This window comes from Apus apus, chromosome 3 (genome assembly GCF_020740795.1).
Source record: "Apus apus isolate bApuApu2 chromosome 3, bApuApu2.pri.cur, whole genome shotgun sequence".
Taxonomy (NCBI): Eukaryota; Metazoa; Chordata; class Aves; order Apodiformes; family Apodidae; genus Apus; species Apus apus.
The window spans coordinates 49507323-49579411 of NC_067284.1; the positions used below are offsets into that span (position 1 = coordinate 49507323).

At 41.6% G+C, this 72089-nt stretch overlaps 1 protein-coding gene across 2 annotated transcripts; it reads right to left on the bottom strand.

Moving 5' to 3' along the window:
- Nucleotides 1-2829: 2829 nt before the first annotated feature.
- JAG1 (jagged canonical Notch ligand 1) lies at nt 2830-39343 on the bottom strand. Of its 2 annotated transcripts, none has more exons than XM_051614841.1 (26): nt 39310-39343; nt 37437-37742; nt 26456-26507; nt 20810-21064; nt 19769-19829; nt 15879-16009; nt 15451-15570; nt 14900-15013; nt 14241-14354; nt 13341-13454; nt 12902-12948; nt 12179-12352; nt 11518-11668; nt 10786-10950; nt 10150-10263; nt 9446-9559; nt 9222-9335; nt 8981-9097; nt 8447-8474; nt 8234-8319; nt 7297-7410; nt 6974-7083; nt 6658-6894; nt 6202-6333; nt 5569-5719; nt 2830-4783 (listed from the first exon to the last, which is right to left on the bottom strand). In XM_051614841.1, exons 2-26 carry the CDS (start codon nt 37698-37700, stop codon nt 4326-4328), a joined length of 3537 nt encoding a protein of 1178 aa, XP_051470801.1. In that variant the 5' UTR covers nt 37701-37742; nt 39310-39343; the 3' UTR covers nt 2830-4325. The 2 variants fall into 2 exon arrangements, with proteins under 2 accessions (XP_051470801.1, XP_051470800.1); XM_051614840.1 differs by lacking the exon at nt 39310-39343 and adding an exon at nt 38732-39245.
- Nucleotides 39344-72089: the final 32746 nt, after the last annotated feature.

Consider the following 72089-nt stretch of genomic DNA (forward strand, 5'->3'; position numbering starts at 1 on the left):
TCAGAACTTCTCATCTTTGTGTACACTAATAAAAAACATTAAGCCCTCTGCCTTGTGACTTGTTGCAGAGGGACTCTGCAAAGGGCTGGGGTGTTGACCTGGGCCCCTGGGTGGCTGAAGAGGCCAGGCCAGCTTCAGCCCCATGGCTGGAGCAGCTAAATCCAGTGGTCTGCAAGAAGCAATGTAGAGCATAGCCTTGTAAATTTTCTAGCTTGGCAGAGAGCTAATAGATACTATTAACTCCTGCTGTGTGTCAGCTGGTGTAAGAACAAGCCTTGTGTCGGTGGGAAGGAAAATTGCTTCATCAGCAGAATTGCTTGAGGATGCTCACGTTTAGGCCCTGAGCTGTTTCATGTTACTCGCTTGGGAGGCTGCAGATGCACAGGCACTACCTGGCTGTTTCTTGCTCCTATTAGCAATGCAGAAGGAGCAGTTCCCAAGGCTCTTTCCCCCAGTGACATGAATATATTGGCATTGGGGCTGATGTAACATGCACCATCAGCACCTTGTTGCAACTTCCCTCTATGTAAGATGGGCCCTTTCTAGGCGGAGGTGCAGAGGCTTTGATGTGGCTGTGTTCAGTTTGAGCTGGACCAAAGCCAGATTTGACAGGTTCAATCAGCTGTGGGTACTGCAAAGCAGAGGGTGGTGAGTGGGCTCATTTTGCTCTGTTTGTTTTCAAGCTCCTGTGATTAAATGGCAGCTCAGGAAGCACACAATTTTCAGTTCTTAGATGAACAAGGATCCAAAGAACAAACACACACCAGCAGCCCGAAACTTCTCCTCACTAAACAGAACATATCTTCCTAGAATAGTAACCTGTGAAGGGGCAAAGTATAATTTCCACAAAAATAAATGTTCCTTGCTATTTTAATAGGAAAGCCTTAAACTTCGTGTTTCTGTTTATTTTCATGACAGTGGAAGACACCCGATATAGGAACCCCAGCTTGGTAGTAGTTCTGGCCTTTGGAAGGCTGGTTTTGTTTTTAATTCACTCATGTAAATTCTGAAGCTACAACTGAGATACGAGGATACAATTTAAAAATATCATTATAGCAATTTCACAGAATCCTCTTCCCTCCCCCTGTACAACTCGAGTGGCTCTAATTTGATAACACTATGAGACAGTGATGAAATGAGTTCTATGGGAAAACAGGTTGTGTATGGACAAATTCTGCAGTGACAAAACCTCTGCGTGGTCAGTATGGTAGCATGTAGTACAGGAAAGGCTGGAAAGACAGACACAAGTATTGTGCTCAGAGCTTTGGCAAGTTTTGAAGCTTGAGGAACCCAAGTTTTTCTTTACAATGAGTCTTCAGAGATCTCAACAGCTTTGTCACTCTCTTGCTGTCTGTAATTAGTTTGCCTCAGTAGGTTTCAAAGTAGCCTGTCAAATAGTTGCTCCCAGGACTAGCAAAGCTTATTTTTTTAGATTATTTTTGTTTTCCTTAAAAGAAGGTAGATTTGTCTTTCTTTTGACAAATTTGAATGTAACTGTTTCAGGCATTTAGAAGGGGTGGTTCATTTCTGCATTGCTGAATTTGAGCCCTGTGTGAACAGTATCCCTCCTGAAAAGGGTTATTTCAGTATTAGAAGTACAGAAAAGCATTCGCTTAATAGCCTTACTTTGTGCTTCTGAGGCAGGTGGAAAAATTGTATTATCTCTAAGCAGTGTTTTCTGATATGACATTTGTTTTATTATAGATTGTAGAAGTCAGGGAGCAAAGGGAAAGAAATAGTTATGGGATTTGTTTGATGGGGAATTATTGAAATGGTCAGATGAAGCTGATCATGTTGACCTCCCAGGCAGCAAACTGATGATTCTCTGGTACTTAAGTTATGTGGCATGTGAGTGTGAAGAGTGAGAGCAGTCCCCCGTCAAGGTAGTGCAGAGACAAGTTACAAATCTCCTTTTAAAGGGTGTTTGAAATAAAAAGTAACACTAAATAGATTTTATAGACTTTTTTTTTAGATCACTGTAAAGCAGGTACAGAATGGAGCATGTCTCACTATCAGATGAAGTGTTCATAGTATTCGTATCACAACAATCTTTATATAAAGTATCTGTATTTACAACAACCAAAACACAGATGGAAAGGCCTAACCTTGCAGTGGGCTGGTTTCAGCAGAAATACTAGCAGCAGCCTGACCCTATTTTATATTATTTTTCAATCGAGATGGTTACACAGTTAATTGTCCCTTCAGATTTCTCCTAACCCCTTACCAGAACAAAGTTGCAGCTTCATCAGGAAAGCAGGTGAAAGAGAAACACACAGTAAGACAGCCAACCCATACCACCACACACAGCTCCTCCTAGCTGGGGAGGGCTGCATTGGTTAAGCATTAAAATCTGTTGATGAATATTTTAAGCTTTTATTTTCTGCTTTACAAAGCAGTTTTTGCCCATTAGGAATCAGTAAAATCTATGGATCCTTTCCCATACAGCTCAGCAGTTTGTATCTTGCCTAGCTACTTAGATTTGGTTACTATCTGGTGGTAGGTATATAGCTCATTGGCCCATGCAAAGGAGACATGTTGCACAATTCCAGTCATACTGTCATCCTCTTAGAAGTACTCAGAGGGACATAAGCCAAAAGACACCCAGAAGAAGGGACATGCTGCTTTCAAAGCTCTTCGATCTGATTGGGAGCCAGAGAGGAACGTGTAATAATAATTTGACAAGAACTGACTCCACCAAAATCAACAGCAGGTCTGGAAACGTCAGCCGACACCTGGCCCTGTTTCTCCACTACTGCCTAGTCAGGAGTGGCTCCAAGCTCAATAATCTCCACGCTCTTTTATGTTTTCATACAAAAAATTTAATAAATATTACTTTTCAAGATTTATTGCCAGGAACAACACATCAAAGATGCATTTTCATATAACACTAATATCACAATACAAGGTATCTTCAGGATCTCAATGGTTAACCACCGAGATTACTATGTTTATAAGCCTTTTGATCTTAAACGTCGTAATAGCACTTTGATTTCCTCACTTGTTAAGGCGGGCAGTGTAATCTATGGCAAACCTACACAGTGATCTTACTGGACATTCTACTGTTCAAGTATTCAACAACTAGCTTATTAGAATACTCCCTAAATGCAGTAGATTACAAAAAAAGTCAAATCTACAAGTGGTTCAGTATTACATATTCATGGTGAGAAAAAAAAAATAATCAGAATTTACAAAATAAGATTTCTGTGTTTCCAACTTCACACGCTAATTTGATATTTTAATTACATGCAACCACTCACATTTCATCTACAAAAAGTAATAGCTCAATTTTGTTCCCTTAAACTGCTTCTTAGCAGATTATCTGCCTGTCACTCTTTTTTCAAGTCTAAAGCAGCAAAAAAATTCTTCTAGTCTAATTATCTAAACTGCCTCAGTCAGTACTTACAAATAGTCTTTAAGTGATACTATGGAAGGTGTTTCAAACTTTTGACATTGTACAAAAACCAGCATCAAGGCATGAAAGCCCATCCTATTAAAAATAAACTATTTTAGAACACCTTAGTTTTGGCATATAGGCAACATGTAACAAGAAAATAAATTCAAAATAGAGAAGCCACAAGCTTATGATGCTATCAAAAACCTTCAACTCTAAACACATACATATAAATAAAAAGGAATGATATTTTAAGGCTCTTGATTATTAAGTTAATAAATCAAATATACACAGTGATTAATAAAAAAGAATTATTTACATATCTATACAAACTTCTATTTTTGACACATTTTCCTCTTTAAATTCTTCATTTACCAGCAACTGCTGACAAGTTCCCCCCACCCGCCCCCAACAAAAATACAATAAAAAAATAAATAATAAACTTATTTGTGATAGTTGCTGTGGTTCCGAGCTGCAAAGGCACTTTCAAATACAGAACTAGTTGTACGTCACCATAAAACCAATATACAAAAAACTCAAATTCAATAAATATAAATAAAATGTATTATTCTAAAGAAACTGTATAAATCGGGACATCTGGCAGAAAAAAAAAAATTAACACTAAGGAAGAGTAATAAGGCTATGTGATACCTTATGAAACATTTCCATGATGTATCAGCTACAGCTGAATTTACACGAGGGCACTTTTGACTAGTTTTGCATAGATGTGAAATGCAGCACTTGGTATTCCAGCCAACCACAGCAACTATCATTGCCAGTGTAAGCCAGCTTGTCAAAACTTAAATTAACACAGGGATTCTAAGTAAATAATAGCCTTAGACTCAAATATTACACAACAGTTTAAGAACTACAAGCTCTTGAGTGCCTTTATAATGGTATTTAAAGGCCCTGCATGGCAGCACCCCACTGTCTGCTATACAATGTACTCCATTCGATTTAGGCTTTGTGCACTTTCCAAGTCTCTGTTGTCCTGTTTATTTGTCCAGTTTGGGTGTTTTGTAGGTGTGCTGTTGGGGGGCTTTTCATCTCTGTCTACCAACGTGTACACTGGCTGCTTGGCAAATCGGGCCTTCTGCTGGTGTTTGTCCATGTCGTCTTCCTCCACCTCTGAATTGTGTGTCCTTATTTTGGCGATTTTGGAGTTCTTGTTTTCATAGTCTTTGATCGGGACAGTATTTGCTCCATGTTTCTCAATGGGGTTTTTGATCTGATTCAGCTGCTCCCTCACATTGTTGGTAGTGTTGTCATCAGACGCTGTGTGAGTGTGGCTGCTCTGCTTTCTGCGCTTTTGGATGCACCAATAAAACACAGTTACCAGACAACAGATCCAGGCTACTGTTAGGACTGAGCTCAGTAACGGCACCAAGAAATCTGGAAGAGAGATGAGACCAGTTAACCCTGCTGCAAACCAAGTGTTCCACTCCAGCCTTTCTATAAGGAAAACAAGTCTCAGTTCTTATTTTTGCACTGGGGTCCAGATGGTAACGTTAAGGACAATGCAGGCTCTTTTAGAATAAGGGGTGTCTAAATTGACTTTAGGACTCTATAGTACTGCCTGGTGGCCCTGGTGGAAAATTTCTTCCTTCTACACACAGAGCCAGTCACTGTTGGCTTCATTACCCTGCCCCAGTCTCCAGCTTGGAAGGAACATCTCCTGGCCCAAGGGCAACTGCCTCCATACCCACCACGATCCTTTCCCTCTCCTGACCTGGTGGCTGCCAGCGAGCTGCCAGTGCGTGCCAGCGCTGTGAGGACAGCTGCTATGGGACACGTCTAACCTCAACACTGGATTCTTCTCATCTGGCCTGTGGCCTCACCAGGGAAATACACGTAGCTTTATGAGCCAGGCAGCGTGGCATCATGAGCTTCCTTCTTCCTTTTTTCTCTCCATCAAGAGGGCTGAAGAGTAGCAGCCCTTTTAATAAGTTAGGCCACTGTTTTAGAACACCTTTAGAACTTTGGGGGTTCTTTTTCAGTAGTTAGAATGTGATCAAAGCCTCCTTACTGTTCCCAGTTGACAGGGCCAAGAAGCAAAGATTCTCACACTTGCTACAAGCCTTACAAAGCAGGAAAAGCTCCCCCTGCTTTGAAAGTCATGTTCCTGCTGTTCTGGTCATGGCAAGCGTATGAATTTTTGGAGCCAAGGAAAAACTTACCCGTTTTGTTTTTCACAGGTCGCCGCTGCACTCTGACTTCTGCCACCGCAGCAATTAGCGTGTTGTTACCATCGCGCTTACTGACAAGGTCAATAATCTTATCTGTGATGTCTTTGATTGGGTTTTCATCTTCCCCTATATCTTCTGCAGACTACAGAAGAAGTCATACGATTAATGCCAAATCAGATGCACGGGTAATGCGCTATTTATAAACTTCCGCAATCAGTTAAGGCTCTCAATACTTTTAATACTTAAAAAAACCGACCAGAAACAAGCAACAAGCTCAGCTATGGGCAGAAACTAATAATGCAGAATTTTTGTCCTCATCCTTACAAAAAAAACAAAACAAAAACAAAACCACAACAAAAAAACCCCACCCTAAAAACAGTGCTCAGGAGGGTGTAACAGAAAAACTTTTTACTACCCGATTATAGTTGCCACCAGATGGTAGTTTTCAGGTACACACATGTGACCAGGATTTCTTCCTTAGTCTTAAAGGGAATTGGGATGGAAACTAAACCATGAGAAATGCTGACAAAACCAGGAATTAAATTTTTTATGGAATCCACATGTTGCACACATCTCCAAGCATTTAAATACTACAACATTTAAAAATATTCCAGGAATACTTACAATAGCAACATGTATTTCATTATTTGCCAAGTGTGAAGGCTCACAGGTAATATAGATAGAATACTCAACAGAAACATTCTTTAGAATATTCAGATTCCTCAATTCACTGCAAATGTGCTCTGTGGTAAGCCCCTGGAGGAGACAGAAAAGGTGTTTGCTTTTTAAATATACATGCACAGAAACACAGAGATACAAGACATTATATTTTTGCCCTGAAGTAAGAGTTCTCAAGGAAAGAGGAGGTGGAATTCCCTCCAATCTAGCTTTTGTTCTTCTCTGGACTCAACAGCATTTACAGCAGGAGCCAGTATTAGTCTTCCTATACCTTCCATTTTCTTTGGTAATAAGGGAGCATCAGCTTTTACTGCACTTTGACTCGTCAAAAAAGTGGTTTAGTGCTGCGGGAAGCAAACATACACGTGGCCACAGCATGGTGAGCTGTGTTCTGCTACTTACTGGTGCCATCATTTCTTTGTTAAAGGTAAAGGTGATGTTGGCACAGTTGTCTTGGTAGTAAGAATCAGAATTGCATTTGGTCTTCACAGGCTGTTGGTTGGAAGGCCAACATTCACCCGCTGCAGCACAAGGACGAGTGAAACAGTGGTCTTCTTTAACAGGAACACAAGCGTGTCCAGCCGGGCATTCGTTATGGCCTTTGGCGTGTATGACACAAGGTCGAGGACCACACCATACCTAGAAGAGATTAACACCACTAAGCCACTGCTGGTTAAGGACAGAAGACTGTATAACCCAAACCACAGCACAGCTGTACCTTAGAACAGGTGACTTTTCCATTCAAACACTGGCAGGTATTACAGTCATCATCCCACTTAGCCCCATCTGGCATCACTCGCACACTGGTAATGCAAGGCCTTCCTGTAACTGAATTGAACACAATGATAAACTTAAACCAGGAAAAAAGTGAAAAACCCTCCTTTCCTCAACTTATCTAAACTTAGTGACAAGTTTGCTTCTTCACTAAAGATGGATACTTATTTAAAACTACAACAAATACCCTCCCCCAAAGCCCCCATACAACCACAAAGCTATTAACATGCAATTACACATTATGCCCAGCTATGGCATCTGGAATACCTTCTTGGCATCCTGGGCCACTACGACCTGGTGGGCAAATGCAACGGTACCCGTTAATTTCATCTACACATGTAGCTCCAAAGGCACAGGGTGAAGACTGGCATTCATTGATATCTGTAATGGGAAGGAGGGGAAGTTAAAAACAAAAAGTTACCCTCTGGTATCCTTTTATTTTGTCAGAAAAAATCCAACAAAACACATGAAATTTGCCTATTGGGGCCTTATTTTCATTCTCTAGTGTCTACCTGAAGATAGGTTCTTATTAGCACCACCACTATCATCTCAGGGTAAGTTCTTTGAAGCTTCTGCTGTCTGGAATTAAAAGATCAAAACCTGACCTCTATGGCTACTGAAGCTTTTCAAGGACAAGGACACATTCTTCACACAAACATCTCTCTCCTTTGCCACACTCCAGTTTTGTCCCTATACTATGATCCTTCAACTGATGACAATGTTAAACCCCTTTCCAGTACTGCTACTAAGAAGCTTCTATTAAAAAAAAAAAAAAAAAAAAAGAGGGTTAGTGTCCTCCTACCTGTAATTATTATTAAATTACAGGGAAGTGCATACATCACCTCAGGGCTTGTAGGTGGATTATTAATTGACAAGGATTTTGGCTGGCACACTTTCATCTCAGGCAGAAACCTATGCCAGACAAACACACATTCTAACTGGGAAGACTATCCTGAAGGGCATTCTGCCCACTGGGCTGAACCAAGAGCTTTCAGCTCTAGAACAGACTTTTAAGTTAAGTTTTCTTTCATTTTCAGTGCAATTCCTGCCCTGTTCACATCTGCCACAGATCTAAGTACAGACAGGGAAAACATAGGACATCTATCATTAATCTGATCTACCACTTAACTCAATTAAGATGATTGTCTGGCAACAAGGTTCAAGTGAGACAAAAATGAAGGCAGAGTGCCATGGACACACTTACTGATCCTGCAGTCAGGACCTGCAAAGCCTGGAGCACATTCACAGCGGTACCAGTTGTCTCCATCCACACAAGTGCCACTGTTGTAACTATAAAGAAAAGTCATTATACACGTTAAAAAAAAACAACAACAAACCCTGCTACAGATAAAAAGAATCTAGAGTTCTAAAGCAACCAAAAAAAGCAAAGGATGAAAGAGAAACGTATTAAACTTACCAAGGATGAGGACTGCAGTCGTTTGTGTCTGCAAAGCAAAGACAGACAACGTTAATTATGTGGACTTTGGCTAATACAGCTCTACTGTCGGTAAAGAATGGTCAGACTTCCCCTAATGCCCAAGTTACACTTAGCTCAACTTTAACAAAAATATGCTGAAACTCTCTACTAAATTGATTCCAGGCTTCTACCACAAAATTTAACTACATTCTGGAACACATGTACACAGGAAGAGATCCTTGTAAAGAATCTAACAAGAAGAAAAATATGGAAGCAGACAGAGCTGCTGGTAGAAAAAGAACGCGGGAGGAAACAAGACAACATCTGTCTTCACTTAGCTCATTTGCAACTTTCTCATGCCCAGGTCAAGGCTCTATCACATAAAGTCATTAAAAACAAAGATTCAGGTGATGCTAAAGCCTACATCAAACAAGCTTTCCCTTCTGGTTTCAATCTTGACTCCAAGGGTGACAGGATGAGCTCATGTTCTCATCATGCAACACTCTGGAAAAAGTTCAAGCAGAGATGACTTACTCTGAGTACATGTGGGTCCTTCCCAGCCCTCCTTGCAGACACAAGTAAAAGAATCCCCGCTGACTACACAGGTACCACCGTTGTGACAGGGGCTTGGCAGGCAGCTGCTGTTCCTAGCTGCAACAGAAACAAGATTTGCCACTATGTTGTTAGAAAGCCATCAAAACTGAGCCAAGAGGAAAAGCTGAGGTCACACGTTCAGTGCTGCATCTGCTTCCTGGTGATTATCCAGGGTATTTACCTATGTTACAAGTGGCTCCTTCCCATCCTGCAGGACACATGCACTTGAAAGTGTCCCCCTCGTCATAACATGTTCCTCCGTTGTTGCATGTAGCCCCATCGCACTGGCTTTCACCTGTGAAGAACCCAAACTATCCTTAACACCAGGGCGTTCTTAATGCAATGCAAGAAGTTTAAGCAGCCTAACAGAGCAGGCCTGTGATGTTTTGGAAATGCTGAACTTACGGGAGTGGCAGGTTTTTCCTTTCCACCCATTTTTACATTCACAGAAGAAGTCATTGACCAAGTCTCGGCAAGTTCCTCCATTGTGGCAAGGGTTTTTACTGCAGTCATTAATATCTAAATATGTTAAGGAGAGAAAAAACACTAAGCAATGTTTACAGAATTGACACTTACTGCATGACAGGTGCTTGTCCCATCCCTAATTCTGCCCTGCGTTTCAATCATGGATTAAACACTTAAGTCAGTATTTTGAAGCTTTAAGTGCTGTCACAAAGACGACAACTATTCCACCACATTCCTCCAGTTTTTAATTTTGTTTGTCATCTTGTTTCAATAAATAAGAAGTGAAAAGACCTGCTACATAAACTATCTTGTCAGTCAGAGGTTAGGAGCCAAGTTCCTCACTTGTTTTCCTGAGACAGACAAAACGCAAGCATGCTATGCAGACACGCCACTCCTAGAACTGGATGTACTAATGCTAAGGGTTTCTTACAGAAAGGTACCCAAAAGGGTAGAGCTGAAAACTTGAACCGTAGGAGACCCAGATTCTACTCCCAGACCAACTTTGTAACTTGGGTTTCGTTCTCATTAGCCCAGTTTATGCTGAATTGGCATTGGTCACTGTTGTCTTGAAAGACAGTACCAGCCATTCCTTCCTGATGTTTTTGCAAGAAATGCTTCTGCTTGCTGAGGAATGGTTAACTTACTTGTTTCACAATATGTTCCTTCCCATCCATCACTGCAAATACATTTGTAGGAGTTGATGCCATCAATACAAGTGCCGCCATTTTTACAGGGGTTGCTCTCGCAGTCATTAATATCTGCAACAGTTTAGAGGAGAGGAGGGTGGAAGGGAAGAAAAAAAAAAACCACAACAAGGAATCAAACTAGAAGTACAGCTACTAGAAGGCATCATCTCATTGCAGACTACTTGATGCTACTTCAATTTCTAAGCCCCTTTTGAGAGGAAAGGATATAAGCAAGAGGAGAAATAACCAATGAACACTGCACTAAGTGATGAGCTTGTCACTCAACAGCCTGTATTAAAACCAAAAGTAACAGGAGACCTTAAGATCCATGTTAAACCCCACTATTAACTACCACAGACCTTGTATACATAAGGTTTTTAAAAACATACAATTCAAGGCCAGAAGGTTCATTACTGTGAACTTTCCCCAAGGCCTAGCAAATTCCAATCTGCCTCGCCCCAAACGGGATATGAAAACTTAAAGCAGTTCCAAGGTTCACTGTGTTACAAGAAAGAAACCTTAAAGTGGTCTGGGAGGAAATGATGGAAAGAAAGAGTAGGTGACAGTAAAACTTTTCATCTTTCCAGCTCTTACTCTCATGGCAGTAGGTGCCAGTGAATCCTTTGTTGCATTCACAGGTGAATTTTCCACCTGCTTGGCTCTTGCATTTTCCATGAGGACCACAGACATTTGAAGAAATGTAACGAACCCCTTCTGGTGTGCTGTTAGAAGCTACTGCCACAGTACAGCTGTCAATTACTGCAAAAAAAGGAGAGACCTGCATGAGAATTGCCAATTTTATTGATTTCTTAAACTAAGAGCAACATTTTCATTTGGAGTGATGGACATTTAAAAGACATACATATCACAGAATCATTTGGAAATTATTCCAAACCTATGATTTCCAACCATAGGTTGGAAAAAGACCTTTAAAGTCACTGAGTCCAACCGTAAACCTAACGGAGCCAAATATGCTTGTTGCTATAAAAGGACTATACCATCTCTTGGTGCACAAAACAATCACAGCATCTTATCTGAGGATTGCTGGACCACATCAGTAGCCTGGACTAAATTCAGCAAAGCTGATTATTTGCTACATGTGTTTTATGTCCACATTGACATAACAGTGTCTTCAAGTAGCTGATATTTATAAATATGACTCATCTTCTGACACAAACAGAAGCACAAGGCACAGGGCAAAATTCAGCCTCTTTGTATAAAGACAACTCTACGGACTACACCGCTGGAGCTGCATTATGGCTCCAGCCAGGGGAGGGGCAGAAACTATTGTCAGTCACTCCCGTTCACCTGCAAGGTAACACAAACCTTCACAAGGAGTTGTGCGGCAGTGATCTTTCAGGTGGGAGCAGTTCTTCCCTTCATAATCCTCAGGGCAGTTACAGAAATAGTCCATAGCAAGATTGAAGCACTGGGCACCGTTCTGGCAAGGATTTGGCTCACAATAATCTATGTCCAGCTGTAAGTAGTGCAGAAAGAGGAAAGGGAAATTAAAAGGGGGAGTAGGGGGGAGAAATTGGGGGGACGCGCTGAGTGAAACCGAAGTTTTATCATAGCTTTTTCATAGCTTTTTCTATGACAGGCAGACGTGGAATCTGACCTTTTTATCTGCTGCCTCGATGAATTGTTCATAATGCACAGAGTTTAGACTTGTAACTATTTCAGCAGACAGCACTCTTGATGTTAAACAGCCACTGGGAGTTCATAGTTAGCACTCAACAAAGCCTGATGTGCAAACACTTGCAGTCTGTTTAGCAAAAAGAATCCTCAGCAGCCTGTCTGGGGGTTTTTGCCAGTTTCTTCCCCCCCCCAATATATATTAATCAAGTGCTTTCCTGGCAGACTGACAGCGATATCAAGTACAACTTTATACTATGGTTCACTGGCTACAAGGCATTCCGTGTACAGATCCCAAGCGCTGGTAGAAACACCACTGACTGAGGGCCTGCCTTTCACCCATGCTTCTTACCTGACAGAGGTTTCCTGAGAAACCAGCAGGACACAGACATTGGAATCCATTGATTTCATCCTGGCAATGACCCCCATTCATGCAAGGGTTACTTGCACATTCATTGATGTCTTTCTCACAGTGATCGCCTGCATAGCCAGGTGAACAGATACACCGATAACCATTAACCAAGTCCTGGGAAGGAAGAAGAAAGTTTAGAGATAAGGTTTTTTTTCCTCCTTCTTCATATATTTAAAAAAAAAAAAAAAAAAAAAAAAAAAGCAGCAAGAAGACACTCCAAAAAATATAACCTCTTACTATGACCAATACCAACATAAGACACTAGCTCAAATTAAAACAAGGCAAGAGTATTTGGGGCAAAAAATAAACACACACAAACACACCAGTACTAGCTTACATTCTTAGCTTCCAGGCAGGATAAATTAATCCACATTTTTAAGTGGAGTTTCTACTTTTACAGTAGGTAGTTTGCACAACAACCAGCCCATTCACTGGTGACACTGACAGTGAAAATAAGTCATGTATTGCAGTTATATTTTTGGCTCCTGCTGTTCTACAGACACAACCAGACACGCTGTAGCATGACATAGGCCCTTCCCCAACTCGATGAAATGACAACTTATACCAGCTAATTGCTATTTTCCACACTGTTTGTATTTAGACTCAAATGTTTTAGTTACTGTTTCAAGTCTCAGGGAAACCAATAGAGCAAGGATGGCTTACCCGACAGGATCCTCCATTCTGACATTGTCCACGACAGTCGTTAATATCTGCAATAAAATTAGCGTGGTTAGAAGGCAAAAATATATTTACACTAGATACAGAGTTCAAGTCTCTCTCAAACTGAAGCTAGATAAACCTTTTGTCAAGCTTCCTGCATGCCTTCCTTGAGATAAGGTTATTATAATGGGTGGGAACCTTTTGCGATTCTTCTACTAGAGGCAGTGGAACTTCACATCATTGTTTTGGTCCCTTTATCAGAGTATAGCTACGTTATGGACTAATGAGTTTGATAAAATTGTGTATTTTCATTCCACACCAACTACTCCCCTTCTAAAAACATCAACCGCTGGGACTCTGAGGTTTAAATCCGAGTTTAGAACTTGGAGGCATACATAGAACACAGCTGGCCTTTAATAAAACCAAGGACATACACACTTACTTATATCACAGTTGTGGCCAGACCAGCCAGTAATGCAGTCACAATAGTAGCTGCCAATCAGGTTCCTGCAGGAGTTGGCATTGACACAGGGTTTGCCCTCACATTCATTCGCATCTGAAAAAACAATGTGAATGGCCAAATGCAGGGCTTGTGGGGCAGGGGGGGAGAAGAAAAAAAAAGCCTACAGCTGGTTTTCACAGCAATCATCAGCAGTTTGTTCAGATCTAAGAGGAACTTGTAATATACAGCACAGATTAACGTGACTTGAGTGAACAAAAGTCAGTCTTACATCAGTCTTTGGAGTCTCTTTTCAATTTTTCTGCAATTAGAATAGACAAGCTATGCTAATCATTTGCTAATTACCCAGCCACTCATCAAGAGCAACTTCCCACACACACACACACACACACATCTCAAACAAGCATTTTGAAGGAGGAGTGATGCAGCCTGGTCACTGGGATTAGCGTGTTGTGTAAAGAATGCAGACAACTCATTCTTCGTGAGATCATCCACATTTTGGAACCCAGCTGTGAACTCCTTGGTCTGGAGGAGTTGACATGGCTGAAGAGATACAGCAATTTTCTCACAGGCTAGAGGAGAAGAAGTACGTGTGGGGGTGGGACTGGAAGGCACACACATGCACCCTCCCCACTTCAGTTAATTTACTGTTTAAAGTAGGTCTCCTTAGCTTAGTTAACCATTTCCTTCAACTGCTAGCATGCATCAGCGAAACAACAGAAGTAAGCCACTCAATGCTTTATGATTGCCTAGACCCCAGTTCTAGTGCCAGAACACATCCATATAGGCTTTGGAACCATAAATGTGCCTCATGCAAAGAGCATGACCGCTCTTGCATTTACCTCCCCACGCGAGAAACAGTGGATGAAAAGCAGTTCTCACCTAGTTGGCATGTTTTGCCAGTCCACTGAGGTGGGCAAATACACTTAAATCCATCAACTAGATCTTGGCAAGTTCCTCCATGACCACAGGGATTTGGAGAACAATCATCAATATCTGTAACACAGAGTAAGGAGAGGCTCAGCTGTTACAAAACAGTGTCAGTAACTGACAAATATGATAAAAGGTGGCTGTTACTAGGACTTGCCCTGAGGAACACAAAGACAACAGGACTTCAGTTTGGAATTTCCAGGTCTACTGTGATTTCAGCTAAAGCCTCCACTTATTTTTAAAGTAGTGTGAAAGTGGGTTCAAAACACAGAGGAAAAAGTTAACACCTGTAGCCCTTTTGCAAGTGGAAGTCAGGTTTTGATTCAGCAAGTCTCTCAAAATAGTATTTTAACTACTTGCCACAACGCCACAAAAATTCAGTGTTCTGCTTCTTTCAAGGAGCCATTGGCCATTTTGTCCCTTGCATTTAAAAAAAACCTTGGCACAAACAAAGGAGAAGAGGGTGCAACCATGGTATAAATTCCTGCTAAGAACCAATTCTAAAGCTGGGAAAGGCTAAGAAGGCTGCTCTGTAAGTCTTTCAGGGAACTAAAAGACTGATCTAAACCATCAAACTAGCACGTTTTTAATACAGTTTTGGAAGGACTTACTGTCAGTGCAAGTTGGTCCAGCCCAGCCAGGAGCACACACACATTCAAACCCTGCAGACGTCTCCAAGCAGCTCCCTCCGTTATGACAAGGGTCAGAAAGGCAGGCGTGCTCCGCTGCGATGGGACAGAAGCACGTCACGGTAGAGCCTACAGTGGTGTCACCAGGAGCCATCCCCCTCCTCCCTCAACAGGCTTCTACTCTAGACACACCATCATCAGCCTTGATGTACTGCACTCCTGGGAGAACTGTGAATCAAAAAGCTGCCAGCCAGCAGGAAGTCATCTTCCTTGCTTAACTCAACACTGACTCGCACCTGCCCAAGTTAGAGCAGGACGAGGAGAACTCTCTAGTGAGTAGGCTGATGTTCAGAGATACCAACTGTTCAGGATGGAGCATGAACAAGCAAATCTGGATCTTTGCAGCTAGCCCTGACATCACTATTAGAAACTGACCTTTCCCCAAACTCATAAAACGCATTGAAAACCAGCCACTAAAAGATGGCAAGAATTAACAGCCAAGTGGCAGCTCAGCAGCTGCATCAAACACTCACCAATTTCACAGTTCTGTCCTGAGTAGCCCTCAGGGCAGGAACACTGATATTTATCAGGGCCAGTATTGCTGCAGGTACCACCGTTCAAACAGGGTGGGTGGGTGCCACAGTAGTTCAGATCTGCAAGAGGTGAGGAGCATTACAGCCATGGTTGGAAAAGAACAGAAACATCACCACATGCACACTGTGTTCCATTATTCTAGAGCCTTTACTGAATACCTCTGCACACAGGAGTATGACAGGACATGGAAAACTTAAAGAGTATTTATGCTAACACTACCAGAAAAGCAGAGGAGACAACACTAAGTAACTGAAGGACAGAACTCCCACCATGTTTCAGGAGGCTCACTTAGCCTTGCATGCACTTTGTCCTTGCTAGGTCTGTCAGTGTCAAGTGTCACCCTTGGCGATCCGTAAGATTAGCATACCTTTGTCACAGAGCTGACCACCCCAGTTGGTTTCACAGAGGCATTGCCATGGTTCAATGCAAGTGCCATGGACACATCCCGGGTGTGGAATGCACTTATCACAGTACTGGCCTTGCCATCCATACTGACACCTTCATTTAAAAAAAAAATAAAATAAAAATTAGAAGAGAGAAACAAACCAAAACTCCATTAGAATTGCTCTGTGTACGTGACTGTAGAACTCCAAAGCTTACAGAAAGACTAGGGAGGTGGGGGAGAGAAGGACAGGATGAGGGGAAGGGAAAAAACTATTCAAGGTTTGTTTAATGGTTTCTTGTAAACAAACATTTTAGTGATTTTGCCAAGGTCTCTGTAGCCAGCCCTGAGTAACTGTTCTGAGAGAACCAGCATGAGGCCATTCAGCACAATAATACTCTTTTGAAGCCTCACACAAATGTGGCAGAGAGGGTGGGTGTACACTACAAATCAATCTCTGGACTTTGACAGGGTGCTTTAGAAACTGAGGGGGGGAGAAAAAGTCAGTGGAAACAACAGTTATCTAGAGATCCTCATGAATACAAGGTTCCAGGCATTTCAGCCACGCTGGGACAAACAAAACCATAAGCACCATCTCTGAGCCCTCAGCAAGGCAAAATGCAAAAATGCAACAAAGCATTAGGAGTTCTCTGCTCCATCGGAAGTTAACCTTATCCTGAGCTAGAAGACATCTGCAGAAAGCATGAACTGGGGCACAGGAAGAGATTTAAGGAAACATCACACATCAGGATTTTACATGTATTCGAAGATCAGTTGTTGGCGTATTTCAGGGTTTGATTTATGCCAACCTCTTTTCAGGGACTAACTAAAACATGACCAATTCTGAGAAATTTCAATTTCATGTCTGAAGAAAGATTATTATTTAAATTATTTATTTCAACTATCAATGAGCTACCTGAATTCTATACTTAAAAGGAAGTAAAGCTTCCTTAAGGGAAACCTCATTTTTGCTTTCCTTTAGTTCTCAATAGGAAGGCCGAACACTGATTCTTCAAATTAAAGTTCATCTATAGATAGAAACAAGGAAAACAAGTCAAAGTGAAAATAAAGGGTTTGTTGAAGTACTGTATTTCATTAACAGGTCCTGAAAGTAATTGATCAGCAGCAATTAAGCACTAAGCTGTCACTAAATTATGAAAACAAACCTCATCTGTACAGAAGTCATCTAAGCTTTTACTTAGAAAACCCCCCACCATTCTTCTACTGGCAATTTCTTCTCATGGGAAAAAGCTAGAAGATCTAGCAATCACACACAGCTAGTGATAAGTCCAAATTCCCTTCTAAAAATGTCAGGTGACAAACTACATCCTACTTAACTTTTTTTTTAATAGCTATTTCAATGGCAGCCTATTCCAAGCCAATGGGAAATTCTTACTAGCTTTTATGTTAAAAAAAAAAAAAAGCTAGTCCAACTTATGCATCTTTGTGTGCAAAGAACATGAAAGAAAACCAGATCAGGCAAAACAACCTCTCTCAAGTAGCTCTTGGAAGCTCCCTTCTGTATAGGGAATATAAGAAGAATGCACGAAGATCAAAATTTAGGAACATACTCTTTTTAATTTGCATTGCATTCGAAGCAACTTGCCTGTGAGCTTATACACAAACAAAACTAAGGGACCTCACCTGCAAAAATAAGTATCCAAATAAAAGGATTTTACTCCTTACTGCCAAACCAAAGTGGTGGGTTTTTTTGTTTTCTTTAAAGCTAGTATAACTAGAAACAAGTGATTTAAAAAAATACAAACAACACACAGAAAAAAGCCATGAGCTTTAGAGCCAAAGATACAACTTTCTTCAAACATCAACTTCAAAGTGTAACAAACAAAACTGGATAAAGGCTATGGGCATGTAAAAAAAGTAAGATACCAATTCCAAAACAAGATTCATGGCAATAATTCTCGTTTAATAATATGTATGCGGTAGTTTCTCATGAGAAATTTAAAGTTAGCTTTCCTTGTATAGTGATTCATAAGTAAATATGGTTTTGTTGGCTGGCCTGCATTAAAGAAAGTGACTTGCACCAGAAGGGAAAAGGATATTTTAAGAATGTTTGCAAGTTGTCTATTGTACCAGAACCCAGAGCAGTTTCTGCTGGGATGTTATTTTTAAACTGTTGCATTTGTAACATGCAGGCTATATGACTCATCAGAACTTAAAAGAAAATAAAATCTTGTTTCTGTGTTCACTTTAAAGATATTGGTCTAACTTGGCAAGCAGAAGTTATCTGAAAGCACCAGAAGGACAGCATTGTTTCAAGACTATGCAAATCAAGTGTGGGAAAGTTGCACCTTAAGTAAATAAGAGCACTAGTGCATGTCTGGGCAGTGAGTGGGAGGTAAGAGACTTAGAAAGAGAAAGGAAAGAAAAAAAAAATCTGGAAACAAAGCCTGTTGTTCTGACTAGGAGACAGCAACCCCTACAAGGCATGTTTATTCTGATGACAGAAGCACAGATCACTGGTAGCCTTGACTGATATACTCCTCTTGACATCTGCCCCCTTCCAGCCCTCCCCCCGATACTTCCTACTACTTGCTAGGCTTTTTTCTTTTTTTAATTAAAAAAAGATTTAGATTTAGTATTCTGGGGGTTAACCAGCTTATATCAGTGCTGCTTAACATTAAAATCACTGAACATAAGCTGCAACAGTTCATCCTATGGCTGGACTTTCACTTTGCCATGTCTCTCATGGAGGATAAGAAGTTACTTCCTCTCTTATATTCACAGAATGTTCTTTGATGATTTTTTTGTTTGTTTTTTGAAGCATAGATGACAGGGATAGTGAGAAAGAATGAACCACTGTGCCTACTTATGCATCTTTATATTATATAGTCCATCAGACATCCCAGGTTTAGGTTTCGATTGAACTACAGCTCATGTAGTAAGAAAAGCAGTTTGCTTCATGCAAAAGTTTCAAGCAGTAGAGAATTCACCAAAGTTTGTTAGACAAAAATTACTCTGTTCCTTCAGACTTCTGAGTTTTCTTCGTGAATACCCAGACTCCACTTTTAACTCCTCCTACACAGGATCAATATCAACATTTTGTAACCTCAGAAGCCCTCAGTTCCCTATCGCATGTAAACAGATAGGATAAAGGGTTACATGAAGCAACTAAAAAACAGTTTGTTGATAAAGAATGTCCACATTTAATATCCATTAACCCTCTATTAGTAAGGAAAAAAGCTTCCCTGCACTGTAAATATATGCTGTATATTTTGAGGCATTCCAAATATTTAATTGCTGGGTTATGGATAAACTCTGCTTTTCACTGCCTCCTTGCCAGGACAGAACAGACTTCAAAGCACAGGAGTAAAATTCTGCATTCATTGGAGCTTACTGACAAGATTTCATCCCAGCTATTAACCTCTCAGCACTCAGAGCCTGGCTCACAATTTAACTAATCCCATTCTAAAGAATGCTTGACTTTTGCCTACTGATGGAAAAAAACAGGGGGTGGGAGCGAAGAAGTAGAAAAACAGTGAAAGGAAGAAGAGGAGAGGAAAGCCACCCTGTACTTCAGGCTTGTACTTGAAGAAGCTTATTAATCAGGCTGTTGAAAAAAACATACCCAGAAAACATTTGCAGTTTATGCAGAAACAATTCTCATTAGGCAGCTTTCACATGATTTATCCCATACCCCCTCCTCCAGTGCCACCACTTCACAAACCAAAAGCTTCTTAAAATTATCAGTGCACTAAAAGCCTGTCCCCCCCCCTTATTCTGGACAAGTCAGCATGAATCATGTGCTTGGTCAAAAACATGACTAAAAACATCCTCCCCTCCCCAATCCTATAGTTTAACATCACTTGTTTAATTATTTGGGGAGGTGGAAAACAGGGGGGAGAGGGAGCATTTACCTGCACTCGCCTGGAATTGTGCAAGAACCATGCTTGGGGCTACATCCCTGACGACAAATAGCTGTTAAAACAAAAAAGAAGAGTATCAACATGCTGCCTGCTTCCTGCATCTTCACACTCGTGGGAATGTTTTAATCTCTTACCAGCATTGTAATCCTACTAAATCCAAGGTTTTAACAAGTCCCTTGTATCAAGTCTACTGGAAGGAAAACCAAGGTAGGTGGTTCCCAGCAACAGGAAATGTATCAGCTAGCTTTGGAGAGGAATCATACCTAGCACTGTCCGAAGAGTAGTTTCTAGGCAAGAGAAACTGTCTCACCTTAGAGAGCTCCAAGTCACTTCAAGTCTACAGGTTTCCTTTTCTGTCTTTTGCAGTGGCTTGGCCCACTCTCCCTGCATTTACATCTAATTCAAAGCAACTTTTAACTACTCTGCATTTACTTTTGTGCCATATCTCTAAACAGACAGGCTATTAAGATGAGCGTCTATTTAAATTGCAGGTAAACTCAGTCAGCAAGACATGCCGATAATCTTCCTATTTGTAGTCCTGCTTTCTCTGAAATTACTTAGGATGTTGCCATTCCCTAATAAACATGTTAAACATCATCTCAGGCAGAACAAACAGCCTGGGACTTTTCAAACACCAAAGCTTTACACTTGCCAGGTCAGCTCTAAAACAAGTCTCTCCTTCCTGCTTGTCTTGAAGTTCTGCACCAAAGGGGAAATCCTTTTTGAAGTCAGGAGCAGAGCTCCCATTGAAGTCAATGGGCTGGGTTTTCTTCCCAAGGGCAAAGATGTGAATAATCAGAGAAACAACAGATCTGCTAAGTGCCCAGTACTTGTCAGACCTCTCCAAGATTTTAAAACAAGGCACAAACTACTCTTCTCCTAGTTCTCTGTGCAAAGAGTTACTCATTTGTCCCATCAGTCCTTCGCCCTGTTGTCTGCACAGACTGATCACTAAATTGCAACCTGAATACAGAGCACTCAAATCCTACCCAAGCCTGCCCAACACTCAGGGCTCAACCATTTGTCACAAACCTTTGTTGCATTCTGGTCCCATCCAGCCTTCCAAGCAGGTTTTGTTGCCATTCTGATCACAGGTATGGTGAGTGAAGAAGTCATCTCTTGGTCGACAAAACTTGTTGCAGCCAAAGCCATAGTAATGTTCTGCACAAGTCACACGGATTTGATACTCGAAGTGGGCAACGCCTGCGTTATGTTTCAAAGTCTGCCACTGACGGCTTGGATTGATCATGCCAGAGTGGGATGCCTTCTCAATAATGCGATCAGGATCTAGAAGTCAGCAGAGATGTCAGAGTTAGAACTTCATTTAGGTATCATTACCTCCCACATCACAGCTCTCTAGGTGCGCAGACAAGACTCTGAGGCAGCCAGTTGGCTTTATTAATTTTCTGTTTGAGAAAGTAAGATAAGGCTGCCCTGAAGATACAAAGCATTAACTGAAACACAGATGCAGCATTATCAAACTGAACAAAGCATGAAATCAAAAGGGACTGTTAGGTTACTGCCAATCACTTGTCCCTTCTGCAGTTTGAGGATATCCAATAAGAATCATACAGTTCGCGATTAAAGCAAGTTCAGCTGCTTTTACTTTTAGCTCCAATAGATTGGTACATAATGCGGTTTTTCAGGCTTCTCCATTAATGGTACTAGTTTTGTTTTTAACTGGAAAAATTACGAAAACATCCTAGTACAATAGCCTAATAAAGCAATGTCTACAAACGGAACATAAGCACCACAAAACGTCTGCAGCCTTCTGGGACTTTGGTGTAAACACTGAACTGAAAACTAGCAACTCTGGCATTCAGTTGACATCAGTGATCCCACCAGGTTTTGGCTGAGAAATGCTGCGGAAGTTCTCTCCTCAGATGTTAGCTGACACTAAAAACTCAAGACTACCAGAGCTCCAAGCAAAGAACTCAAATTACTGCATATATGAGCCACAGACCCCCCTTCTCTCTAAAGAGCATTTTAGAGTTTAGACTTTTTACTCGACATTTAGTTCTAGCAAAAGTCTTCTGGCCTTTAGAGTCCTACCACTGTCTAAATTATGGCTTGAAATAATAATATTTTACATTAGCTCAGAACATTGTATATATCTGTAGTATTTCACTTTGTAGTCTAGGTCTTGTGACTTAAATGATCTGACACTGCCTTACAACCTGCTGCTAGCAAGCACTTGACTGCCGAGTGAAAGTTTATTATAAAACAGCCAAAATACCCTTGCAGACACGGTACAAAACCAAAAATAAGTACTAGGCTGCACTGTTCTGTATATGGGAGTGTAATCCAGCAACTGAAAAATTTTAGGTAGAAAGGCAGCTTGCCAATGATGTTAGGAAGCAGCATGTGAGGCACTGACACATTCAAGTGTTAAGAATTAAAACATACTTCTGTTCAGCTTGTTCTTCCAACAATTACAAAAGGAAGTTTGGGGATTTTACATAAAGCAGACCTGAAGACTAATGAAGTAGCTACATCAAGTTCCAGATTACAGTTTTTAATCTAAAATACTTTTAAATGTATTGCTAAGGACCTTTACTTTGTAGCTTTCAAAATGAACTTCCAAACAGGCTTCTCAAGCCTCAGATACCCATTGTCAGTTCACCACTAGATCCTGCCTGCTCATCTGCTGTTTTTGAATAAAGTTAAGTCAAAGCACTTGCTGCACAACCACAGAAGAGTGTCAATACCCACACACTATAAGCATTTACCCATTTTGGGGGGTATTCTTGGCTTTAGACCACAGCAGTCATTACGTGTTTACAGTGTGAAATTAAGGGCAGCAACTACTTATTCACCTTCTGGTATTTCTGGTTCTGTAATATTTTCCATTTAAATAAGTTTTTATTACTCATTGGCACTAAGCCCCCAACCCCACATCTATGCATAAGACTTTCAAATGCATGCAGGCCTTTATTAATTTAAATCCTATTCACAAGTAAGGTAGATGCCTAAGGACTTTTACATACTGGTATATCCAGAGCAATATCATGTCCTGTACTGTGCAGGTGTAAGGCTCTTAGATCTCATCAACAAGATTACTGACTAATTCTAAGAGGTACTTAAGCAGATGCATATCTGTTTGTCTTGAATGGGGCTAGTCAAGCGATTAGAGTTCACTCATGCGTACTGGAGATGGCTTTGCTGCACTTGCCAAGATTACACCCCAATCTACAGCTCAGTTGGAAAGCAAAAGCATTTCCCCAAATACCGAGGCTGTGCATAAAGACATCCTGTTTCTTGCGAGTAAAACAACTCTATCCTTTTCTCCTGCAAGTGGCAGAAGGGGAATAATGCTCAATTTAGTTTTGCAAAACAACCCCTCCCCTCCACACACACACACAGTTTCTTTTCCAGTCTTTTCCAGTTCCCTGTTGGCAACATACCACTGACAGCTATTTCAGTCCTTGGCACCAGAAAAACAATCGCCTTGGAAGAGAGATCTCTCCTCTTGCTTCTGCTCTATCATTCTTGCCCTATCTGCCAGCTCATTAGGAAGCGTGTCCTTGCTGTATGTCTATGACATCTCTCTCCAGCTCCTGGCTCTTTTGAGCCCTTAACCACAGGCTGAACTCAAATGGAAACATCCTTATTAGTCCACTGGACTTAATTTTTAAAGGCTCAGATGAAAACCAGCTGCAATTTCACTTTGGATCATGGCTGAAACATCTCTCATTTGGTACACATTATAAAGCTACCACCATACATTTACATTCAAGTAATTCCATTAGCCATCACCCACAGTTTTCACAATTAAGCATTGGCATGTTCCTTCTTGCAGAGAAATTTCTCCACCCTTCCCTATTCCCACCTGTTAGCAGGCACTTACACAAGCATGCTGACCCAGACTTCAGGGAAGGCATTGCAACAGCTCTTCCATTCTTAGCCCACACCAACAACGGTTTAAGTTTTATAGTAAACAATCCCAAAGCAGCAGACTGGTTAAGTAAATAAAAAGAAGTCCTCAGCCAGGCTTGAGAGAAAGCAATCATCCTAACTCCTCTGACATCATCTGATTCAGAAGCGCTATGCTTTGATGGAAAGGTTAGAGGAAACATTAAGCAATTAGAAAGTGATGAAGTGGAAGAGAGAGACCTTCTGTACACCTTTAGTTTCCCCTCTGTATGTTGCTGTAAGTTTGTTGACTTCATTTGCTTTTTGTGGCTACATTTCAAAGCTATGAATCTGTCTTTTTACTCAGTGGACAACATCAGAGATTTTAGGCACGAGGAAATTTGCAATTTGACCGCCCACCTTTGTTTTTCAGTGGTCCAATTTCTGGAAATTATAACAACCCATCATCAGGAAACAACAACAAAAAAAGCCCAGACTCCTCTAAACTGTTTGGGTGGCCAAGGACACCACAGTTATTTTTTAAAGTCTTTGTTTCAGACAACTTCCAGCTTGGTTTACATTGTGCTGAAGTCTCTTATGCCCAACTGGAATTCACATGCAACTGATACCAGTAATTTACAATAGCTCTTTGACATAGTTTGAGATGCAATGTCAGCCCCATTAGCTTTATGTATGAAGCGACAGTAGCAAGATGGCATCCAGACAAGAACCAGAGTAAGAAAACCATTTAAGTTGCATCTTGGCTCCAACAAAGCACGATTCTCATCAACTTCAGCAGGGCCAGAATTTAACAGCAAGCCACTCTTGGAAGGGAGACAAGAGAAAGTATGTGGTAAAGGGAACGTAGGAGGAGTGGAATGTAGAGGGGGGAAGGAAGCATCCACTCCAGGATCTCCTAAGGACTGCATTGATCAGAGGATGCTAGAGCTATGGAAAAGTTACACAAAGACTACTAAATCCACCATTGGGTTTTTTGTTTGAGAGCTCTCACAGAGTCCTTACAGTTCAGTAGTAATTAGGGTAGAAGAAAATTATGGACATCAAAAAAATACTCATCACATAATATGATGATAATTGTTTAGTTCTAATTATTTCCTTAACTAGTTCTTCAAGACTTATTTCTTCAGCTATGGGAAAGCTAACTTCAAGTAAACTGATGCAGTACACAGGAAAAGCTTTGTGCAATGGAGTGACTGAAGTGACCTACAGATGGATGTGTGACAGCAAAGCTAGTGCAGGAATGCAAATCAGGAACATATGTAAGAACATGTCTGCACTTGGTCAAATGTACTGCTGAGAAATGAGGCAATTTTTTCTGAAGACAATTGTACTTCCAGAACATGAAAGCAAAGAAAGGGTTCATTGTGTAGCTTTGGAACTGGAGTTGTTTAATGAAAAAAGATGAGCTCTAATAATAGTAAAAATGGTAGAGACCCAGTCTGAGAAAACTCTCAGAACCTACTGTAAACAAGACCTTAATTTTGAATTCAGGCATCTTTCATTTTTAATATAACTCTGCTGCTGTAGCAATCTATTTTCTGCTCCTCCATAAAACATACTGTAGTCAAGAGCCAAGATGTTTCCCAGCCACTGCTCCACGGCTGTGCTGCAGTAAGGCTTGGAATCACAGGTACTGCAACAGTGTTGGAGGTGGCCAGTTGCAAAGCAAACCGTGGCTATCACTGACAGGTGCCATGAGTCATCTGCAACGGACAACTTCTTTTCTAGAACTAAGAACTAACAGGACATCCCATGTATACATAAAAAGGAAATTGAAGAGTAGGTATGTGCAGCAAGGCTCCCAGCCTCAAAGGCCATTCCCAAGCAGTGTACTCTTCACTAGTTAAAATCTAACACCACAACACCGTGCACATTTCTCCAAGGCCTTAATTTGGGAAGCATGAAGTCCATTTCATTACTGTGTGGCTATCATCTGGCATTCCAAAGCAGACTACAAGAAACTGTTACAAGATTTGTGTAAGACCACAGTGCTGCCGCTTCCTTGTTGAAGGAAAAGGCTTGCTGTGTCAACAAAAGATTTATGAGTTCAGATTCCTACTTTCTCCTGTGGCTTTTACCACACACCGTTACAGCCTTAGATTGAAAAATAGAGCTAATTTTGCCCACCTGCTTCAGTTAACAGTAAGCAGAACAGCTCAAAAGACTCTGTGCAGCAGAAAAAGCTTAGCAGAAAGTTTCTGAAATAATCCAAAGACATTCCAGGGGAAAGATTCCCACCGTTGATTTCCAGTCAGTTCTGCCAGGTGGTGGCTGGTAAATATTTTTCAGCCCCTGAATAGAAATCCCTAGACATCCAGCTCCCAAGGAAAAAGTGGTAGTCAGTCCCATTTCTCATCTACAGTCATTAGAAGGGTATCTATAACAATTCTTATGGAGATTTTGTTTGTTGGTTTTTTTTAAGCAGCATGTTCTGAGAAGCAAATAATTTATAGAGAGGTCACAAGTCAACAAGACTTAGGCTTCTAAATATCACTAATTAAAAAAAATCCAGACCTGGAGAAGCCCCTTGGCTTTTATTCTCCCTTAAGAGAGAGAGGGAATTAACAGCATCTATTTTTAGGCATCAAACCATTGGTGCCTCGGTGAGCAAGCTACTCACCCTCTACTGGCAACATGAAGGAGACAGGCTGCTACAGAGCCTGAAGTAGTTGCTCTAAAGTGTCTGAGGGAGAGCTTTTCTGTCGCCTCATGTCCTGCACAGTAAGCAAAGGACTACTAAATGCCTTTCTATGGACAGGAAATCAAGGTGCCCAAATTAAGCAGACAAGCAGAATGAATACTTACTAGTGGAGTTATCATTGTAATCCCATGCCTCAACAAGCAATGTGTAGGATCTCTGCAAAAGAGAAACAGGAGTTAGTTTCAAAGTCACACATGACTGAGAAAAAAAACCCAAAACAAACACAAAACAAACCAATTTTAATTAAAAAGAAAAATCCTGATCTCTACCCTAAGATGGAATACTGGAAAACATAAATAGGTAATAGATTATACTTGAGACAAACATGATCTGCTTGAAACCCCATAAGCTACCTTATCCAGTCCGACTTAGAAGACCTTTCACCTTGGCTAGCTCATCTTTGTCATCATTAATGCATCTTAGGTACTTAACCAGAAGTACAACCTTTGACATTGTGCTGTAGCAACAACAAAGCATGTGTGGAAGAAATGCACAGGGAAGACAGAAAACATGGCAGCATCCAAAAAAAAAAACAACACACAACAATAAACTAAACCAACTCCCCACCCTCAAAAACTGCTTCAAAAGAATTTCAGTTACAGAAAAGTAGTCTTGATGTCCCTTCCCCCAACCACCCTGAAAGCAAGAAGTGTTGCTAAGATTACTGTGCTCTGCCTTGACAGCACGATCTCTAGGGACTTTGCCTTTCAGCACCCCCTTTGAAAGCTTTGTCTGCACGAGGGCCATCACAGCTCCCACAAGTATCAGGTAACTGAGGGAAGAACTGATGGAGATGGGGAGGGGGTGGGGTGAGAGAGAAGCATTGTAAAACAAAGGCTAAGATCAGACTATTTAGAAGAGAAGGGAAAGGGAAGACGCACTATCCACCTCGAGTCACATTTACAGACAAACTAATCTGCCAATGAGCTCTCTAGCACTCCAGTAATAATAATCATAAGCATAAACTAACTGAAGTGACTCCATGGGTTGGAAAGATGCCAGCTATTACATCTAAGCCACCTTTATCTCCTATCCTAACTTGAGAACAAGAGCCATTAAAACATCTCCTCCCCCAGCTCTACTGTGAGATATTATTATCCAAGCTGTATCTTTCCAAATCGCCATTTAGCCAGCCCTATCCAAACTTACAGAATGATTCAAAACCAAAACACATACACTCCCAAAAGAAAAAAAAAAAGCGGAGAAAAAATTAAATATAAGTAAAAAGTATAATAGTAACTATAAACAAAGCGATAAATGTAACAACTTTGTGGTGATGAGAACAATAATAGAACAAATAAAAAGTCTCCATTAAAGGTTTTGATGCTTTGTCATAGAAGCCATACATCAGAAGGTTTATTTCTTCATAACTGTACATCTGTGCTCAGTCACAGTCTGCTCATTTGTGGCCTGCAGTGCTTAACACCCTTTTTGTAACAGAAAACAAAATACAGTTCTGCAAAGAAGCTGCTTACAGGGCGTAAGCGTAAGGCAGACCTCAAATTCCTTAAGAGGACAGGAAAAAAAATAATTAAAAGGAAAAAAAAAAAAAAGAGTTGAAGCAGACTGTTTTCTCACGACTGGACACAGCATGTAGCCTCTGAATGAAAACCTAGTTTGTGATGGACACCGGCTTGGAATATAGCCTAAATATGTTTCATATTCAAAGCAGACTAGGATTCCATTTCGTTCACTGATAACTGTGGGAAAATGCTTCAAAAAGTAAGCAAAGCTGGGCAAGCCGAGACACGCACCCAAACTTCTATGCAGAGGCTCCATTGGTCCAAACCATTTTTTGTTAGTATTTCATGAAAGTTACATGATATTTGTTACTATTCTAGATAATATCTGTCCACTTGAAAGAAACTTTGAATATAAAACACAACACGATCATTTAACATCAGTTAAAGCAGATTTAAGGAGCCCTTACACAAGTCAGAGGTAAAAAAAAAATTAAACAAAACCAAAATAAAACTCCTGAGCCATATTACAGCTATAGATGGCACTATCTTGGGTGCTTCCTCACTGGTTTAATTACCAACATTGAGAAGCACAAGCACAACATGTTACTGCAAGCTTGCAAAAATATTATGATATAAAGAATTAATTATGGCAACTAGCACTACTTCCAATAAAGTTAAGGATGTTTTCCTTTCGGCCTTGCATAATTGTTTTGGAAGATATTTTGTCTAAACTCATAGCAACAGTTCCCGGTTGGTTCTCAGGACTGTTTACCAACACACCTAGCCCTTAAGGAAAGGAAAGGCTGAATCCTAGCTTTAAGTGCTACTGTTGCTAGATACTTGTGTGACCACTTTCCAACACCACACGGGAGTTTGTTTACAGGAAGCAGATGCTGCTAGTTAACTGGATGGAAACAAAATACAGAGGGAATAGATCTACCCTAGCAATTCCCTTGTTTCTGTGTGCCCTCTCTCACCCCATCTGAATATTTTAAATGAAGAATCCCGGTTCTGAAAAGGGATGATACAAAGAATGGCAGTTTAATCTCTTGGCTCTGCCCCTCTCAGCACGGGACAAAGGACAAGACTTTGTGTTCAAGATGGGACACTTCTAAACAAAAGACACACAGACACCCACAGCCACACAACAGTAGCCAGCCTCCCTAAACAATCCAACTATCACATACCTCTTGCCAATTCCACCATCCCCTCCCCCCGAAAAAGCAGGTCAGTGCAAAGACTGCACTGTTGAGATTTTTTTTTTTAAGTGCATATCATCCCCACTCTATAGATCAACAATTCAGATATCTCAGGAATGACTACTTATAGTGTGGAGGTTTAAGTTTTCCCATGCCCATAGATGACCTCTGCCCATCTTTGAATAAATATATATATCCAGACACCAGAATTCCCCGTCATGCACCTTACTCCATCAAAGCAATGTCCTAGGCAACAAGGCAGCAGTGAACTTTCCAGAGTCACACCCAATTAGCCACTGTAAACCTGAGCTTGACCAGAAGGCAAGGATTCTGGCTTAAGAGGAAAGGCAGCTTGACAGGAACAGCAAGCTGGCACACTTTGCAGAACATCCAGAGTCTGGTCAGCCCAGAGGACTGAAAGGCAGCAAAACTCCTATGAGTTAAGCCATGAGAGGTGGAAATGGTTAAATTCACACTCCAAAAAACAAAGTAAGCACGAACGGGTTAAGAGCTATTTTCCTGAAGACACCACAATTTACTTTCGATCCATTGATAATATAACTCAAGAATGACTCTGGAGACCCCAAAATCCACCACAAACTGTTCCTTTTAATGGTCTGAAAGGGCAATGCAATCTCTTCTCTGGTTATTTAAATTAAATACTAGCAGCTGGAGGTAAGCAGAAGGTGTTTAAAACTCCTGGGTTGACTACCTTCTTTCCTCCCTTCATCCATCCAAAAGAGGAGTTTTTGTACTTTGGCTTCCAAAAGCATTCTGCAAGTCAGTGGGACAGAGCAAGATTAAAACATCAGGCTCATTATCAGAAGGACTGCCTCCTTTTTGAAAGAGGTTGCAACTAGTCAAACTTCTTTTCCTCCTATCCTTGTGGTTTAACCACGCAAGAGCTTTGCTGAGCATGTGAAACCATGACTAGACAAATGCAGTGGGAAGTTTGCATTCTGAATGTTGCGCCTGCTCCTCCTCTGCCAAACAAGGAGAGCAGGTTAAGCCCAGCAATATTCTCCTCGTGCTCTGCCAGCCACACACAGCTGTGAAGTTTGAGAACAGTGCTCACACCCTGCCTGCATCCCAGGGAAGAAGGCTAGGAGGCCAGCACACTGTCACAGCTGGCCACAGCTAATTGCCAAGAGCTCCAGCAATGCCTCCTCCTTTCAGCTGGAAGGGGGTGAGATAGGGAAGACAAAAACTGAGGAGTAGTTGAAAGTGCCCGAGGGCCAGGGAACAGGGCATCTCTGAGCAGAGTTAAGGCTAGTCACAAATCCACTTCCTCTAAGCATCAGCAAGTCTCTCACTTGGGTACCCCTGTTGCCACAAGACAAGCCATGATGACGCTATACAGATGTGTCGCAACGTCATGCCATGGTCAGCCAGACAACGTTGACAACTGAATATTCCTTTGAAGGAGTTGAAGACAACTGGCTCCTCATGCAGAGGAGATACTGACATATTTGGGAAAAGAAGGGAAACCACCTAACCCTTTGTCGAATGCAACACCATCAAGAAGCTCTTCTCTGGGCCAGCCTACAAAAGGGTAAGGCAACACCCTATAAAGCTGTTACTCTCTCAGCCCTGTGTATATAAACAGTCTAAGCTGTAACAATCTCATGCCTCAGAGTCCATGGCCAAGAGCTAAGCTGAACCTCAAGCAGGCAGCACAGCCAAAAGCCTCATCAGAATATGCCCACATGAAAACAGAGCACACTGTTCCTTCAGTTTTCATTTTGAGTAGTTTCTTCATTGCTGTTAGCACCGGTAAACACTTCATTGCCACATAAAGGAGAAGACATGAAAACAAACTTAGCTATATTAGCAGCTTTCAGGAGAGACTTCCCCTCCCCCCCACCCTGTTCTGCCTCAGCACAAGCCAAGCCAGTAAATGAAGTCAAGACCTTCTCCGTGATACAGCTGCCACCCTTCTGCCAAATGATGAAGGACACAAAAAGTACCGCTATCCAAACTATGCATACGCTTAAGCATCCAGTAAACCAGGCTGATCTCTGATCTGGCAAGCCTGCTGGAATAATGAGTATCCTGTGAATACATAATGTGCTGAAGTTGCCATTATGTGAAGTAAGTCCATGGTTTGTCTGGGAGCCGAGCAATGCTGAGTCCACTGCTGCTTCCTGTTGCTTGTCCTGTATTAGCATTATTTTTGGATAGGCCCCATTATGTTCTGTAATCCTCACTGCAGTCAGTATGGCCACACTATTGTTCTTGGTTAATATTAGCAGTCAATGCCTCTGTCTGGGTGGCCGGACTACAATGTATTCCTATCATAAAACTAGCATGCATTAACTGAACAATGTACTGGGATAGAGTGGGGAGACTTGGGGTGCTCCCTCCTCCCCTCCTTTAAAAAAAAAGGTACAGCGCCTCTTTTTTTCTCCCCTTTCTTCTTAAACTAGTGATTTTAAGTTACCTCAGCTAGCAGAGTACATTGTACGACAACAGCATTTTTATGAGTGCCTTATCTCCTTAAAGAGTTACTTTCTCACAGATCCCCATTAGTCAAAGGCTAGCAGGTAGGCCAAAATGTCAATGGTTGCTTTCAACATTCCCCAACAAGCAGATTACCTGCTCTTATCAGTTCCCCTACCTGTTTAAAGCATCCCACTGATAATTAAATGCACCAGTTACAAAAGGGTGGCAAGGTTAACAGAGGGAATACCTAGTAGCCAGCCAAGCAAAACAGCCAGGTTCACATAGAGCAAGCCTGAACAAGAAGCCTTTCTACTTATTTACCTAAGTGCATAAGAACTGGGTTGAGCTGGTAAAGGACTCTGGATGTTTGACTATTTACAAACCACTTTAACCACTTCTATTCACATTTTACAGTTTCTTCTGAATACTACAATAATGAGTGTAATTTATGCTGCACAACAGCGACCACAGAACCACAAGCTCCATGGAATAACAAGAAATGAACACAGCAGCTTCTAGTTTTGATACCTTTCCCCATGGTAAGGCATATGTGTTACCAGCTAAAATTATCAGAACTGCACCCATTAACACTGAAAATATGTATCCATCAGCAGAAATGCAGTCAAATTTAGTTTGAATTTTCAAAACCAATCTTGTCATTAATATTACCTACACAGAAATACTTATAAGAACTGTAGGGTAAGGTTTCTGCATGTGCTGCAGGGCATCACACTTTAGAACTGAATCTGGAGTAAGTGCCACGTATGAGAGTGCAAGTCTCTCGCAGGGCACATCATCTCACTTCATTAGCTAAGGCCCAATTTTACTAGCTTCAGAACTAGTTTACTTATATTCCAGCCTTTAGTCTGCAATGCAGCAGCAAGTTTTTCACTTAACTAGAATTTTAAGCATAAAGCATCAATTTTATGCAACTCATTTTCAGACATGCAGACTTCCAGCTGCATGAACAAGCATGCAATGCTGGATGCATGTAGTCTGAGAAAGTTTTGAGATAAGCTTCAATGCCAGGCCCAATCCAGCTGCCACTGAAGCTAAAACTGGAGCAGGCCTTTATTATAACAAAAACAAAAATTCTTGGAGCAGGCAAGATGAGGATTTATTTTTAGACATATTATGGTAATATAGTCAAATGGATTTACCAGTAAGATGAAGTTCTGAACTGACTGGAATACAAACAACTCTTAAGAACATGTAAGTAGTCCAAAACCTCTGAATGGATGTACTGCTTCTCTGCAGTCCTAGGAAAAAAAACAGTCTCGTGGATGCTAATTACGCTTCAGATGTCACTTAAATACTCTCAGTTCCGTTTTGGATAGTAATCCTTCAGCACTTTGAGTGATGAAGATTTATTCTTAACTCATTAGTCAACATAAATGATGCAGTTTGGATTTCATTAATATGATGCAGCTTGTTAGAACAAAAATTTCTTCTGATCTGCCCATGCTGAAGGATGACTTACCAGGCATTCTTTTAAGAAAAACTTGAACAATACCTAGCATTTGCTCTGCAAGCTTTCAAAAAGTTTACTGGAGAGAAGGAAAAACAAAATCTAAAGACAAGCTTTAGTTTTATGACTGTGACCTACTGTGTGTTATTTTCTTTGGAAAAAAAGAAAAGCAAAAAAAAAAGCAGTTGAATGAAGTTATGCTTTTCACTCAGATTCAAAAGACTGGTACTTTAGTATCAGCTGCAAATTAGTGTTTTGGAAGCCTCTTGTGTCAAGACAGGGAGAAAAAGTTCATTAAGCTGAAAAAACACTAAAGCTCTTTCATTATCTCTTTTTGGCCAGAGAAAACAATGCCTACCCAGAAAACATATTTTATGTCTTCAGGAACCACCAGCAGAAAGATTTGTTATTAAAAAGGGGAAAGACTGACTTATTTTTTAGAGTACAGTTGAAATAAGTGTTCAAAAGCCTTTTTAATTATATTTTATGCTAAAGTCATTTAGATGCTGGAACATTTTTTTCCACATCAGTAGTTTCCTGGTGTGTTGGTGCAGTTGGCCCCAATATTAAATAATTACAAGGATCATAATTTCAGGATAAACAAGGCATTTGAAATTGGAGCTATGCATACCAAAGGAGTTGCCAAGTTTGACCTCCTTCTTATTCACAGTCTTGCCAAACCCCCAAAAAGATCTTTCTTTACATAAAAGCAAAGTTCAGTGCTGAGCTTCGCTTCGTTAATTCATGTACAGCTCCCCTAAGGTACAGCACATATCACACTATTTTTTCAGAAAGGCAAGCTATTTATGTCAGAGACAAGCATGTGTCTACCATGAAACAAAACTTGTTGAGACAGACTGCGACAAGTGGAACATGGAAATTCTTTTGTTCCATACTTTTCTATATGGCTTCGTAAGCCAGGTTTGCCTGTCAAGAGAGTCACTAGTCTCAAGATGAATGCAAGGCTACATGGTTTTTTTTTAATTACTCATCATCATTATTATTCTTTCAATTTACGAAGAATTGCTAGCTACTGCAGGGGCAGCTTTCTGATGCACTCTAGTTTCTTTATGCTGCTCTGCTGCCCTGTATCCTAGCAACTTACTTAAACCTCCCATCACTTAATTTATGGCCCACCATCTCCACACCCATTACTCACAGGGGTACCTATCAAAACTGACAAGAGCAAACCACGTAAGTTATTAATAAGACTCCAACACTTCAAATCTTCATTACAACTGCTATAACTACCGGCCAAATCTCACAATACTTCTAACACACACCTTTCTCTTTTCTTCCTCTCTTGCAAGATGAATGAAGACCTCTAATGCAATATAACTGTTTTTCACAAAAGGTGTGAAAGGGCAGCTTGACATGGGAAGAGATTATTTTTTTTTAAAGTAGTCATGGCAACAAGACTTCTTAAGCAACCTGGTCTAGTGGGAAGTGTCCACCCCATGGCAAGACAGTTGGAACTATATGATCTTTATGGTCCATTCCAACCCAAACTGTTCTGTTAATCTATGTTACTGACTCAAGCTGGAACATCCAAGAAAAGCCTCCCTCAGACAGCAGAACACAAAACAATACATATTCAGAGATGAGCATGAATTTTCAAGCGCAACAAGATTAACATTTCAGTCTAGTTCCTATTTACCTTTACTGTAATTTTCAGTTGGATGCATTCAAAGACAACTCTCATGATTAGCTGTTTGGTAAATGCAATGCTGCTTTCAAGCTTTTACTCAAGTCAAGAGTGTTCACCCGTTTAAAGAAATCTTTTTATGTTCCGAAATTTCAGCATCAGATTTGAGTTGACTAATTAAGTTTACTACTTTATCTGTAGAGCTTTTAAAACGCCTAAAATGATTTGTGTACACAATTTTAGTACAAATAAAAGCTTTGCCACATTAGATATTCTTTTGTTCAAATGCCATTTGAAATTCACAATGGCTAGCATAAAGCTGTGTCCTCTGCAAGTTAGAGCTGGGAGGCAGGCTCAATAACTGCAGACAGACTACCATCACAACCTTAAAAAGTGCATTTCTGCATGTGAATTTGCAAAAGTTTATTCCAAAAATTCCAGTCTTAGGTACCGGAGTGTCTGAAGCTGTTGAGTTTTACACATTACAAAGGCTGCACCGGGGTTTTGCTGCTGCTGCTCTAGGATTCCAGTGCTCAATTAGATTCAGCAGGACAATAGAAGCATTTCTTTCACTAAGATGCAGGCAAGCTTAAGAAACTTCTCACAGGGTCCCCACCCCCTAGGCACAGATTTCCTTTCCAAATTCTATGAAGGGAGAGGTTGTTAGAAGAAACATAAACAGTTTTCATATATTTTTTTATATGCATACTCATATCTTCAGATTCAAGGCACTCAAACTACTGGGAGCAGGGTAGGGGGGCTCGGGCTTAAAAAAAGAAAATCCTTTATGAACCTGACTTTTCTGAAAACAGACAAAATCTGCAACTCAAGCACTGCAGCCATTGGCAGAGCTTCAAATACCTCAGATTTTTACAAAGCCCTTTATCCCTTTGATGGCATATTTGATAACAGTTTTATCTCATTTCATGTTAGAGAAAAAAAAAAAAAAAGAGAAAGAGCAAGAAAGGAAGGACTTGTACTTCCAACAGAGAACACTTTTGTTAACTCTGCTATTGTACTTTGTAATACTATCTCCTTAAAAATGCAGACTTGATTTCACCCTTGTGTCTCTCCAGCCCTCAATACTCCAGAAGCCACAACTGACAGCAGAGGCAGGTAGGAGGCAGCACAGGACATTTCAAGAACACATGGCTGCCTGCAGTACTTGGCCGAAGGACTACAAAGTGGGTGTCTACACCACAACTGGAGAAGGAATGCTTTTTGGGGCGGGCTTCTTCCCTCCTCCCTCTCCCCCCGCAGAAAAAAAAAAAAGTCCAGGCCCTCCCAGCAACCAGTCCTTATCTGACTAGGAAGGGCCAAGCTTTGGAGGGAGCGGAAAGTCTACGCATGCTTCCACCTCGCCAGCAGCGATAGTGACAAGAGGATAGGAAACACGATTCACCCCTCCCCTGCGTGCACATGAGAGCCCTCCTCCCCTCGCAAAAATGACCTTAGGCATCTAGGTTAGGATGACTGGATCTTCAAAACTGCTGAGCATCAACATATCCTAAGGCAGTCGGTGGGAACTTGTCTGCTCAGCACCTTTGGAGAAGGGGAGGGGGGGGGAAAAAACAGTTTTGTTTCCTAGGTGATCTCCAAATAGGAGTTTTAGGAATATAAATTTGGGAGTTTTCAGCTTTCATACCACAACACCCCAGAGAGCCACCTCAAAAGACAGAGTGTCGTGTGTGCATGAGAGCCCCCCAGATCAGTCACCCTCAGTTTTTGCTTGCCTGCAGGCAGCACTGCTGGGCACAAAGCAAGGCACCTCCTGCCATCCGAGGCCATGGCAGCCTTCTCTGTCCAGAAACCCTATGACTCTGGTGCCTGCATCTGCAGGTCTGTCTGTCCCGGATTGTAGCTGTTTTGGCAAAGACAATCCTCAGCTTCTGTGCAGTGAGGACTCCTCTATAGAACTGACCACATCAAAGTGTCAACCCTCTTAAGCACCTCAGAAGGAACAAGCAGCACTAAAGTCTAAGCCAGGCTTCTTCACATGCCCCACAACAAGGCAGGATTCAGCTAACGAAGGGGTCACCCATCCTCCATCTCACTGCTCTGTGAGGCTGACCTGTATTTGCTACAGCAGACAACACTGGGAAAGTGCCCCGCAAAAAGCCCCACCTCCCTTGAGCCATGGAGTTTTGCACACAACTAGAAGGAAGCCATGGACCACAGAGGCAAGCAGTCAGGATAAAGTGTGCTGAAATGGACCAAAAGTTAAGGCCAGGCTTTTCTCAGTCTTTAGCTTCTAGAGTCTGCAAGTACCTCAAAACACAGCAGCTTCCCAGGGAAGCTGGCAACTAGTTCACCACGAGCAGCAACAGCAGCTCCCATCAACACCAAGCAGTGAAGTGAGATTTCCCCTTGGGAGAAGCAGGAAGCTTTCCCAAACACGCTCCAGGGAAGTAGGCCAGCTATGACACACACTTTTCACACGGGATCCCTCTACAGCCCCTAACTCATTGCTCTTTTGGCTTAAGCCCAAGACTTCACTGGTTAGGAAAAAAAAATATTAAAAAGGAAAATGAACTTCTGACCTTCTAAGTCTCAAGAGACTTATTCATGCTGTAAAGTGCAGAGATACTGGGTTTGCTTCCCTGACCCATTTAGATCCCCCTCACTGCACATCTGACTTCCAAATTCGACAGGCTGTGCATTGTGAGCCCCAGGGAACAAAAACAAAAACACCACCACATTTTACTCCTTTCTGTGCTGCCGATTCCCAACGCTGTTGTCAAGATGCCTGCTCCCTCCCCAGTCCTGGTCCCTCTCCCCCTGTGCAAGAAGTTCGAGCTCGGCTCGCTATGGCCATCTGAAACAGGACCGTCCAACAGAGGCAGAGCCCAGAGCAGGCCACACACTCACCGGCCAGGCAAAGCTGAAAGGGATAACAATCCGGTTCTTTTCATTATTCCGGTTGTACTTTAAATTGAAGGTATTTCCTCCGATGACAGGAGTGGACTTGGATCCGAAGCTGCAAGGGCCGCCAGCAGTGACCCGCGATTGATACTCCTTCAGGCAAACTTTAAAATAGGTATCACACTCATCTCTGGTGCATTTTCTATCTCCTGGGTTTCGGGTGCCATCGCAGCAGTTTCCGTTTTGCAGTTCACCATTCACATTTTGCATGGATAAGATCTCCAACTCGAACTGTCCCGATGCTAGAGTCACCTGTTAATCCCAAGAAAGAACAGGAGGAGAAAGAAAGAAAAAAAAAAAAGAAAACAAGAAACGAGAAACAGAGTTACCTCATTTTATTATTTTTTTTTCCCCAAATGCAATCTACAACAACTCTGCAGACAGGAGAAAGTTAACTTTAAGCACACTTTCAAGAGGCACAAGCATAATATTAAAAAAACAACCAATGCCTCCTGGGCTTTTCCCTGTTGGACATCCATAAGAAAGGCTCATAAATCATCCCAAACAAATAATACCATGAATGCTCAAAAAGAATCTTAAGTGCCAACTCCAAAAAAAAAAACCAATACCACAACACCGTGTATGTGAGGAAGGCTTCTAAATCGTTAGGAAATCAAACCAAACCAACAGCGCATAGGCAAGGGCAAACCCAACACAACGATGTAGCTGAAGCACCTTGGAAACGCAACCCTCTGCCTTCTCCGAGGTGCAGCTGAGACGGGGAAAACAGCCTCCGTGCTCAGGGCTGCCCAGCTGAGATCAGAGCTTGCTCATTAGCCACCCCAAGAGTACTGCCATCAGCCCCGGATTAAAACAAAATATATAAAAAGAAAAAAGGAAAAAAAAGTGATTTCGGAAAAAAAGCCATTTCCAGCAATTCCATTTTTCATTCCCAGGAAGTAAAAAAATATATATATTAAAAAATAGAGAAATCGTTGTTGCAAGGAGGACTTCTGCGCTTGCCATCTCCGCAGGAAAGTTCGCAGCAGTAACTCCACGCCCGCTGGACGGGCTTCGCAGAAGCGCCTTGTGAACCGCTGAAAGTTCGGGTTTTTTTTAGAAGCCGGCTACCGCAATCCCTGCGGGAGCCGCGTCTCGGCGGAAAAGCACCGAAACCCCCGCAGCTCGCCCTGCGCGGCGGCCTCGAGAGCCCAGCCCCGTCTCGCCGCAGCCTCCCTTCTCCCCGTCCCCCGCCGCGAGGGGCTGCAGCCCGGCGGGACGCGCGGTGCCCAGGTACGTACCTTCGCCCGCAGCCCCAGCAGGGCCAGGAGGAGGAGGAGGAGGGAGCACGCCGCCGAGGCTGCCCGCCGGGGCGCACGCATGCCGCCGCCGCCGCCGCCGCGCTGCCCGCCCGCCTGCCCGCCCGCCTGCAGGCCGCCGCTGCTCCGGGACGGGGAGGGTCAGGAGAGGAGGAGGAGGAGGAGGAGGAGGAGGAGGAGGCGCTGCCGCTGCTGCCTGCCCGCCGCCCCGCTCTAATATACCGCGCCGGCCGCGGCGCGCACCCGCGCCGAACAACGCCGCTTTTCAAGCGCTTTCAATAGCGCCCCGGTCTTCAATGCAAAGCAGCCCAGCCTCCTTTTATTCTCCTTATTCTCTCGCCTCCCTCTTTTTCTTTCCCTTTTCTCTTCTGCCTCTTTTCTTTTCTTTCTTTTTTTTTCCCTTTTATTATCGCGATTATTATCCGGAGCCTTTTATTTCTTTCAGGTCGCCGGCCACCGAGCGGCGGGGGCGCGGCGAGCCCCCCGCCCCCCCGAGACACACACCACGCACACACACACACACGCACGCACGCACACACACGCACATGCAGCACACGCACCGCCCGGGAGCCGGCCGCCCGTCTGGCAGCCCCGCCGCCGCTCGGCTTCATCTAGCCCAGGGCGGCAGGCGGGGAGGCCGCCCGCCCGCGCATGCGCCCATCCCTATGCATGAAGGGGGGGAAAGAGGAGGAGGAGGAGGGAAGGAGGGGAACGGCAGGAGTGGGGTGAAGCAGGTACTGGCAGGAGAGGAGGAGGAGGAGGAGGAGGAGGATGCCAAGCGGAGCGCGGGCGGCAGCGAGCTGCGTGCGGCTGCTTCTCCCGCGGGAGGCGGCGGGCCCTGGCCCTAGGCCGCCCCGGCGGTCGCAGCCTGCCCTGCCAGCCCGCCTCTCCCGGGAAGCCCCGCTCCGCAGGTGCCTGCCCAGGCTACCTGGGCCAGCAGGGCTCGGCGGCCCCGCCGAGGCGTCCCGCCAGCGGCTGCGGGTGCCCGCCTTCCCGCCCTCGGCGGCGCTGGCGGCGGAGGCAGCGCCCCGCGGGGAGCAGGGCTTTTCCCGCCCGCCGCTCGCGGAGGGGACGTGCGGGTCTTCCCTGCCCGGGAGCGGAGCGGAGCTCTCTTCTCGCCTCCCTGGGGCTGGTTGAAGGAAGAATGGAGCCTCCGGGGTAGCTGTTGCCGGGAGAACCCCCTGCCCCGGGCTCAGCCACCCGCCCTCCCGCGCCGCGGTACCGCGGGCAGCGCAGCCTTTGCGGGGCTGGGGGCACGGCCGGTGAGGGGCGGCGGGAGCGCTGAGGTGATGCCGCTCCAGGGGAGCGGGTTTGTCGCTTCCCTGACGGGAGAGGAGAGCCGGACAGCCCGGACTCTGAGGGTAGGGACCGCTGCTCTGGCTAGCGCCTCTCCTGAGGGAAGCGGAGGTGGCAGTCGCCGCCGTGGGACTCGGCATCCCCTCTTTAACTGGAGGCCGCACCGCCAAGGGTCTCCAGTGGTTCCAGAGGGAAAGAGCTGGAGACGGGGCACATCCCTCATCTTGCTGCTCCAGGCTGATCAGTCCTGGGAAGCCAAGCGCTGGCTGAGTGCAGAGGCTCTCTCAGGCTTAGCCTGTTCCCGGCGCTGAAGACACATGTCCTGGCCACCCAGCTTCCAAGTGAATGCTAGGGTTTGTCAACCACATCCTTTCTGGAGTAGGGTCCAGAAGAAAATAGCCTGCAGGACTTCTTGCCACAGGACGCTACGAAGCCCAACAGTTTGCACAGTACCAAAAAGTGTTAAAACTAGCTCCCAAAGGAAGAGCTGTGCATTCAACAACAGCAACAAAAAACACCCCTACCTTTTTCTCTGGTTTGGAAAGTCCCTGAGCTGCTGATCTAGAAGTTGGGTGAGTGTGCTGGGAACTGTCACTGCATTGCTGTCTCTTTCTTCCTGAGGCGCTGGAGACAGGAACCTGGCCTACATGACGTTTGGTCTGACCCAGAATGGCTATTCTTATGTCCCTATCTCCTATTCCACCCTGATCTAAGGCAGTAGATGTGTGAACGTCTATTTTATACACCAAAGTCAGTGGTGCAGAGGAAAACAAGATAAAATTATCTCCTTTGTTTTCATTTCCTATGGCAAAAGCGAAGTGCATACTTGTTCTTGGCTGTGGTAAGGTCCATCCTGTTACGGAGTGTCTTAAGGCTGTGAAGCCAGGGGTATTTGTGCCCCTAACACGAGGATCGTACTTTCATCAGACTCCTGCAGATCGCTGCCCGTTTGCGAATTCAAAACTTAGATCACACCGCAGCAATTTTGACATGCCCGTGGGGTACGCAGTTGGTGAACGCTTCTCTTGGCCTCATTCAGCCCAGAAGTTCTAACAGTATCGGTTGTGCCTTTCTTGGACTCGTTACCTTCTCTTAGGCTGGTAAACCTTCAGTGTGTCTCATCCACAAAGTGGTTGCAGTTTGGTGACATGAGAACCAGTGCCTCTCTTCTTTTTTCCAGTGGATGTTGGTTGGCTCCAGCAACCTATTTAAATGTTACTCATTCACAAGTGCTGTACATGTGCTCCTCTGGGCCTTTAAATACCCTGCTGCCTGCTGGTATGCTCCATACCCTCAGGGCAGGTCTGGAGTTGGCCTTTCTGCAAAAGGCCACCTGCTTGACTCCAGTGCTTAGGAAATCCAGAATTCTGGTTCCCACAGTGCTTGTGACTCAGCAGTGTAGCTGCCCTTAAACAGAATTACTTGTTGAACAACTTAAAATGCTTTGCAAGCACTAATGAATTAAGCCTTGCAGTACCTTGACACACAAAGTAATACTGAGGGGTAATCCAAGGCAGGGTACAAGTTGTGCAGAACCACATTGCAAACCCTCTCCCTCGCAGTCCTGAAAGAAATTTTGACCTCATAGAAGTCAGTAGCAAAATGCCCTTAACTTACTAAGGCCAAAATTTCTCCCTTGAAGTCCCATCTCCTGCTTTTCTTTACTGAGCTCCCAAGGCCAGATCTCTGGCCACTGCAGAGCAGCACTGAAAACCAGCTGGGCATGGCACCTTACACAGCCTGAGGAGCTTTTTAAGGTGCCCATTTCACTGCTTATACAGCAATGTGACAATTGCTGCATGTACACAGGGAGCCTGAATCGTAGTCACTTTGACTAGCCAGAGACTGGTGCTTGTAAAATTCCTGCTGCAATGCTCTGCTTGCATGTGCCCATGTCTCACGCGGTGTGGAGTCGATGTGTCTTTCCTTTGAGGCCAGTGAGCAACTTTTCAATGTCTGGCACTTGGCTTTTTCGCATTGCGTAAAGTTACTTCCTGCTAATCTTCCTATTCTGACATAATTAGATTACATCCACATTAGAAGCTGTTATAAACATCTAGTGTGCCAAGGTCCAGTGTCACAGACAGTACATTGCTTGGGCCTGAATCAGTTCCCCGATATAAAGTTAGATTTTGTTGAAGCCACTGGGAGAATGCCCAGGACTTCACTGGGAGAAGGATCACAGCCTTTAGAGGGAGCGCCTAGCTTATGAGGGTCAGGTGTCATGAAGTCAATTCTTTGTGTTAGGAAAGTTGTAATTTCCTTTTAAAGCTCAGTGACTCATCAAATCGTGGCTGTGAACAATCCCACAGGATTTCCTTAGATTTGTGATACCTGAAGGTAAGCTTGGAATGGCGCCCCTGGAAAAATTGTTCGTTTGGGGACCTGATCCATCTCATTTTCAAGTCAGTGACTAAACTTCTGTTTCCTACGATAATGCAGATGAAGATGGTTGCATAATTGTGGGGGCCTGATCCTATATCCATGCCTTCAATAAACCAGCAAATGGCTAAAAGAAATGGGTTGTCTGAAATGTGGAATCTGTAGTCATAAAGAATTGATAAAGCTTAAAGGTCTCATTTCACAGCAAATGAGTCTTTGAGGGGTCCTTTGCTTCTCCATATATTTTTATAAAAGTAGTCTTCTCGAAATTAGCCACCCTCTAAAATTCATTTGATGCAGATATAGATTAGATATAATTCTGGACAGTCTGGTGCAGATTTGGTTATAACTTCTGGAGTGAAAGAGTGAAAATCTCATCCACTTGGATAATCCTTTACCTAGAAGTTAAGCTCCCATATTGCACAGAGAAGAACGTCTCACTACAGTCAATCACAGATGAGTGAGCTTTTAGATAAGGCCATCCGTATAATACACCCATAACACTTTATTTTCCTCTTGCCGTACTGGAACTGACCTCCCCACTTGGGTGAGTGTCGTGGAGGCAGAGATAGGGACTGTGCCGTGCTGCTTGGCTGACACACATTTCAGAGTAACACATTCCAGCAGATGAACCCATTTGCACAGTTGAGTGATCTAAACTTAGAAAGCTAATTTCTTTAATTACAAAGTGAGACTGAACTCCTGTAAAGCTTTTCATCGCCTGAGTGGAATGGGAATTGCACTTCCACAATCATTTAATGTTTAGAAACTAATTAGAAAGTGTTTTACAGGGAGGCCACACCCTATGTTAGACTATTTCACAAATGGATCAGGACAGAAAACTACCTCTGATGAAAAAGTTGAGCAAGTGATAGAGGTTAGGAGAAAGAGTACAGTTTACCAAACAAAGAGCAGGGCCTGCCTACTTCCATAAAAGCTTCTGTTCTTCAAGGTCAGGCAATTTCTTAAAGCTGTAGCTCTAGGCAAGCTCTCCCAATGTGACAAAAAGTTTTGGAGAAGCTGCTCTAGTGATAAGAGACCTAAATCCAGTTTGCTGTTACGAGCACTTACTTTCCTTGGAACATGTTGCTTAAGAGAACTGAAATTTCAAAGCCCTCTTGTATATATTGTGCATGCACATTTTGTGACTTTGGAATTCCCACCTTAGTTTTTCCTGTACCTTTGCTCCCTGGAATAAAAACGAGGCACTAAATCTAACTCAGAGGATACTCTGAGAACAAGGAAATGTAAAGACTCCAGGGTACTCAGAAATTACTGTAGAGTAATTTCAGTAGAGTCCTTGAAAATTTGTAGAGCCAAATAATATGTCTATTGTTGAGCTTTTATATTTATCCAGCTGTAATTAACTGAATCTATAACCTTATTGCTTTCTGTCAGCTTCAAATTGAGACCTTACTCCACTCCAGAGAACAGTACTGTTTCTCCATTTTTATTTTTTTTTTAATCGATATGCATATAAAACTTGCTTTCTGGTTGTTTCTCTGTTAACCCTTCAAAGATGGAATGCCTCCATGTTAACCTGTGAACCCAGTTGCTTTGTCCTTCAGTTGTCCTCCTCAATGGTAGGCTTCTTATACACCAGGAATTTGATATAAAATCCCTGCTTTCTAAAAACAGGGGAGAGCTGAGACTGTGGTTTTAACTCTGAGTAGGGGTACAGCTTATCAAGCTAGAGTAGCTTCTAGTAGGTGCAAAGACTATGACACTGAGCAGTGCTGGCACGTCTGTCACAGACAAGATGACACTTTCATTTGATAAGTAGTAGCCTCAGCTATTCTTGTCAGTTGTAGAAAAGGCTGCACTGAAACCTGGGCTGAGCCCTGTCTCCAATAAACAATTGATGTGTTTAAGTTTCAAGCAGAGTTTTCCTCACAGTTTCCTGCAAGAGTGCTTCTTTTAGCCAATTTTATTGAGTAAGGGCTCAGATCAAGTTTCATTTTCTTGTTTTGAAAGCATCAAAATGTGAAGTTTTCATGTAGATTGTTTTCTTTTCATTTTTAAATGCGTATGATAGTATGTGTTCAATATGTTCTCAATCACAAATAATTGTAACAAGGCCAGACTGAAGAATACAGGGGTGTGATTTAAGTATTAAAAAGAAGACATCTGCAATTAGCAAATTTAAATTTAGATGTAAAGTATATGAATTCTTGACCTTACCAGCCATTATTCCATGGCTGGTCTAACATTCTGGGCATTGAGTTTATTTAGTCCTGCATGGGGGATATACGGGGACTTGCTTCATTTGGCATGAAGAAGCATTTAGAGGAGTTAGGATTACTAAAATCCAGATTCAGCCCAAGATATAAATATGCCTTAATCAAGGAATAAATACCCTTCAGTTGGGGATGTGCTTAAATAACTTGCTGGCATGTCCAGTGAGTTGAGCCTCAAAGTTGGGTGGGTGGGACTGACACTGCTGATCTACAGGGAAAATGTTTCTTCAGGGAGTGGCACAATGTCCTGTGTTTATCTAGTTCCTTGGCACTGCCTGCCCCCTGCAGAAGGAACCTTTTTGTATCAGCTTTTAGATCAAGCACAAGCTCTAGAGGGTGGCTAGCATCTTTAGTGGTGTAGATAAAGAGTCTTAGGCAAAGAGGTTAAAACTGGCTTTCTCTGTGCCCATCCTTTACACAGGAATTAAATAATCCCACAAACTTGACCATTCTGCACGTTACAAACATGCCATGGACATGCAGATGTTACCTGTATGTGCACTGAGGGCTCTTCTGTCACTGATCATGCAGTGAGAGGTATGATAGGACTGTATGTTTGAACCAGCAGCATTCAGAAGAGTCTGAGACTGATTTGGGAGTTTTGTTGTTGGCACACTGCATTTTGAACAAGGTCCGTATCAACTTCAGCAGTTAATAATTTGATCCTCTCCTGGTCCTGCTCCAGAGTTAGATGTGACCAAAGTGCCTGCAACTACTAGCAAATTAGTGGAAACAAGAGTGAATAAGAAGGAATGGAATAACTATAGGGTAGGGGCATAATGGAGAGATGGCAAATAAAAGTCTTTATTCTTGGGGAGTATGAGCAAGAGACAGTGGCCTGTTACCCTGCCTCTCTGATAAAAGGTTTTTCTTTGCTCTTTCCACAGTACCAGGAAGATTTTACATTCCTGCCTCCCTGTCAGACGTTCTGTCTCACACGTGAGATGATTTTTCCTTTGCTTGCTCCTGATCTTGGCCCTGAGTGATGAATCACTCCAAGTCTGATGAAGGATGTCCAGGAAAGAAAAATAGCCTGGCTGTAGAAATGGACTTTTAAAGCCAATTAATTTCTTTGAAAGTAATGGCATTACCCCATGTGCATCCATTTTATGTCTGAAAAGGGCTACAGACTCTCACAGATCCACAATCTGTGTGCTGCCCTGAATTGTTGTGTGTTTTATATATATAATGATGATTTTTATTTACTGTGGCAGAGGGGAACGAATGAGGATCTGCCACAACTTGAATAGAAGCAATTCCACACCTGTCCCTTTAAATGTACATTTGTGGTTGGCTGCTTTTTATTGTTCTCTGCAGGGGAGTGTGCGTGTTTGTGTGTAGAAGGATTTCCCAGCCTAGTGGGTGCCCCCTCATCTTGCTGCTCCAAGCACTGGCTTCCCTCCTCTCCCTCCTTTCCAATACTTATTGGAAGCACGTGCTAAGGAATCTGTGAGCCTGCAATGCTAATGAGTGTGTGGCACAGAGCAGAGTGGGGCACCAGATGCAAAGGGACAGGCACGTCTTCTAATGAGGGAGTCCTGAGACCCATCTGTTGAGTCTCGTGGGCCCTCAATGAAGTTAGCTGCCCAAGGTTACCAGAGGAGGTTTCTTTTTTCCCTAATGCTTTTAGTTCTCAACAAGTGCAATCCTGTATAGAGCAGCATGTCATGGGGTTAGGCTTTGTTGTTACTAGCAGATAATGTGACTTTGAAAAGAATGCCCCCACCCCAGTTGAAAGGAGGATAACCCTCCTCTACCCCCTTCCTTCCCATCCTCCTTGCTCAGATCAATAACAGGTCCCTAGGCACAAAGCCTGCATTCTTTTATTCTCAAATTAGAGCAGCTGCAGCAGCAACACCACAGCTCATTGGAAACCTATTAGCTTTTGAAAGACTTAATCCAGTTTGAAAATAACTAGTGTTTCTCAATCCTTCACACACACTCCTGTAAGAGGCAATATTCTTAGGTTGCATTGAGAGTGAACTAGGCCTATTATTATCATAACCTGCATCTCTCTCAGTGTCCCAAAGAGGCAACAAAGAAGGCAAAATGTCAGTTTCCCAGCTTCACACAGCCTAAGAACATTGGATTTACTCTGCCATATCACACCCTATCACTGAGCTATGCCGCCTTCCATCCTGTCTTCAATAGTGACTGATATCTTGTGATTCACTCTCCAATTTCATAGTTTTTAGGGCCAGAAGGGACTATTATGATAATCTATTTGACTTCCTGAACAATGCAGACATTAGAATTTCATCCTAGGTGGGAGAAAAGCTGGGAGCAGCTGGATTCATTGATGCTACTCTTCTGGGCAACAGTGGAAATGTGGGGTTTTTTGGGGGGTACTTTTCTCTGTCAGGGGAATTTGTTCTTTTTAAGCCCATTAAACAGTTTTGCGAATAGGAGCCTTGTGCATACTCAGCAAATGCCTTGCTTTGGAGTTAGGGGAGCTGCTTTTAGGTAGAAAGGGTTTGCTCACCCATCTTGGTTTCTTGATTGGCTTTTGTGTCTCATCACGCCTTTACTGTGGACCTGCAGTAACCCTGTGAGCTAGTTACTCCCATTGTAAAGGTGAGGATCTGAACATCAGGAATTGCTATGCCTTTCAGAGACATTTAGACCACAAGTGCCTTATGAAGACCATAGAAGAGAGGAAACAAAGTTTTCTTGAACAGGTTTTCCTTAATCTTGTGCCCCAAATCCCACTGGAAATCTGCATATTATCAGAGACCTCATTTTCTCTTTTTTTCTTGAGTCCCAGCTTAGTGTGCTTGCTGGGACAGCTTTCTCTCATCCTTTTCCTGTATTGTGCCAATCCTAAACCTTTCCTGTAAGTGCTGCCAACTGTTACCAGTAATGACAGTACAGATATTTTGCCAGCAGTAGCTGGGGTAGGACCACCAACTGACTTCCTGAAGGCCACCGAACAGCAACAGCTTTTGATTTCTACTGACCTAGACCAGATTCAGTGTGGTGACCTAGAGCTAAGGGGCTCAGTATCTCATTACTAATCCCTTGAGCTAGCCAATTCCTTCCACCAAGTCAATGTTTTCTAAAGTGTTAAAAGACTTTTCCTGCCTGCCCATTAATTCCCACTCTTCTGTCTGTGTCCTTGGATCAGCCTAATCACTGAAGTGGATCAGTTTCAAGTCATAATGATGCAAGCTGTGGTACTGACAATGCAGGATATGACAGGCAGTGCAGCTGAGCCACTGAGTTGCAGGCAGTGGGACAAACACTGTTCTTAGGTGTCTGCTTTGGGGTAACCCTGATGTGCTGCTTTTGTAATGCATTGCCAGCTGGAACACGTAGTCTTTCCTGCTTGTCTGTTTTTTATCTGATGTTTAAAATGTATGTATGCATTTAAAATCTAGAAATAATAAACCAGGTGTTTCCCTAATCGTCCACTAGCATTATTATTTGGATGCCTCAAGTACTAATTCTCTTCTGTGACATTTTAATCTTCTCAGTTTCTGAGACAGGGAACCTGGATTCATAGAATGAACCACACAGAGCACCATTACCGTGTTCTAATGTGTCCTTATTATTAAAGTCTTACATTTTAAAGATACCGAGAAATGTGTTTCAATAGATTACGTAAAGAAAAACACTGTTTAACATTAGAATCTGCAATAGCCTCATCCACGTACACTAAGCAGGAAACTGCTTCCGTTTTCTTAATTTTAGATTGGATATAGAACAGTTAGAAGTTTGGATCTTCTATATATGTGTCTTCTCTTCCAGCAAAGCTTCTTCATAATTCGAATAGGCTTACAAGTGAGGACATACACATTGCTCCATATATTTTCCCTTTTTTCCCCCCTCATATTTATCTGTAAGAAAAAGGGGAGTTATTCTTCAACATTTTGGTTACTCATCCTTGATGGCTGTTTTCTTAATATTTACTCTAAATATTTACTCTGATAAAGTAGGCATACCTGTGTTTTTATGACAAATGTTTTTCTTCTTGCAAAATAGGAATACTGTTTCCCCCACTACTAGTGCAGGTCTACACGTGGTGGTGTCTGTGTGAGCACATGTACTTGCATACAGATTTCCCTCATCTATTTTTTCTTAAACAAAAATTATTCATAGGGAGCATGTCTGCCTTTGACTGCTTATAGTAGTACACCAGGCTGCAGTTGAAAAGAGCATACATCTCTAAGCTTCTGCACTTGCTCTTGTAGAAGGAGTGGTGTATTTGCTGAGGAATACCAGCCACATTTGCCCTTACTTTCAGTAAGTGAATCAGAATATTCTAATTCCAGGCTATCTCATTTAAATGTTCTCAAAATAGTTAATTAGTCTCCAGAATCATAGGGGGCTGCTCCTTTCTGATACTGGTGATGCCAATTAATACTCTGTTGTCATTTGTAACTATGTTCTTAAAGTGGAGCTCGACATAAAGACTCATGTCTAGTAAAGACATAGAAGTGAAATCTAAGTGTCCTTCCTCCTGCTAGTGCTGTGTTTATCTGAATTGTTTCCCAAGTTAACTCCTGTGGCCTAACCCCGTAGAAGAGAAGATCTAATCTCTGATTGTCCTGGGACTATTCCTGCAAGGTCCTTGAAGAATATATCCTGTTTCCCAGTCAAAGAGTCATTCCAAAGATGTGTCCTGTCTTCTCATTTAAAGATTGTTTACCTGTTATTTGTGAACTGTGTTTTGTCTATGGAGTATTCCTAGTGTGGTGGCATTGTGATGCCTATTAGAGTAGAAGGAAGGATTAAAATGGCTCAGACTTTGCATTCAACATCACACATTGTATGCAGAAGTATTTACAGTCATATTACAAATGCAGCAAAGCCCACCCATCCCTTGGAAGCAGCAGGAATTGTGACATCAGTGGAAGACTGATTAAGTCCATAACAGAGAAATACTGAGAGAATTCCTAATTACCTGTTCTGATGGTGTTTTAGAGCAGCATGGCGGATGTTGTTTGGTGTCAGATGTGGAAGAAAATATTGACCATTTCTGGATGATGCTAAAATAAAAGCATTTCAAGGATCAAATTATGCACAAGTGTAAATATTCCAACTCAGGAGCAGCAAACAGAATCTTCTCATGTATGCCAACTAGGATTGCAGTTTGGCAATTTTATGGGAGTATGGAGAGGTCACTTATTGTTCCAAAGAGGTTTTTCCTGAAAGGAAGGCAACCAGTGCTGAAGAGTTGAAAGCACTGAGCTGTGTTCATTTGAATTAAAAATAGGTATTTTGGGCCAGCAGAGCTTCAAAATAAGCAAATTCTCAAACCAAACAGTTTTCCTTTTGGTAGCCGAAAAGGAAACCGCACATCCAGGAGGAATGTAGATCAAAGCAAACTTTGCAAATGATGCAGAAACACATAAAATAACAAACAAGGCTGGTGGGAAGAGCGGAGCTTTTGTAAGTAGATAGGTTAGTTCATATTACACTGAAGCCAAATGCAAGATTGCTACAGAAGATACTTGAGAGGGGCATATAAGGCTATAGTTTTTTCTCCTCAGAGGATTTTGTCCAGCCTTTTTTTTCCATGTCCATTGTGTTTGCAAAGTAACATGTAAGGAACATACTCAGCACCAGACCTCACTAATATAAAGTTTTTGCCTTTTCTCTTACTTTCCTTCTCTTGCTAGTTTCCCTGAACATCTCTCTACCTGAGTTTGCGGCAAAACTTCATTTTACTGCTTGCCTACAGTGCTGTTAAAGCACAACATCAAGTAATCTTCCATAACTAAACTTTAAATATTTAGGTAGTTTAACTTTCAGAACTGAACAATTCTGAATGTATGTAGGTATGAGTTGGTTAATTTGGAATGCATTTGTTTAATGTGTTGCATATGGCAGTACAAATCTACCTCAGAACTGTTTTTATAGAAAATATAAATATAAATATTTTTAAACTTACTGTTTTACTTATGTTTAAATAAGTATGTTGCTGCAATAATCAGTGCTTGTAAAAATTGACTTGATAGGGATTTGGCAATTGTTGCAGTGAAGTCGCTCTTCAGCTTAATGACTTGTCCAGCCCTTTCCTGAGTGCATCTTCATGAACTGATGGGTGGTTAATTCCTGAACTCCTCAGGGTTTTGATTAACAGACTTCTCTACACAAGAGGAAAGACCTTGCAGAAGGGATAAGTTGTCTTTGTCAGTGAAGAGACCGGGATTTCAGGGATAGCTGTGCTCCTTCCTGTAGGCTCTGCAGACCTCTCTCCTTGTCTCTTTTGTCTTGCTAGCTCCTTCCATGTACCTCTCCAGCTGAAGTAGCCTCACCTTTTGTAGGAGACAACCATTTTCTTGTGCAGAAGGTAATTTATTTTATCGAGGCCAACAAGGCAACATTTCTTTATGAGCCACATTTCTTTACATAGAACTCAATGTGTCTCCTACCACTTATTGCCCGCCTCTTACTTCTGCAGCCGCATACACTTTGAAAGAACCCTGGTGCAGAGCATGTTCCCTAGGACTCTAGAAGTGTGGGGTCAGGACACAAGCTGGATGGATTGATGCTCTGCTGGTGTTTGGAAAGCTCGTATCTCCTTACCTTTTTTTTTTTTTTTTCCCCCCATTTTTTTTTCTTTTTTTTGGTGTGTGTGTGGAGCAGCCCCTTTTGTCTCTGCTTTTCAGAGCAGCCTGCTGTCAGGAAGGGGCAGGCCCCACTGCATCCATCCTGTCCAGGTCATAGTATGCATGTTACATCTTCGCCTTGACTGTGCACAAAAAGGCGCCTACTCACTGTGCCAAGGGCAGGTTACTGTAGAAGTGCAACTCTTATGAAGACTCCCAGAGAAAGCTATGGAGTAGGTGGAAAATAATGCTTTCCCACTGTACCGATAGAGGCTTATTTGCAACAGATGGGGATTTCCTCTCGCCATTTTTTATTTCTCTAGGACTTTAGAATTGTTTGCCAGTTCTTTGAACTTTTTTTTAATGTGGCTACTTTTAGCCTTAATGGACATGAGTGAAAGTTTGAGCTCTATATCCAGGGAAGCTCATCTCTGTGGGAGTAGTGGACCAGTCAAGAGGCTCCATGTATCAGATTGTTAGACAAAGGGCCAGCCTGCAGCAAAAGGGATGTTTGTACTGTGGCCAGAGTAGGCTCCCTTAAAAATAATAGCCAAGAGCAAACACTATCAATTCACAAGTTAGATGCTTGAAAAAAAATAAATGTCAGCCCATTTGCTAACCCATTAAGAAGGGAAATAAGACTTGACAGTTGGCTATGCTGTGATTCTAAGCATGATGTTTCTTTTAGAAAGAGTGCTTATAGTGCTCTGCAGTCAGTGTGAGTGCACTGTAGTAACTGATGGCAAGTGACTGGGAAGATTTGTACAGAAGTGTCTGCATGGCTTGGTTTTAGGTTGTTTCAGCCTATCCACATCAAGTGACAAAATGCAAAGCTGTCAGAGCTGAACTGGCAAAATAAAGCTGGCATTTTAAAAAGAGTATGTCCATCCAATGACTTCTGGTTTTATACACAAATGTGTTCTTTATTTTTGTGACTTAAGGTTGCAAAACATGTGAGGGGTTTTGTTGAAAAAGGATTATCCCCAAGCTCAAGCTAGCTTTGCTAAGGGAAAATTGCCACTAGAAGAGAATTATTGAAAAATTTATTCCCCATGTGAAGCTTTCCAAGTACAGAAGAAATTGCCATTTATGCCCTCCTTTGTTCTTGGGAGATATATGGCAAACAGATCTGAAATTCAGTCAGCACTCTGCATTTAGTGGCTACCTGGGTGATCCTGTTCACCACAGGAGACAATGCTAGATGTGCAGGGTTTTGGGAGGAAGTTTGTAGATGGGAGAAAGCTTGAAGAGATCTTGATGAAAGGCATGGAGCAGACCAGCCCTAAAGCAGGTTCGACCTAAAGCAGGCTGAACGACTTTGGAGTAATTTTATAGAGTATATAAAAGTTACAGAATCACAGAATATTAGGGGTTGGAAAGGACCTCGAAAGATCATTTAGTCCAACCCCCCTGCCAGAGCAGGATCACCCAGAGCACATCACACAGGAACACATCCAGGCAGGTTTTGAATGTCTCCAGTGAAGGAGACTCCACAACCTCTCTGGGCAGCCTGTTCCAGTGCTCTCTCACTCACAGTAAAGAAGTTTTTTCTGATATTTACATGGAACCTCCTATGCTCCAGTTTGCACCCATTGCCTCTTGTCAAATCACTGGACGTCACTGAAAAAAGTCTGGCTCCATTGTCCTGATACTCCCCCTTAACATATTTGTAAACATTGATGAGGTCACCCCTCAGTCTCCTCTTCTCCAAGCTAAAGAGACCCAGCTCCCTCAGCCTTTCCTCATAAGGGAGATGTTCCACTCCCTTAATCATCTTTGTGGCTCTGCACTAGACTCTTTCAAGCAGTTTCCTGTCCTTGAACTGTGGGGCCCAGAACTGGACACAACATTCCAGATGTGGCCTCACCAAGGCAGAGCAGAGGGGGAGGAGAACTTCAAGTTGCTAGAAAATATCGAGTCCAAGTTTTTATATTGTCCCACTGTGTTTAGCTGGCCTCAAAAACATCGAAAGTTGTGTTGGAACTAGAACTTTTTAAGGACAACAAATTGCTTGGTGAAGGCCTTGTACGGACATGAAGAGTGAAAGACTGATTCCTGTGAGACAACTTCCAGTATTGTGATGGTTGTGGTTAGCACCGATATCAGATATCTCTTGAATTAATCAGGATACAATCCCTACTTGATGAAACAGAGTTTATGTAGTTGGGAGACAAAAACAGCATAGAGACATAAAATTAATTAAGGTGTATAAGGAAGCCTGCTCAGGAGTAAGCACTTAGCCCAGACCTTACACAAAAACAACCCAGGCAGGAAATGAAATATATACTTTAACATGAAATTGAAGACATCAATTGTCTGAGGTTCTTCTCTGAAATACCTTGCTGTGTGCTCCATGGATTGACTACAAGGCTAGTCGTTCATTCTGATGGCTCAACCAGTGTTGATAAACATAGCTTGAAAACTGATCCAAAAAGATTTGGGGGATTTTTTTTTTTACACATTTTTCATCAAGACACAGCTTTCTAAAACATGATTAAACATTTTATAACTTTAACTACAATTAAAAGTGATTAGTCTAAAATTCAAGTTTTCTAAAAAATAAACAATTTCCCCCAAGCTTCTAGAATCTCAAAAGCCTGTAGAGAAGATCCTTATACATTAGAAACAATTGCTTTTACATAACCATTAATATGGCTATTGCTTTTATTACAGTGGTTCCTTCACAGTATCTGTTATGCTTATGTATGTCAGCATAAGAATTGTTTTGTTACTCAAAATAGTCATTGGCTTTTTGTCAACAAAAAGCTATAATCAGAATAATTTTTTGTACGAGCAGCACTTTCACAATGAAAGTCCTGCATTCAAGAGATTTTTAACAACTCAGAGCTTGAAAGAGACTGTTTTTATAAAAAAAGAAAATGCTATTAATATCACTATATTATAGAGAATTCAGTTGCATAAAAAGGAAAGCAATAGAGAAGCGCAAACAGAGTCATCTCAGAAAAGATATCCAGTGTGATAACATTTATTGGTATTGGTCAGTACAAGGGGCAAAGAAATTAGAAAGCAATTCATTTTTTGCCTAAAGGAAAAAAATATCCTGATCCTTTAGTTAGTAGTTTGATCTGAATCACAGGGCTTTACAACCATTTAGTTGTATCTTGTCAGCAATAGCACTAATTAATTTTGAAATGCTGTGTCTTTGTTTTCCCAGTTGTTCTTCTAGCAGAGAGTTCCACAGATTAATTATTCATATTGAGACTTAAATAATTTCTCAATATTATCTTTCTTATTCTGTCATGGTTTGGGTCTAATATGACAACAAAGAACCAGCTACGTGGCTGCTCACTCAACTTTCCCCCCCCCCCCACATACATGCGTGCCCTGGGATGGGGAGGACAAAGACCAACTAGGAGGTCATGGGTCGAGATAAAGGACAAGGAGGGTTTGCTCATATTTACGGTCCCAGACAATTTTGGGGGAAATAATTTAATTTAACACTGATCAAATACACACAGGACACAGAAGACAAAACAAAGAGCAGTGTTTAAATACCTTACTCCCCACCCCTCCCTTCTTCCTGGGTCCAAATTTTCTTGTTCCAAATTTCTCTACCTCCTTTTCCCCAGCGGCACAGGGGGACAGGGGATGGAGCTTAGAGTCAGTTCACAGTCTGGTGTTTCCTGCCACTCCTCCCTCCTCAGGGTGAAGGATTCCTTACAGTCCTCCCCTGTCTCCCTGTAGTGCCCCTCCCATGGGAGAGAGTCCTTCATGAACCTCTCCATGAGTTCTTATGATGAGGTCTGGAGCAAGGTGCTCCAGCATGAGCTGCTCTCAGAGTCATGGGCCGCTTCGGGAACAGTCACCTCCCCTGGTGCAGGGTCCTCCACAGCTGCAGATCCAAGTCCACAGGCTGCAAGTCCATATTCACCCCTCCTGGTGCCTTCAGGGAATGTTCCACCATGTTCCTCAATGAATGCAGGGGGACAGCTGCCATCTCGCCATGGGCTGCAGGGAAACTTTTGCTTGGGCACCTTCTTCCCCTTCTTCCTCACCAACCTCGGGATCTTCACCCTGGCACTGCTCTCACCTCTCCGGCACAGCTCTTGCCTCTCCAGTACAGCTCTTTGGCTTGCTCTCTGCTCAGGTCTTATAGCAATTCGTAAATATGTTAATCACAGAGGCTCATCCATTGTTTCTCTAATGGCTCTGGCCTGGACTACCTGAGCTGGGGAAGCTTCTTAGTAGCTTCTTAGAGGAGCCACCCCTGGGGCCCCTCCTCTGCTACCAAAACCATACTAGAATCAAACCAGAACAACTTCATTGGCAGAAACTTTGTCTTTGTAATGAGAGAGGCTGAAGAGGACATGGCTGATCTCTTTATGTTTGCTCCATTATGTAACTCATCTCATGTTTACATAACAATTATAATCCTAGTGTTTTCAGCTTATTTTTAATAGATATTTCTTTAAGCTTCTAGACACTTCAGGTGCCAATCTACGGACCCTTCTTGTTTCTGCTCTCTTCTCTCCTTCCTGTGGATTCAGTATTTCAGACAAGGAATTTAAGTAGCAACAAAATTGTAATAGGAAAGGAATAAAATTTATACTAAATGCCTGTATATTATAAACTAACATCTAGACAAGCTTTTGCAATACTTATCTCATCCAAGGCTCTTATTTTTTACATTTTAGACTATTGAAGTAGAAGTATAATGAATTATGTTGCTAAGAAAACCATGGCTTGGTTGAACCAGGTAGGCATGCTGTACTGCTACTCCTTAATAATTATAGCGGAATGAAAATAAAAGTATTTAAATTACAGGAGAACTGCAGCACTGGGCATGACTTTTTAGCCTGAGCATGATCTTTCATGCTGCTGCTGGAGGTAAATTGATAGTGACTCATAGCATAGTGGTACTGAAAATCTGTTGGTTCAGGACCTGTGGTCTTCTACAGGATGATCACATTGCAATTTTAATGTTTCCTGTACATTTGGGTATCTTTAATTCCAGAGTATGTGTTTTAGGAAGGCTTGCACTATCCATATTTCTGAGCGTCTTGCTGCTGACATTGAGCATTAGGCAGCATGAATGGTTCATTTCAAGTGCTCTTGGTCTGTGGTGAAAAGAACAGGAATAAGTCCAGTACACACAGAACAACTGGCTTTTGTTTACTGAGTCAAAGCTGTAAAACCATAGACAGCAAAAGCTGAAATCAAGGGAAATAGAAATAATGGAGTGGGATGGGAAAAGGAGAATCAACATTTGAGGGTTCTTCTGTAAGAAACAGAGATTTGGGTTCCGGCAAAGGGGAAAGGCATGAGTCATTCTTCCAAAGCCTTCCTTGACGCAAGAACCCCTTTACTTAAATTTGGATCTGAGGTTCCTGGAGGTGAAGAGATTATTTGTCAGCAAGAATTCATCAACACCTTCCCTCCCTCTCAACTTCCAGCCTGATTCATTAAAGCCAAAAAGTAGCCTTACATGATGAGAAATATACTCTTAGACTGCTAGCTGAAGCTAGGGTACTCCCTTGTAAGATGCAGGAAAAGCTTTATTAAATTCTATTTTTTAAAAATTGCTTTCAGTGCTCCTGGTGCAGTCTTCCTGCTCATTAAAAGCTGCTGGTTCCTTGAAAATTCTTTGGTCTTTTAGAGCATTTTAAAACAGATACTCTTTGGAAATGCTATTGCTTTGGGGCATCTGGCTTGTAATCATTTGATCCGTTCAGAGCCTAACTCTTCCATCATGACATTGACCCAGAGCATGCCTAGTGTGGTCCTGGGGAGCCATGTGCCTTATATGTCCATTGCAACTTGCAGGAGGTCAAGCAGGGGGAAGCCAAAGGATTTGTGCAAATGGTGGAGCCAAGCAGAAGGTCAGGGATGGCATTTTGTGGCCATGGGAAAGAGACAGCTCTTTCTCCTGGGTCGGGATGAGTCTCTGTCAGTGCTGAGACTCAAAGGATCATGGGGCTTCCATGGCTGGCACCCAGTGTTCTTAATTTTGTGGTGAATAAGAGCCCTGAAAGCACATAATTTAATCCGCCTGAAGATAATTGTTAAAATAAATCATTCTCTTGTTTAAAGAACAAATCTTCAGCAAGTTTCAGGAGAGCCTACAGCACTGCTGATTTTAATCATTACACAGGAAAGTGTCTATGCTGTAGTGTTTCCAAACCAGCAGTGTTGCTATTAAAAAGCTGGGCCTGGTTTTAAAAGCTGCCACAATTCAAACAAAACTTCTGTGAGGATTCCTGAATTCACAGCTAAAAGAGGAGAGGTGTGGTGAGCAGACATCCCACGGTCCTCTCCAGGTTTAACTAACCAGTAAGCCACACTGCCATTGGATGCTTCAGTTTCCATGTCTGAACACTGGTTTCTGTGGCCAGGGCTCTGTAGCCCATTGTCATTCTGGAAGGGAGAAAGGCTTCAGGAGAGATGGGTATTTTTATTTTTTTGTATTGTTGGGCTGTTGCTGGAATATGGCTTGCATATAACAGGAAGTATGCTGTGGTGTGTCAGACTGTACCACAGAGAGTGATTCCAGTCAGTGGTGGGTGATTTTTATCAGACTGCCCTGTGGTAATCCAGTGGGCTCCACGGGGCTTTGTTAGGGAGTTTCTTGTTCAATAGCATCTTCTGCTTTGGTTAAAATTTTTCAGAGCTCAGCTGGTCCACAGGGGATTTTTTTGGGGTGTGAAAAGGATCAGTTGGAGTGAGATGCATTCTACCAAGGCAGAAATTACATTGGGCAGCTTGAGGTCTGGAGAACCATGCTTCACTAAACCTTCCTGTCCTTCATTTGGGAGCTGTGCTGTGACCGGAGATGGTTCACTACAGAGGAAGGATGTGGGCTGTAACAGCGTGCTAAGGTGTTCTGTGACCAACCTTGGGTGAGGTAGGGTTTGAATATACTAGAGCTTCTTTTGAAGCTTGATTGTTCAGTCAGCACTTGGCAATTCAGTTACTCCTATGGCAGCACTCTTGATACCCTGGCTGATTAGTTAAAAAGTATTGTTTGGCTAATTTATGTTCCTTATATTAAGTTAAATAGCAGACATTATGGGCCCTTAGTACAGAAACTATGAATCCATGATGGATTGTAGGCAGGCTCCTGCTACTTACTGATTTTCTTCCTAGCCATTGTTTGAACACCAGAGAAAATTGGTGATCTTGATATTCTCCCATGTTTTTGTTAAATTTTTCCTCTTTCATAGAGAGCACTTGGGGATCTTGTTTCTGGAGCTTTCTGGGAGGAGCAGACACTTGCTCTGGTCATGTACACTGCAAGCAGTCCCATTTCCCCCTATCCTCCAAACACAAAGTACTTACTGCTCTACTGAAGCTGATTGTGCTGTTAAAAAATAAATTTATCCAGCTTTTGGCACAACACCATTTAAATAATTGTAAGTGGTTGGGAATTAATTCACTGTGCCATTTAAGCTACTTTGAAGAAGACATCTAGCTACATTTTATTTTGGTTGTATTTTGTATAAAATGCGTGGACTTATTGGAACCAGATATATTAACTTTGTGCTAGGCTGATGTGCACCAGTTAAAAAATTGTCCCCTGGCATATGCCATCGAAAGCTGAAGGTTTTCTCAGACACATATGCCACCCAGCTCTTTTGATTCTATGTATACTATCCCCTTAGTATGTTACTATGTCAAATAGATATGAAAATACTGGATCTCAATGCAATTTCCAGCAAGTCATCCATTTCAAAGGTCTTAGAACTTGCTTTTTTCAGAAGTAAAATATTTGTTGCATGTTATTAGAAGGAGTCTTACTGTGGAGTAAATCAGGAATGAGAAGGATTTAAAACATGGTTAGATATCATAGAATCATTGATTAGTTCGGATTGGAAGGGGCATGTAAAGGTCATCTAGTCCAATCCCCCTGCAGCAAGCAAGGACATCTTCAACCAGATCAGGTTGCTCAAAGCTCTGTCCAGCCTGACCTTCAATGTTTCCAGGGATGGGGCTTCTACTGCCTCTATGTGCAACCTGTTCCCGTGTTTCACCACCCTCATTGTAAAAAATTTCTTCCTTATATTGAGTAAAAATCTACTCTCTTTTAGTTATATGCAAGTGTGGGATATACTTTGCTCCAAAATGATGTGGTTGTAAACAGTATGTCATGAACCGTTCTATCATATCTGAGTTGCAATAATATACATAAATCATAGAATATCATATGTCATAAGCACAAGCTTTCCTAGGCAATCATTCTTACAAATTTTCATTTGCAGAAAATCTTGGGACCTGTTATCTTTGTTTAAAGTTTAAAAAAAGGAGCTACTCGCAGTGTTTGTGGATCAACCTTGAAAGAGTAAATGGTAAAAGAAACAGCATTAGAGCAGAAGTGTGATGTTTCCAGCTATCTTTGGAGGGAGGTCTGTTCAATGTACATTTCAGGTGACAAAACACAAACATGATGCACAGTGCCAAATGGAAAGAAAGAATAGACCCTCTGCTGCTGGGAATAAAAGAAGACTATAGTAATGTGATTATGATAATGGTCAACAAGTCATAGTTTTGTGCTTTTGTTCACTGTAATTAACTTCTTGGAATGGCACAGTCACTTTCTCTGTGCTCATCAGATGGCCCTGCTTTTGTGTTTGCAGTCTGTTATTTCTCCTGCAGGGACTGCAAGCCTCCAAGTGCATTACTAAATGAATTCATTGCTGGAACAAAGATTTGGTAGTAGAATAGAGATTGATATCTTTTGTTGTCAGACATTCAATACCATATAGCAATCCAATTACTTAAGCTGTTTCTATCAGTCTTATTACGGCTCACTATTGAGGCATGCTTTAAAGCTGGATAATTCTGTCTTGCAAGAATGTAGTGGAACAGATTAGAGCTTTAATGAGAAGGCTTTCTGTGGGCTAGGGCACTTCCATTGTATGTGTTGGGATTGAGGAATCATACCTAGGCAAAGGCCTGGAGTCATTGTTGCAAAGACCGATCAAAGAGGAGCCTGAAATCTGTACAATTTCTTCAAGAAATGTTATTAAAAGGTAAAATAAAAACTTGCACGTTTTCTGTCTGTTATTGTCTATCTGATGAGAATCTATGGTACACTGGGAAAAGGAAATTGCTTATTGGAATTCAGATTGTGGCTTGGATATATTCTTTTGTGTTTGAACTTTTCCTTCATTATGCTATAAGTAAAATTCTGTGCTTAGCTGTAGCATTTTAGGAATGCTGACAGCATTGAGTTCAACACAAGATTTGCTCTGCATACAGCTACCCAGGGTAGATTTTTGGGGAGGAGGGTTTCTAGTACGCAAACACATAGGAGAAAGGAAGGTTTTGGTAATTGCATGTAGAAGAGGAAAGTTTATACTAGCAAACCAGCCTTCCCAGGTTTGCCTCCTTGCTCATGCTCTCTACAGAACAAAGCAGGTGTGGATTGAGTCCTAAGACAGCAGAAAGCTGGAATCAGTAAGACCTCAAAACTGGGAGTGAAGTAGAGAAGTAGAAAATAGTTATTTTTCCGTGAGGAAAAAACCCACAACAATACAAATAAATATATTTACTTCGCAAATTTGGGGGGAAGAGTTTGTACATGTGAAACACACCTAAGTTTATTGTGGCAAACACAAGCGGTAGAGATTTAGGAGATGCCATACGAAGTTTGTATGTCCAGCAAGACAATTTGTCTGCTTCTTGAATGATATCTGATGGACTTTAAAAAATAAGTCTCCAGCTCTCTTCTAGGCCTCAGCAGAAGCATCTGTGCTTTAAGTCAACACAGTGTGAACAGAAGCACATAGGAATTGCTAAGTTTGAAGTAAATTGGAAACACATATTACAGTGCATTTGTATGGAATACATACAGTTTTGGTGTCACTCGTGAAAATAAGTACATCTCAACTTCTCTGAAATTCGACTTCTCTAGATCATTATCCTAAAATAACAGAGGAAATATTTTATTTTTTGGTATCATAAACGTGCCAAAGCAAGCACTCATTTGGTGTGAGTGACAGAGCTATGTAGTTTCTGCAAGGCAACACTATTTTCCAACAATTTAAGGATATGGCTTGTAGATGCAAAGAAATGTGTATGATTTATAACTTCTTTATAATAAATGTATTTTTTCTTTTTTTATGGTTGTTTTACACTATCATCACCTAAATGTTTCTTCATCAGGGAAGAAGTTAGGAAGTATTACAATGCATACATATTGTGTAACTCTCTGTCATATTTTCATTGTGTTTTTTAGGAGAACAGCAATTATAAAAACATTTTCCAAAGGAAATTCTGTTAGGGTTAGAATAAGGATGTGGGAGTGTGAACTTAAGTCTGAGAAACACCTGAATGTTTATCTGTGCATGTAGATTCGTTATCAGAAAATATTTGCATTCCCATATTTAGACAACAAACACTGCTTTTCTTTAGCAATAAAAGTACAACCCAGTCCTGGACAGAAGCTAAACTTTATTTTGTAGCCTCAATTGCCTGATGTGGATTGAAGTTAATGTTTCATGAGGCAAAGGACTGTACCTGTTCATTCCAGGAACGGTAACTACTAAGATATTTGTTTTGGGTCACAGTTAAGGTGATTTTGTGCTGAATTATCAGTTTCTTTCTCACTCAGAGTGTGAGGGGCAATTAAAGATTTAGGGTGGCCTGACCTTTATTCTGTTCATTGTTGACTTGTAACGAGTGATGTCTACAGTAACCGCTTTCTTGTAATTTATTTACTCTGTTCAGGTTTGAGGCATTTGGACTTGGGATCTTCCAAGGGGGGATTTTTATGTGCATTTTCATTTATTTTGTCTAAACACACGAAACCTCCAGGCCAGGTACTCAGCTGGTGTAAATCAGCTTAGTTCCATTGACGTCAGTGGAGCGACGCAGATCTGACCCACTTCTTTAATCTGATCACTTGTCCATCCCACTTATTTCAGGTTACATCAGAGTGAGCAGAGCCTTACTTCATTCACCATGAACCTGATATAGGTACAACCTTGCAAGTTTTGGCAGAGGACTGTCATAACTGGAAAACATATGAAGATCAAGAGTAGCATGCAGTCCTGTGCCATGCAGAAACTGCCTGGAGCCAAGGTGTCTGACAGACCTAGCTTTACTTAATATGAGAATGAGTGACATGAAATTCCAACCTACTCAAATTATGTTAGTTTCCCACAATATATTAACCTAGTAAAATATTTTATGTGGTCTAAATATCTATTAACTGATTAGTAATATTCTTTCAGTGTTCAGGATGCTCCGTGCCCCTACAACAAGCTTTGAGTCTTCAGAAACCTCAGCATTCCAGCTGTTAAGGCTGTGCTGGTACCCACTTTAGACATTTCCAAGGGAGTTCAAGTTTAAAGTTGCAGTCACACTTTGTGTCTGGCACTTCGAACTTTTTCCCTGAGTTTTTCCTGTTTTTTGTTGTGATTTGCCCTTGGGTTGGTTCTTTGCCATGCCCTCTCAGATCAGCATTGGATGGTTAGACTGAGCTTTTTCTTCATGTCTCATACTGCTCTCCCAATGGGTATCTGTATCTGATCTCTTTGACTGCTTGAGTGAGCACATTTGAAGGTTGAGTTGTTTTGGGTTTTTTTGTTGGGGGAAGATGGAGGTGCCAATATACAGCTGAAGAACTCAGGTTTTCTCTTAATTTGAGCTGATGATTGAACTGACTCTTGACTCTTCTGCTTATTCTCAAACAATAGTCTTATTCAAGTATTCTAGTAGCTTCCAGGGACACTTTCCCAGGAGTGTAAAATAACACATGCTTGGGCTCTCTTTGTTTTGTGTACTCTGATAAGTTGCATGCCCCTGAAAGTTTACATCAAAGTCTTCATTTGTTTCTGTCCCATAACCTTGTAGTGAATGTACACTCTTAAGAAGACCCAGGAACATGTTTTTTACCTAAGGAGATACTTCTTCTTGGTCCTGCTACACAATATATTTCTCTAGTTTATCTACCTCAATGCTTAGTTTACATTTCCTTAGTAGAGAGAAGACTTTTGCCTTTTTGTTGGCTATTTTCTGTGGTCATCGCTAATATTGACAAGGTAGCACAAATATTGCTTTTTCAGGGATCAAACTGTCTTGCATATTTGTGTGCAATTTGAATGACACGATCCATTTTCTCAGCAAATCCTCTGCAGCATTATTTAATGTCCTACAACGTTTTTTGAGCTAGCCATGCAGTGGCCATTGACTTTGTACTGGACTTTCTTCAGTATCTCCCTTCAAGACTTTGCAAATGCCAAAGCGATGTGAGCCATTGCAGTTCTGGTATCTTTTTCCAAATACCAGATGTTGTCTTGGCTTCTCTTATCCACAAACTATGTCTTGTTTTTGCAGACTCTAATGTTTTTTTCACAGGTTTCTTCTTCTGTGCGTTGTCTCTTATATCTGTCAGAACTGTCCCTACCCCTGAAGTTTCAGTTTTGGTAAAGTGGCTTCCTTTTCTTGGAAAGCTCTAGTTGGGTTATTCCTAACTCTTTTAATAATATTTCTCTCTCTCTTTTTTCCCCCACAGTGTAATATTAGCTTGGTCCTCATACCAGTTTGTATTTTCAGCTATCAATTAGTAACATAATTTTTCCATCTTTTTTTCTGTACTGTTTCAGTCTAACACTCCTGTACATTCAGCAGTCTGCCTCCCCTGCCTTGAATTAACTAAATTATATACATCATCTGTGGCTTCAGAATCAGCCATTACCTGAAAGGAGACCGTCTTCCTGTTGACTAGGAAGGAAAGTTACTGCTTAAGCGTCATTTATCCCTACTCTGTCTTTCTAAAGGGCTTTAACTGTGGTGGAATTTTTTAATTCTTCTTTCTTCCACACAGAATACTGTCTGTGTTCACTTTATTCCCATTATTTTACAGTTCTCAGAAGCTGCTCTAAATAAAGGGGAACAGTTCTCTGCCTAGCCAACAGCCTGCTTCACTCCTAGCAGCGACATCACTTTAATGCTAGAGCCTGATTTGCTAATGAGAGTCTTACTGACAGATATCAGAGCCTCTTGAAGGTACAGTTCCCATGAGCCTTAAATGTGCTATTTAGGCACTTAAGCTCTGGGCTATGCATACTCCTTATGGATCCACGGGACTCCTTTTTGCTTTTTTCCTTAGAAACCAGGGTAGGTGACCCTGGCCTTAACCTGAAGAACCCAGAACAATATCTTAAATGTCTTCTCCTGCCCTTCTATTTCATCTCTCTTTTGCCTGCAGAAGAAACATAAATCCCCATTCATCTCCCTTACATGTCTCTCCAATAAGCTTTACTCCTCCATTGATGCAGTCTCCACTGTGTCCAGAGAAGCCAAGCTGGAAGGCAGGTTTGCTCTTAGAGATAGTCTCATTGCAAGGGTAGAAGGGGAAATCCATCTTAACAAGAACCCCTGCATGAACTAGTAAATGTCAGTGAGTGCATGGAAAGCAAGACGAAAAAGTGACAGTTGCTCAAGGCATTCTATTTTTACAGAAAGCTGTACAGTTGTTTGTGGATTATATGTTTAGGAGCTTTGCTGGATGAGTGCCTTATTAAATTTGAGTAAACTAAATAAACCAAGCAAGCACAAAAATAAATTAATTTTTATAATATGCATGAGAGAAAAGCAGACATAAAAAAACCCAAAACAACAGCCAAGGCAGAAAAATGAAGTAAGTAACTCAGCTCTTGGGAGCAAGTAGCAAAGCAGACCCAGAACTTTGAATATTTTTCTTCTGGGCTTTGTCTAATTCACTGACATTTTAGTTTTTAAATGTTTTTGATAGGATGTTGTGCTTATTTTATTAATTTTTGTGAGTACTTTCATAAACAGAAAGCAATAAAATCACAGTGAAGTTAGTCCAAAGTTGGGACGATGTTGAGTTCAAGAGGTACAGTAGAAATTTAGTGAAGATGCAAATATATCTGCATCTCGTCAAATGTTGCTCTTTCATTTACCAAGGAAACATAACTAAATTAATGGATTTTAGATGAGAAGGAAACTCAAGGCTATCTAATATGACTATATGTATTTTGCTTGCCATGGAATTCTACTCAGTTATCTCTGCAAAACTATTTCCTGCCAGATAGTGGACCAGATCCTACCTCTGCTGACTTTAACTACTTCGGTTTCAAAGCATTAGCACTCTCCAAAGATGTAGTCTGACTTGGCTTCTGTAGGTTTACTGCATGCAGTCCTAATGATTGCAAAGTCCATGAAACCTGAAATGAGTACTGTATGTATGTGCTCCTTTTTTTCAATCCCACAATCTGAGAGATTGCTCAAGACAGGGATGAAAGGACGCAAAAGAAAATCAATGTTTAACTTGGAAATATTTGTTGGTTAACAAGTCACGAGAAAGTGAGTACATTTAACACTTAAGATAGTCAAAGCAGGGATTTAATTTATACTAAGTGTATATATATATTTTGTTGGGTTTTTTTGGGGGGTGGTATTTAAAAAACAAGTGAGCCCAGAGCTTTGTTACCATTGCATTTCCTAATTTTAGGAATATTGTCTAAATGTGTTTGAACACATTTATTTTATAGAAGGCTGCCAATCCAGACTCTGACAACAGTTAAACACATACTGAAATCCATCCTTCATATGAATAGCATGTAATTGTGTGCACAAACACCTATCCTGAATAAGGATGCTTTCCTGAACTGGACATGTAGCTTGTGTGCTTCAGCTATTTTAAATGAGCTCTATTTTCTGGCATCTTGCTGCTTTTCTTCTTTTTTTTTTTTTTTTTTTTTTTCCCTTCAAAAGCACATTTGCTTTAGCATCCTGTTGAGTTTAAGAGTATATGCCTTTACATACTCACAAGCTCTTACGTCTTCTAGACCTGGAATTTCCTAAACAAGGCAATCTGCTGGGAATCTCTAAGAGCTCTGTGTAAAATAACTAGGGTATCTACTTCACTCCCTACTTCTGCATCTCCTGTCTTTGTCATACTAAAAAAGTGTAAACATCTTAATCCCTCTGAGGAAGCAGTCTCTCAGGTATTTCCTTATTGATCAATACTGTAAAGCGTTGATCTCTGTCTAAGAGGCACATTGATCTGTCTTGTCTAGAGTAGTTTAAAGGACTTTATGCATTGAATTTTCTCAGTAGTGCTATAAAATAACACATCTTGGCAAGTGAAGCCAGCCTGTTAATGTATGGATTTTCTGCCTTGAGCGATTTTCTAAAATCAATAAGTCATTAGAAAGAAAAAAGCCCAATTCTCACAATTCATATCCATGCAAATAACAGGCTGACTTTACCAACAGTGGCCAACCGAGTTTAAACACTGGATTTGGAGGATTGTGTGTTGTTTGTTCAGATGCCCTGATAGCAGTTTCATTTTCCCTTGGTCCTTCTTGAAAAGCACTATTGTAACAACATTATCCATTTATTATTACTTAAGAGTAATGCTCTGTTGGCAGAATGGTTAAACAGTTACTAAAAATAAGGTCTGCTGGTGAATCCTTTTAAAATATGACTACCTCCCTAGCAAGTAACTCACTCTCAGCAAAGAATGTAAGTGTAAACATTTTCCAAAATCACAATCTCTAGAAATCCTTTATGCATACTGTAATTCCTCAAAAGAATTGTCAGATAACATGGAAAGGGAGGAAGCTTTCAAGCCTAAGTGTGTGAAGTCTTTAATTTATTGACTGAATTGATCTGACTTTTAAAAGACTCCCCAACTTGGCATCGGTGTTCTGTTTATCTCACATGCAAAGAATCTGTCCTTCTTCTCTGTAAGTACTTAATAGCTGTTAAATTAAGAGGACAGACCTTGCTGAATCAGTAACTAGTGTACTTCCAGGTACATTTGGATGAAAGCTTTCTTTTTATTCTTCTCACTTCTCAAGTTGCTGCACTACCTTTCTACTTGACTTTCTTAGTGACTTGGAAACCATGTCAGATGTTTTTCAGAGCATTAGTTCTTTTTTTTAAGTGATGTTTCTTGCACCCAGATGTATTACCTTCCTTTCTTTTTTTCTTTTTTTTTTTTTCTTCTTAATCATGTGCAGAGACAGGATTTAGAATGCTCTACGGGACACTGAAATCAGCCACTTTAACAAAACATTTCCATATGATGCGTGTCAGCAGCACAGCTTCAAGGAGTGTCTTCTCATTTTGCTTTCCACTTAGCATGAGTTTAACAGTTATCTCAGAATGCCTCTGAATATGGCAGTATTGGTGTATGTGATCTGGAAATAGAAGGCAGGGTTGGGGAGGAAAGGAAGGTAACTGGGAACTGGAAGATGAACTGGTTCCAAGAGACACCCTCCAGCAAAGAGTGGCAAAAGAATAAAATTAGATAGATTTAACTGTACTGTGAGAAACAGCAAAACTTACATGTCAGCAGGGACTCATATGGTTTAATAAATTGCTGGAAGGTTAGGAGAATGGGACACGCTCTCTCTAGAAGAGTCTCTGAAAGGTCTGAGGGAATGCTGAGCCAAATAACACATTTCTCAATCTCAAATTTAAAATGCAGCCAGTAGTGTGACCAAGCATTCTTGAATGCCTGCCTACTGGATTCCTAGCCCTTAGAGGCCAATGGGGGAGTAGGGAATAGTCCAGTCAAGTGATTTAAATCAAGAACTATCCTGTTCATTTTGTGACAAACTATAAGGATCTGTTCCAGGAGTAGCAGAAGCTCAGTTTCCTATAGAACCATATCTTCTGTCTCCCACACACCTTCTAAGGACCTTCATGAGACCCCCCAGATCCTTCCAAGAACCACTAATGACCAGGAGGGCAAAAGTCAGCTTCTGCTGCATCTGCTATGGAGCTATGCGTGTACTGCTTCGAAGGCTAGAAATAAGCTGATTTGTACTAATTGGACGAGTAACCATTGATCCCACACCTTCAAGGATATTTTCCTCAGCTGGGGACACTAATTTAGGTCTCTTTCCTCAGTGCAATGACAAGACCTTTAGGAACATAATTATTTCCAAGTCTTTTGCTTCTCCCCTGACAACTTGCATTGAAATGTGCCAGTGGGTTTGAAAGTTATTAGGGGGAGATCTGAACAGACAGACAGCATGACTGGAGAAACCTCATTTCCTTAGGAAATCAAGTGGAAATGTTTGTATATTTTATATACAACACAATATGGTTTGTGTCTGTCATATTACCTTGAAGGTTGTTGTTGCAATTATATGTTCCATTGTTGTGCTTCATCTAATCTAGTTTCTAAATATATTGCTTTGGACCTTTGTCATTTGTTTTCATGCATCTCATAGGAACATAGGACTGGAAGGGGTGTTCTGGGTCATTGTGACCAGGCTCCTGCTGAGGTATATGAACTGTAAAAGTTGAAAGAGAAAAGTACTGTATAATAAACTTCTGGTTGGTACAGTGGGAAAGTTAATGAGACAAATGAAACCTTCCGTGTGGCCTTTACAAAGCTGGAAGTCCCAGCATGGGGCAGTCCCCTTGCAATTCTTGGGTTGTTAGCTTATCTTCTGCAATAACTGCAAAGGATGAATGAAGTTTCCGCTTTACAGCAAAGGAGTATGAAGAATTCATGTTTTCTTCAGAAAATCCTGGGGAAAAGATTGTCAAATTTTTTTTTCATGTGTAAAAGGAGTTTTAAAATGTTTAGCATGTTTACACAGAGGAAATTATTTGATCCAGGGAGAGAAGAGACATCCCTTCAGCTTTTATATGTGCTTGACTGATAGTAAGGCATGTTTGGCGTTCTGTAGGATTTTTCTAAACAAAACAAGATTCCCTCCATGGAATAAGACAATAAGCAAAAGAAGGATAGCAGTCTCTTGTAATATACAGGGCACATGGGAACAATATCAGATTATTTCTGAAACTATATCATCATGCCTGAAAGAGGACCTGATCATATAAAGTTAAAAACCATAAATGCCTGTGTTTCAGAATTTGTGCTGTTTGTTTTAGCTGTGCACTGACTGTCAGTATTAAATGCACTTCTTTAGTATCTGTAGATATTTCCAGATTGTCAAGGACACTTCTAGAATGTTTATATTCCATAAGATCTAGATTGTTTCAAATGTTGGTGATGAAATGTCCTCTAAATAGAGTTTTAAAATATGCAGCTGTTCAGAGAAAGGTACAGCCTGATAGAAGGAGTACAAGAACAATAGTTTATTTGGCAGTTTCTAGAAAATAAGCAGAAAACAAAACAACTTTGAGAATCTCAGTTTTGCAATATTTAAACTGTGTTCAAAAATAGAAGATGCTTTTTGAATTATTTTGAATAACTTCCCTTTTCTAAAGTAGAGTCAATAGATAATTAAAGCATCGACATTTAAAAAGTTTTGTATGGAGTAGCTTTAGCATGGACTGGTAAGACCACTGACTGATTTCAATGCTGTCTTTGGCTTGATTTGGCTGCATTGCAATTTTATAACTCTTTGCCCTTACATCACAGTTTGTTCCAGCAAGACAAGGAGTACTGTAGGCTCATGTAGCAAAACGCTTGAGGCTGTGAGTAGTTTTAATCTTTCAAGTGGACTGTTTGACTTGGTTGCGCTGTTTTTATCCTAGAAGGTGAAGTAAGTCTATGCTGAAATGTTTCTTTGGATTGTCCTTTGCTCCAAGCCTGAGCTCTGAGCACAGGTAGGGCTGACAGTGAGAAACTGAGCTCCATTAGCCTTGTGCTGTGTTCACATGCCCCCAGGACTGAAGTATGCAGTGAACTACATTCTGTAGGCAGTCCATGAAATCGTAAGAAGAAAGATGGAAGTTGAAGTTTTAGAAAAGCACATTTGCTATAAAAATTACATGCTTTAGTAGAATTGGGCAGTTTTAAAAAGTCATTCCAGGGTCTGAATCATTAAACTTTGAACCTTTAGAGGTATTTAACTGTTAAGCTCCTGACTGAATGAAAACCTATTTCTGGAATGTTGCAGTTACTTTTGTTTTAAGGTGTTCGGAATGAGCCTAGTCTTTTAAACACTATGTTAATTCTTTCAGTATGTTAATTTTTAACAAAGAGCTTTTCTTCATGAAAAGCACCTTTTATGCCCAGTAGAATTTGCTAGTGTTTTCCATTAAAACTTTGAAGGCTGCTAAGTTTGACATTGCTGCTAAGTTTGCTCAGTCAAGCTCAGCCTTTAGAAAAAAGTCTAACTAGAGAGGGTGTAAAGGTTATTAAAAATTTATCACCCAATGGAGGGATGCAGTCAGCTTTCCGTTACCAGGTTGCCCTTCACTGCTCCCTGTTGCGATAGGTCTGAGCAGGTGTGACTCATTTGTATGACTCCTTGTCTCTCATGCTGCTTTGGGAAACCAGTGCACCAGCTGGCTTTGGGCTTAGTGGTCTCCTGTAAGCCTCACCAGGATCCATTTCTAAGCCCATCTTATCCTTTACTTGTCTAATCTTATGACTAATCTTCAATTGCAAATATTATACCATGGTCAGCATTTAGTGACTGATGATCCCAGCCTATCACAGCTCCCTTTTGTCCAGCCACCAGCAGCTAAATCCCTTTCCCCAGGTGCCTGTGCAGTACCTAGGCTTTGTCATCGTAGCCGAGTAAGCGTATTGAGATTTTTCCCCCAGTTTTTATTTGGATAAGTACCTTACCTCCCATACTTCTGCCATATCAACCCCAACATCATCTTTGTATAAAATGTGATCCATTCCTCCTTGCTTAATTCATCTCACTGTTGAATTTAGTAGACTTGGGTGGAACTGGCAAAAAACCCTGAAGCCAGTTGGCCAAATGCTGTTTTCAATTACCATTGCGTAAACCACACTTACACGACTGAAGTTGATAGAGAAAACCCAGAAGTTATAGATTATATTGCCTTCTGTGGTAAGTGCAAAAGCATTTACAAATTATTTTCATCATTAGGTATCACAATGCCATATATGATCACTTATATTATCCATCATCAGCTCTTGCAGCAACTGAGTCCTAGAAGTATGCCCATGGTCCCATAGTGTGAGAGAGCAACAGCTGAAAATACTTGTTTCCCTAGCAGGTGCCTTTACCTAATGGATTCTATTAAAATTTGAGGGAAGTACTTGCATAAAGAAAGAACTGAAAAAGTAGTTGTGTATACACATCACATTCTTGGGAGGGAACTCTTACTGAAGTTTTGTTATCTGTGTTATCTGAGACAAAAATTAATATATATAGCAAGCAAGCATCACCTTAAGTTTTATTCTTATGTTATAAAAGTACAATAATTGACAGCCCTGTTCCCCAAACCGTGTTTAATATAGACAATACATTGAGGGGAAAAGTATATTTGCTTGAAGATCATTACTGTATTTACAATACTGCTTTCCCATGTTTATTATAGGGTTATTTGGGAAAAAGCTTTAGCTCCAAAAAAAAAAAAAAAAAGCATTACTATTCTGGGATTTAGCTTGTCACTTAATAAATACATTTCTGATAATAAACATCGGTGTTGTTTTCCTTGCAGGGACATATTCAGAACAAAGTTAATAAAAACTGCATGGAAAAACTAGCATCACAGCTATTTTATTTCTTTGTTTGTTTGCAGTTCCTACAGGAGAGTGAGCTGAATGCAAAAAGTATCGAGAAACTGAGAAACATCCTATGGTCATCAAAACCTGAAAGTAAGATCCTTTTAGTAAAGTTATTATTAAGCAAGGTAGCTCTGATGAACCTTTTAAATTTCTTTAAAGAACAAAGACTTTACTGACCCTGCTGATGGGAAAGTCATAATGTGGCTTTTTTTCCTGCTTGCTTTCTATTCTTTGTATGTGTGACAGATGTCAATGAAGTTGAAAAGTGTCCATTTCCCAGCAGGATGCTGGCTGTTCACCAAAATGCCCTGGCAGTTTATAGAGGCCCTAATATCTCCTGATCATGACTGAAGGATTTGCAGAGAAAGCATCCTGCAGGGCAGAGGCCTGCTGCCTTTGAATAGAGGGCAGCCAGCAGCTCGACGGGCCTCAGCAAGAGATGCCACTGTACCATCAGG

Excerpts from the sequence above, each read along its gene's own strand:
- JAG1 (XM_051614840.1), bottom strand. The coding sequence starts at position 38,812 with ATGCGTGCGCCCCGGCGGGCAGCCTCGGCGGCGTGCTCCCTCCTCCTC. Across the intron at positions 15,014-15,450 it reads AGGACAGAACTGTGAAATTG|CGGAGCACGCCTGCCTTTCT; the intron begins GTGAGTGTTTGA and ends GTCCCATCGCAG. Across the intron at positions 4,784-5,568 it reads ACCTGTGAAAAACAAAACGG|ATTTCTTGGTGCCGTTACTG; the intron begins GTAAGTTTTTCC and ends TCTCTCTTCCAG.